General features: G+C 34.6%; 3 protein-coding genes and 2 long non-coding RNA genes across 8 annotated transcripts; 2 read left to right on the top strand and 3 right to left on the bottom strand.

The window, feature by feature from the left end:
• Positions 1-14,679: 14,679 nt before the first annotated feature.
• Positions 14,680-15,406, bottom strand: LOC114170236. The gene is made up of 4 exons (XM_028055727.1): positions 15,357-15,406; positions 15,146-15,266; positions 14,772-14,944; positions 14,680-14,686 (listed from the first exon to the last, which is right to left on the bottom strand). Exons 1-4 carry the CDS (start codon positions 15,404-15,406, stop codon positions 14,680-14,682), a joined length of 351 nt encoding a protein of 116 aa, XP_027911528.1.
• Positions 15,407-15,857: 451 nt separating this feature from the next.
• On the bottom strand, positions 15,858-16,251 carry LOC114168734. Its single transcript, XR_003600753.1, has 3 exons — positions 16,191-16,251; positions 15,971-16,092; positions 15,858-15,897 (listed from the first exon to the last, which is right to left on the bottom strand). It is a non-coding gene; the product is annotated as an uncharacterized LOC114168734 (long non-coding RNA).
• A 5,359-nt stretch (positions 16,252-21,610) lies between these two features.
• On the bottom strand, positions 21,611-25,971 carry LOC114168460. 4 transcript variants are annotated; one of them, XR_003600678.1, is made up of 6 exons: positions 25,566-25,971; positions 24,119-24,224; positions 23,922-24,011; positions 23,279-23,387; positions 22,184-22,239; positions 21,611-21,977 (listed from the first exon to the last, which is right to left on the bottom strand). It is a non-coding gene; the product is annotated as an uncharacterized LOC114168460 (long non-coding RNA). The 4 variants fall into 4 exon arrangements; XR_003600675.1 differs by having other exon boundaries at positions 21,611-22,239; XR_003600676.1 differs by having other exon boundaries at positions 21,611-22,239; positions 23,922-24,026.
• Positions 25,972-41,537: 15,566 nt separating this feature from the next.
• On the top strand, positions 41,538-53,058 carry LOC114170735 (endoglucanase 17-like). Its single transcript, XM_028056283.1, has 4 exons — positions 41,538-41,712; positions 52,368-52,493; positions 52,580-52,737; positions 52,820-53,058. The coding sequence occupies exons 2-4, from the start codon at positions 52,371-52,373 to the stop codon at positions 52,950-52,952; spliced, it is 414 nt and encodes a 137-aa protein (XP_027912084.1). The 5' UTR covers positions 41,538-41,712; positions 52,368-52,370; the 3' UTR covers positions 52,953-53,058.
• On the top strand, positions 46,449-47,576 carry LOC114170237. The gene has a single exon (XM_028055728.1). The coding sequence runs from the start codon at positions 46,449-46,451 to the stop codon at positions 47,574-47,576; it is 1,128 nt and encodes a 375-aa protein (XP_027911529.1).
• Positions 53,059-72,089: the final 19,031 nt, after the last annotated feature.

The raw sequence follows: 72,089 nt of genomic DNA on the forward strand, positions 1-72,089 counted from the left end.
AAGATCCGACCGTCAGAATGAAGAGCAATGAGTTCCGAATCTGCTGTAAAAATTTCAGTCCGATCTAACGGTGAACGAATCCACAACGCCGATTCTACTGTGACAGCTCTGTGAAAAACGTGAACAGAATTTTCTCTCTACCTCTCCCTCTATGTGTTAGGGCTTTCAGTGTCTTCTGACTCTATTGTTCTGCCTCTCTCTTTATTTTATAGCCCCCTCTCCACTAGGTTAAATGAGACATGGGCTTCTCAAGTTTTTTGGGCCTTTTCACCACATAGGAAGGGAGCCCATTACTCATCACTCTTTGTGGTATATGCTTCCATTTCTTAGTTAGCTAACAATAATAATTAACCTGTCAAGTTTAGTATTTAAAGTTGATAAGCAAAAAAATTATGTTGATATTAAAGTTTTTTATTATTATTGTTCTGTTTCACATATATTATTGGTATGGTTTAATCACCTATGAGATTATATTTGTGTTCACCCAAAGCTCTAGGAATTGATAACTTAAGGATATGATAATATTTAAATTTCTGTGCATTCATTACCTATCTTTAGATCATTTAATATTTTTCATTTAAATTTTTACGCACTTTAATTTATTTATTTAAAATTTTGTACGCATTGAAATTTGTGGGACCTATTTCCATTCTAAAATTGTTTTATTTGTAGTTAGTTTTTGTTTATGTTTTTTTTAGTATTTCATTTTATAATTGACATGAAATCAGGGTAAAGATGGCATGGAATGTTGGCCTACAAACTATTTGCTCTATCCAAATATGTCTTACTGTCTTTTAAGTTGAATGTTGTAGAAATTTTTTTTCCAGAGATGGTTTGAAGTTTGCTTCTATCTCTTTGTGGTATATGCTTCAATTTCTTAGTTAGCTAACAACAATGATTAACCTGTCAAGTTGAGTATTTAAAATTGATGAGCAAAATTATTATGTAGATATTAAAGTTTTTTTTATTATTATTGTTTTGTTTCACATATATTATTGGTATGGTTTAATCATAATTTTTTTATGAATAGTTTGGTGAATCTTCCATAAGTTATCTTTGGTTTGTCGTTCTGATTTTTGAAGCAAACTATGAAATTATATTTGTGTTCACTCAAAGTTGTAGGAATTGATGACACAAAGATATGGTAATATTTAAAGTTCTTTGCATTCATTACATATCTTTAGATCCTTTAATATTTTTCATTTAAATTTTTACGCACTTTAGTTTCTTTATTTAAAATTTTGTATGCATTTAAATTTGTGGGAGCTATTTGGATTCTAAGTTGTTTTATTTGTAGTTTCTTTTTGTTTATGTTTTTTTTTTAGTTTTTCATTTTATATTTGACATGAAATCTGGGCAAAGATGGCATGGAATGTTGCCCGACAAAGTACTTATTCTATTCAAATATGTCTTGCTCTATTTTAACTTGAATGTTGTAGAATTTTTTTTTCTAGAAATGGTTTTCAGTTTGCTTCTATCTCTTTGTGGTATTTGCTTCCAATTCATAGTTAGCTAACAATAATGATTAACCGGTCAAGTTGAGAATCTAAAATTGATGAGCAAAAAAATTATGTTAATATTAATGTTTCTATTATTATTATTTTTCTGTTTCACAAATAGTATTGGTATGGTTTAATCATAAATTTTTATGAACCGTTTGGGGAGTCTTCCATAAGTTTTCTTTGGTTTGTCTTTGTGATTTTTCAACGTACCTATGAGATTATATTTTTGTTCACTAAAAGCTCTAGAATTTATGACTTAAAGATATGGTAATATTTAAATTTCTTTGCATTCATAACCTATAGATCCTTTAATATTTTTCATTTAAATTTGTACGCACTTTAGTTTATTTATTTAAAATTTTGTACGCATTTAAATTTGTGGGAGCTATTTCATTCTAAAATTGTTTTATTTGTAGTTAGTTTTTTTTTAGGTTTTTTTTAGTTTTTCCTTTTATATTTGACATGAAATCTTGGTAAAGATGGCATCGAATGTTGGCCTACAAACTACTTGCTCTATCCAACTATGTCTTACTCTTTTAAGTTGAATGTTGTAGATTTTTTTTTTCTCAAGATACGGTTTTCAGTTTGCTTCTATCTCTTTGTGGTATATGCTTCCATTTCTTAGTTAGCTAACAATAATGATTAACCTGTCAAGATGAGTATTTAAAATTGATGAGCAAAAAAATTATGTTGATATTAGAGTATTTTATTATTTTTATTGTTGTGTTTCACATATATTATTGGGATAGTTTAATCACCTATGAGATTATATTTGTGTTCACTCAAAGCTTGTAGGCCAACATTCCACGCCATCTTTACCTAGATTTCATGTCAAATATAAAATGAAAAACTAAAAAAAAAAAAACTAAACAAAAACTAACTACAAATAAAATAACTTAGAATCCAAATAGCTCCCACAAATTTAAATGCATACAAAATTTTTAATAAATAAATTAAAGTGCATAAAAAATTAAATGAAAAATATTAAAGGATCTAAATATCTGTAATGAATGCAAAGAACTTTAAATACTACCATATCTTTATGTCATCAATTCCTAGAGCTTTGACTGAACACAAATATAATTTCATAGTTTGCTTGAAAAATCAGAAAGACAAACCCAAGATAACTTATGGAAGACTCCCCAAACTGTTCATATAAAAACTATCATTAAACAATACCAATAATATATGTGAAATAGAACAATGTAATAATAGAAACATTAATATTAACATAAATTTTTTGCTCATCAATTTTAAATAGTCAACTTGACAGGTTAATTATTATTGTTAGCTAACTATGAATTGGAAGCATATACCACAAAGAGATACAAGCAAACTGAAAACCATTTCTAGAAAAAAAAATTCTACAACATTCAACTTAAAATAGAGTAAGACATATTTGGATAGAGCAAGTAGTTTGTACACCAACATTCCATGCCATCTTTACCCAGATTTCACGTGAAATATAAAATGAAAAACTAAAAAAAACATAAACAAAAACTAACTTCAAATAAAACAATTTAAGAATGCAAAAAGCTCCCACAAATTTAAATGCGTACAAAATTTTAAATAAATAAACTAAAGTACGTAAAAATTTAAATGAAAAATATTAAACGATCTAAAGATAGGTAATGAATGCACAGAAATTTAAATATTATCATATCTTTAAGTCATCAATTCCTAGAGTTTAAGTGAACACAAATATAATCTCATAGGTGGCTTGAAAAATCAGAAAGACAAACCAAGCATAACTTATGGAAGACTCCCCAAACTGTTCATTAAAAAACCAATGATTAAACCATAGCAATAATGTATGTGAAACAGAACAATAATAATAACAATAATAAACTTTAATATTAACATAATTTTTTTGTTTATCAATTTGGAATACTCAACTTGGCAGGTTTAATCATTATTGTTCGCTAACTAAGAAATGGAAGTATAAACCAGAAAGAGATAGAAGCAAACTGAAAACCATATCTACAAGTAGTTTGTCGGGCACCATTCCATGCCATCTTTGCCCAGATTTCATGTCAAATATAAAATGAAAAACTAAAAAAAACATAAACAAGAAGTAACTACAAATAAAACAACTTAGAATCCAAATAGGTCCCACAAATTTAAATGCATACAAAATTGTAAATAAATAAACTAAAGTGCGTAAAAACTTAAATGAAAAATATGAAAGGATCTAAACATAGGTAATGAATGCAAAGAACTTTAAATATTAACATATCTTTATGTCATCAATTCCTAGAGCTTTGAGAGAACACAAATATAATTTCATAGTTCGGTTGAAAAATCAGAATGACAAACCAAAGATAACTTATGGAAGATTCCCCAAACTATTCATAAAAACTATGATTAAATCATACCAATAATATATATGAAACAGAACAATAATAATAATAAAAAACTTTAATATCAACAAAATTTTTTTGCTCATCAATTTTAAATACTCAACCTGACAGGTTAATCATTATTGTTAGCTAACTAAGAAATGGATGCATATACCACAAAGAGATACAAGCAAACTGGAAAACCATATCTAGAAAAAAAATTCTACAACATTCAACTTAAAAGAGAGTAAAACATATTTGGATAGAGCAAGTAGTTTGTAGCCCAACATTCCACACCCTCTTTACCCAGATTTCATGTCAAATATAAAATGAAGAACTAAAAAAAACATAAACAAAAAGTAACTACAAATAAAACAATTTTAGAATGCAAATAGCTCCCACAAATTTAAATGCGTACAAAGTATTAAATAAATAAACTAAAGTGTATAAAAATTTAAATGAAAAATATTAAAGGATCTATAGGTAATGAATGCAATGAAATTTAAATATTACCGTATCTTTAAGTCATAAATTCGAGAGCTTTGAGTGAACACAAATATAATCTACGTTGAAAGATCACAAAGACAAACCAAAGATAACTTATGGAAGACTCCCCAAACTGTTCATAAAAAACTATGATTAAACCATACCAATAATATATCTGAAACAAAAAAATAATAATAACAGAAATATTAATATTAACATAATTGTTTTGCTCATCAATTTTAAATACTTAACTTGATTATTGTTAGCTAACTATGAATTGGAAGCAAATGCCACAAAGAGATAGAAGCAAACTGAAAACCATTTCTAGAAAGAAAAAAATTCTGCAACATTCAACTTAAAATAAAGCAAGACATATTTGAATAGAGCAAGTACTTTGTTGGGATTCCATCCCATCTTTGCCCAAATTTCATGTGAAATATAAAATGAAAAACTAAAAAAAACATACACAAAAGGTAACTACAAATAAAACAACTTAGAATCCAAATAGCTCCCACAAATGTAAATGCATACAAAATTTTAAATAAATAAACTAAAGTGCGTAAAAATTTAAATGAAAAATATTAAAGGATCTAAAGATATGTAATGAATGCAAAGAACTTTAAATATTACGATATTATTGTGTCATCAATTCCTAGAGCTTTGAGTGAACACAAATATAATCTCATAGGTAGCTTGGAAACTAAGAAAGACAAACCAAAGATAATTTATGGAAGACTCCCCAAACGGTTCACAAAAAACTATGATTAAACCATACCAATAATATATGTGAAACAGAAAAATAAGAATAATAGAAACATTAATATTAACATAATTTTTTTGCTCATCAATTTTAAATACTCAACTTGACAGGTTAATCATTATTGTTAGCTAACTATGAATAGAAGCAAATACCACAAAGAGATAGAAGCAAACTGAAAACCATTTCTAGAAAAAAAAATTCTACAACATTCAACTTAAAATAAACCAAGACATATTTGAATAGAGCAAGTACTTTGTCGGGCAACATTCCATGCCATCTTTGCCCAGATTTCATGTCAAATATAAAATCAAAAACGAAAAAAAATATAAACAAAAAGTAACTACAAATAAAACAACTTAGAATCCAAATAGCTCCCACAAATTTAAATGCATACAAAATTTTAAATAAATAAACTAAAGTGCGTAAAATTTAAATGAAAAATATTAAAGGATCTCAAGATATGTAATGAATACAAAGAACTTTAAATATTACAAACTGTTCATAAAAAACCTATGATTAAACCATACCAATAATATATGTGAAACATAACAATAATAATAATAAAAAACTTTAATATCAACATAATGTTTTTGCTCATCAATTTTAAATACTTAACTTGACAAGTTAATCATTGTTGTTAGCTAACTAAGAAATTGAAGCATATACCACAAAGAGATAGAAGCAAACATAAAACCATCTCTAGGAAAAAAAAATTCTACAACATTCAACTTAAAAGAGAATAAGACATATTTGGATAGAGCAAGTAGTTTGTAGGCCAACATTCCACGTCATCTTAACCCACATTTCATGTCAAATATAAAATGAAATACTAAAAAAAATCCTAAACAAAAACTAACTACAAATAAAACAATTTTAGAATGCAAATAGGTCCCACAAATTTAAATGCCTACAAAATTTTAAATAAATAAACCAAAGTGTGTAAAAATTTAAATGAAAAGTATTAAACGATCTAAAGATAGGTAATGAATGCAAAGAAATGTAAATATTACCATATCTTTAAGTCATGAATTCCTTGAACTTTGAGTGAACACAAATATAATAATAATAAAAAACTTTAATATTAACATAATTTTTTTCCTCATCAATTTGATAGGTTAATCATTATTGTTAGCTAACTATGAATTGGAAGCATATACCACAAAGGGATAGAAGCAAACTGAAAATAATGTCTAGAAAAAAATATTCTATAACATTCAACTTTGAAAACAGTAACACATATTTGGATAGAGCAAGTAGAGTGTAGGCCAACATTCCACACCACCTTAACCCATATTTGATGTCAAATATAGAATGAAATACTATTAAAAAAACGTAAACCAAAACTAACCACAAATAAAACAATTTTATAATGCAAATAGGTCCCACAAATTAAATGCGTACAAAATTTTAAATAAATAAACTAAACTGCGTAACCATTTAAATGAAAAATATTAAACGATCTAAAAATAGGTAATGAATGCACAGAAATTTAAATATTATCATATCTTTAAGTCATCAATCCCATGAACTTTGAGTGAACACAAATATAATTTCATAGGTGATTAAACTATAACAATAATATATGTTAAACAGAAAAATAATAATAATAAACTTTAATATTAACATAATTTTTTTGCTCATCAATTTTAAATACTCAACTTGACAGGTTAATTATTATTGTTAGCTAACTAAGAAATGGAAGCATATACCACAAAGATATAGAAGCAAACTGAAAATATGTCTAGAAAACAAAAATTCTATAACATTCAACTTTGAAGACAGTAACACATACTTGGCTAAAGCAAGTAGTTTGTAGGCCAACATTCCACTCCACCTTAACCCATATTTCATGTCAAATATAGAATGAAATACTATAAAAAAAAACGTAAACAAAAACTAACCACAAATAAAACAATTTTATAATGCAAATAGGTCCCACAAATTTAAATGCGTACAAAATTTTATTGCGTAACAATTTAAATGAAAATTATTAAATGATCTAAAAATAGGTAATGAATGCACAGAAATTTAAATATTATCATATCTTTAAGTCATCAATTCCATGAACTTTGAATGAACACAAATATAATTTCATAGGTGATTAAACTATACCAATAATATATGTGAAACAGAACAATAATAATACTAAAAACTTTTAATATTAACATAAATTTTTTGCTCATCAATTTTAAATACTCAACTTGACAGGTTACTCATTATTGTTTGCTAACTAAGAAATGTAAGCATATACCACAAAGAGATACAAGGAAACTGAAAACCATTTCTAGAAAAAACAAAATTCTATAACATTCAACTTAAAATAGAGTAAGACATATTTGGATAGAGCAAGTAGTTTGTAAGCCAACATTCCACGCCATCTTAACCCATATTTCGTGTCAAATATAAAATGATATACTATAAAAAACATAAACAAAAACTAACTACAAATAAAAAAAAAATTAGAATGCAAATAGGTCCCACAAATTTAAATGCGTACAAAATTTTAAATAAATAAAATAAAGTGCGTAAAAATTTAAATGAAAAATATTAAACGATCTAAAGATAGGTAACGAATACACAAAAATTTAAATATTATCGTATCTTTAAGTCATCAATTCCTAAAACTTTGAGTGAACACAAATAAAATCTCATAGGTGATTAAACTATACCAATAATATATGTGAAACAGAACAATAATAATAATAAAAAAAACTTTAATATCAACATCATTCTTTTGCCCATCAGTTTTAAATACTCAACTTGACAGATTAATCATTATTGTTAGCTAACTAAGAAATGGAAGCATATACGACAAAGAGATAAAAGAAAACTGAAAACAATTTCTGAAAAACAAAATTCTACAAGATTCAACATAAAAGAGAGTAGGATATATTTGGATAGAGCATGTATTTTGTAGGCCAACTTTCCACGCCATCTTTAGCCATATTTCATGTCAAATATAAAATGGGTAATGAATGCAAAGAAATTTAAATATAACCATATCTTTTAGTCATCAATTCGTAGAGCTTTGAGTGGATACAAATATATTTTCATAGGTGATTAAACCATACTAATAATATATATGAAACAGAACAATAATAATAATAATAATAATAATAAAATTTAATATTAACATATTTTGTTTTGCTATCAATTTTAAATACTCAACTTGACAGGTTAATTATTATCGTTAGCTAACTAAGAAATGGAAGAATATACCACAAAGAGATAGAAGGAAACTAAAAAAAATTCTGAGAAAGATATCTACTATATTCAACTTAAAAGATTGTAAAATATATTTGGATAGAGCATGTATTTTGTAGGCCAACATTCCACGCCATCTTTACTCATATTTCATGTCAAAAAAACATAAACAAAAACTAACTACAAATAAAACAATGTAGAATCCAAATAGCTCCCACAAATTTAAAATGCATACAAAATTTTAAATAAATAAACTACAGTGTGTAAGAATTTATATGAAAAATAATAAAGGATCTAAAGATAGGTAAAGAATGCAAAGAACTTTAAATATTACCATATTATTATGTCATCAATACGTGGAGCATTGTGTGAACACAAAAATATTGTCATAGCTAGCTTGAAAACTAAGAAAGACAAACCAAAGATAATTTATACAAAAACTATGATTTAACCATACCAATAATATATGTTAAACAGAAAAATAATAATAACAAACTTTAATATTAACATAATTTTTTGCTCATCAATTTTAAATACTCAACTTGACAGGTTAATTATTATTGATAGCTAACTAAGAAATGGAAGCATATACCACAAAGCGATAGAAGCAAACTGAAAACCATTTCTAGAAAAAACAATTCTACAACATTCAACTTAAAATAGAGTAAGACATATTTGGATAGAGCAAGTAGTTTGTACACCAACATTCCAGGCCATATTTACCCAGATTTCACGTGAAATATAAAATGAAAAACTAAAAAAAACATAAACAAAAAGTAACTACAAATAAAACAATTTAGAATCCAAATAGCTCCCACAAATTTAAATGCATACAAATTTTTAAATAAGTAAACTAAAGTGCGTAAAAATTTAAATGAAAAATATTAAAGGATATAAAGATAGGTAATGAATGCAAAGAAATTTAACTATAACCATATCTTTTAGTCATCAATTCCTAGAGCTTTGAGTGTATACAAATATATTTTCATAGGTACTTAAACCGTACTAATAATATATATGAAACAGAATAATAATAATAATAATAATAATAATAATAATAATAAAATTTAATATTAACATATTTTTTTTGCTATCAATTTTAAATACTCAACTTGACAGTTAATTATTATCGTTAGCTAACTAAGAAATGGAAGAATATACCACAATGAGATAGAAGCAAACTAAAAAAAATTCTGAAAAAGATATCTACTATATTCAACTTGAAAGATTGTAAAATATATTTGGATAGAACATGTATTTTGTAGGCCAAGATTTCACGCCATCTTTATTCATATCTCATGTCAAAAAAACATAAACAAAAACTAACTACAAATAAAACAATGTAGAATCCAAATAGCCCCACAAATTTAAAATGCGTACAAAATTTTAAATAAATAAACTAAAGAGCGTAAGAATTTATATGAAAAATAATAAAGATAATTTATGGAAGACTCCCAAAAAACGGTTCATACAAAAACTATGATTAACCATACCAATAATATATGTTAAACAAAAAAATAATAATAATAATAAACTTTAATATTAACATAATTTTTTTGCTCATCAATTTTAAATACTCAACTTGATAGGTTAATTATTATTGTTAGCTAACTAAGAAATGGAAGCATATACCACAAAGAGATAGAAGCAAACTGAAAATCATGTCTAGAAAAAAAATTCTATAACATTCAACTTTGAAGACAGTAACAGATACTTGGATAGAGCAAGTAGTTTGTAGGCCAACATTCCACTCCACCTTAACCCATATTTCATGTCAAATATAGAATGAAATACTATAAAAAAAAAACGTAAACAAAAACTAACTATAAATAAAACAATTTTATAATGCAAATAGGTCCCACAAATTTAAATGCGTACAAAATTTTAAAAAAATAAACTAAACTGCGTAACAATTTAAATGAAAAATATTAAATTATTTAAAAATAGGTAATGAATGCACAGAAATTTAAATATTATCATATTTTAAGTCATCAATTCCTAGAACCTACTTGGTCTATCCAAATATGTCTTACTGTATTTTAAGTTGAATGTGGTAGAATTTTTTTTTTCTAGATATGGTTTTCAGTTTGCTTCTATCTCTTTCTGGTATATGCTTCCATTTGTTAGTTAGCTAACAATAATGATTAACCTGTCAAGTTGAGTATTTAAAATTGATGAGAAGAAAAATTTTGTTGATATTAAAGTTTTTTTTTATTATTATTGTTCTGTTTCACATATATTATTGGTATGGTTTAATCATAGTTTTTTCTATGAACAGTTTGGGGAATCTTCCATCAGTTATCTTTGGTTTGTCTTTCTGATTTTTCAAGCAAACTATGAAATTATATTTGTGTTCACTCAAAGCTCTAGGCATTGATGACATAAAGATATGGTAATATTTAAATTTCTTTTCATTCATTACATATATTTAGATCCCTTAATATTTTTCATTTAAATCTTTACGCACTTTAGTTTATTTATTTAAAATTTTGTACGTATTTAAATTTGTTGGAGCTATTTGCATTCTAAAATTGTTTTATTTGTAGTTTGTGTTTGTTTATGTTTTTTTTAGTTTTTCGTTTTATATTTGACATGAAATCTGGCTAAAGATGGCGCGGAATGTTGGCTACAAACTACTTGCTCTATCCAAATATTTCTTACTCTATTTTAAGTTGAATGTTGTAGAATTTTTTTTTTCTAGAAATGGTTTTATGTTTGCTTCGATCTCTTTTTGATATATGCTTGCATTTCTTAGTTAGCTAAGATTAATGATTAACCTGTCAAATTGAGTATTTAAAATTGATGAGCAAAAAAATTATGTTAATGTTAAAGTTGATTATTAATATTATTGTTCTTTTTCACATATATTATTGGTGTGGTTTAATCATAGTTTTTTGATGAACAGTTTGGGGAATCTTCCATAAGTTATCTTTGGTTTGTCTTTCTAATTTTTCAAGCTACCTATGAGATTATATTTGTGCTCACTCAAAGCTCTAGGAATGGATGACAAAAAGATATGGTAATATTTAAACTTCTGTGCATTCAATACCTATCTTTAGATCCTATAATATATTTCATTTAAATTTTTACGCACTTTAGTTTATTTAAGTAAAATTTTGTACGCATTTAAATTTGTGGGAGCTATTTGTATTCTTAAATTGTTTTATTTGAAGTTAGTTTTTGTTTATGTTTTTTTTTTTTAGTTTTTCATTTTATATTTCACATGAAATCTGGGTAAAGATGGCCTAGAATGTTGGTGTACAAACTACTTGCTCTATCCAAATATGTCTTACTCTATTTTAAGTTGAATGTTGTAGAATTTTTTTTTCTAGAAATGGTTTTCAGTTTCCTTCTATCTCTTTGATGGGGAAAACAACAACAAACAATATACCAGAGAATGCAGCGGATATAATTTCCCTAACTTGCAAGAATCTATGAGGAGCAATAATCAAAGAGCACCAAAAACACAAATAAAGGCACCAAGATTTTTAACATGGAAAACCCCTCAAATCAAGGGTAAAAAACTCGAGTCGTCCAGACCAAAGAAATAGCTCCACTATGATCAACAAGAGTACAATAGAGTCTCAATCAATAGCACAAATTAGTGCCAACATCCAACCAAATAACAAAGCAACAAAGCTTTCAGATAGAGAAGAACAAGAGAGGAAAACTTATAATATCACTGCTGCAGTGCGAAATTAATATCTCCCATCTGCAGTGCAACCGAATTAGGTTTGAAAAAAATTTGGCACCAGTCGATATTGTAGACATGTTGGGGAATACAGTGATGTGGAAGGCAGAATTGCCAACATATCTAAATACAATTTGATGTATATGTCGCAATTTATAAAAAAACTCGTAGGCTATACCAACCATCCGTGAGAACGGGATGATTCACATCCATATTAAAGGTTAATTGATGTTGATTCCCTTCAATATCTTTCAAGTGCCAAACGGGTCCTAATTCCTCACCAAAACTAGCGAAAAATATTGGATCAACATGTCCAAACTCCTAATGAGACAAAAAACAGATAGAGAAGTCAAAAAGATGAATAAGACAAATATGAAACTGATGATGAAAGCATAAATATTAAAATCCAGGAATAAAAACATGCATGGGTGATGTAAAACTGATAAAAACAAAAAACAGAAAAGTAGTGAATTTGAATGGTTAATGAAAAAAGTTGACATCTTTAGAAGAAACCAATAGTAAGTAAGAGTTCAAACAAAGTAAAAATAGAAGTTGACTTATGAAAGAGAAAAAAGGTTGATATAGATGACAAATGCATCAAAAATAGAAGTTTTAACTGATTTCAACGATTATTGAAGAAAGATGACATTTTGATAACAACAAATGAAATGAAGTAAGATTTGGAGAATAGATGATGAAGGAAAATATAGATTAACATACATGAAGCATGGGAAACAAACAGAAAAAAACGACCTTTGAACGATTATTGCATAAAGTTTGAATTTTTAGAAAGAAAATCGAGAATAAGTAATATTGTGTAAAAAGTGAAAACAGAAATACATGTTTTTGAACGATTAAGATGGATGAAGAAGCAATGTAGTACGGTCTAACCTTAAAAAAAATAGCAAAGCACATATTTTTTTTTTAAGTTTTTGTGAAGTAGACGTACCTGATTATGAACAAAATGATACGTGGTGAACCTTCCTAAAGTTTTTCTGGCAGTGACACTCAAAGAGGAATCCATGGAAGCAAGTGTACGGGAGTGACCTTTCTTTTTCAGTGATTTTGTAAAAACATAAAACTTGATAGTAAATAAGGAAAACATACGGTTATATAGATATGAAAAGACTTGTAATTAAAGAGAAATTAAAGAAGGCTTTTTGAAAATTGAATCATATTTAATAATATTTTTAAATTAATTTTGAGAAAGTAAAAATAACTTTAAAAATAATATACATTTTTGAAATAAATAAAAACAAATAAGAATTTGAAAGAGTAATAACAGATAAAAATAATATAATAAAATATTCAAAAAAAATATAACTAATTAATAAAAGAATAAAAGATAATATTAAAAGTTAATATATAGATATGAAAAGACTTGTAATTAAAGAGAAATTAAAGAAGGGTTTTTCAAAATGCAATGATACTTAATAAAATTTTTAAATTAATTTGGTGAAAGTAAAAATAACTTTAAAAAAATTATAAAGAAATAAACATTTTTTTAATAAATAAAAACAAATAAGAAGTTGAAAGAGTAATAACACATAAAAGAATAGAAGATAACATTTAAATAATTGTACAATTATGATTAAGAAAATCAAAATCAACTTTTATCCTTTAAATGCAAAGTTACAAATGTTTTTTGATTTGTTAATCAATCTGTTTGATGAAGGAATAATGGTTTTCAAAACATGAAATAAATTTTATATGTTACGAAAACAATAATGTAGTTGAAAAATATACATAGATAAAAATTTAATGACTTTGATGTAGGTAGCATCATAATGTAGTTGACATTAAAACTAATATCAAAACTTCGACATTAGGCTAGTAATATATACTAAATTTAAAAAATAAGCATATACAACAAAAGGTATATAAATTTATAGAAATCTATTTAAAAAAGGTAAAAAAAATAGTGAAAATAAACAATTTTTTATAAACCAAAACAAAAGGAAAAACCTATGCTGAAATTAATTAAATTAATGTAGCTAGCATGATTATGGTGTTGACAATGTCAAATTATATCAACACACTTTGATTCAGCTAGCAAATTTTGAATGTAAAGATAGAGTACAAAATTAAAAATAAGCATGAAATCTATTCATAATTAAATTAAAACATAGTTGAAGTAATATTGTTTTCAAAATAACAGCCAAAGACAAACAGAAAATAATGGTCATGAGTACAAATACATAACAGCAGCAAATGTTTTTCAAAAAATAACATAATAAACATAAAAATCCAAATAAAGTATATCACTTTTCAATCTTTATATTCTTCTTCAACATCTTCACTGGAATCTTCTTGTTTTCTTGAACCATAGATCGACTTTGTCTTTTAAGTGCTGGAAGAGGTGGTTGAGTAGCCAAATCAAGATTGTCCAGATGAGATGATTCTTTGCGGGTTAACTCATGAATTTGAACATCAATTACATTTTTATTTTTCAAGGATTCTTTGGGAGGAACATGGCTTGATACTATATTGTTCAAATCATCACTTAGAGTCTCAACATCATTTGATTCTTCTGTGAATTTGATCAACAAATCCTAAAAAAAAAACAGATTAGCATATACAAAGCTTTACAAAATAAGTTAAATTGTAATCTTCAACTACCTCTGCAATGGAATCAGATGAGATTTGATTTGTTCGCTCATTTAATTTGCTTTCTTCTTCATTTGCAGAGTATAGATCCTAAAAACTGTATACAATATTAATAATAAAAAAGTTAAAGAAAAAAATAGGCTAACACTTGAAAAAAAATAAAAAAAAATCTTACCGAAGACTTAATTTCAACATCAGAAAAGCTTTCAATTACTTTTTCATCCATGCAAACTTTTTTAACTCTGAATGATTGTTCAAATTTGGTATTATAATCATTCTTGCACTCAACTTTGAACAGATAGGTCTTATCAATTAGGACTTCAAACTCTTTAGGCAAGTCTCCAGCAGTAGTGTTCTATTAAAAAAAGGATTAATATAAATGATGTAAATTAATGTAAAAAAATTACTGTACAACAATAATGAGTAAAATAAGTGGAAACGAAGTACCCAATATAGAATAGGAAATAATTGATTGTGAATTCATTTGAAAATCAAACAAAACATTTAAGTTAAATGTCAACAATATAAGCAGAAATGATTAGATTAAAAACTTAACCTTGTCTTGCAAGTCAAGAATGTCAAAGCATGATTTCTTCAACATTACACTTGCATCACGATCAAATACAACAAAAGTTGTAGAATCCGTAGCATTAATTACACGAAGTTTCAGTTTATACCTAAAAAAAACAATAAAGACATTATGAACATTATTAAGTTTTCTCAATATTATATTAATAAAATCATGTTCTGAATATTGAAAATATTACCTAGGTGTAACCTTAATGACATGCTTGTTACACTTTTCACAAAAAAACATTTTGGAATCAGGATAAACTGCTTTGTTGCAGATACATGTTGTATACCACCAATCATCATGATCTAGCACATGTTTGATAGTAGCTTTTACTACAAAAGTACTTTCCTGTAAAATAAAGAATATCAAATCATGAAAAAAAAAGTCATTAAATAAAAAAATTTATGTGCAACATAGAGACAAATATTTGAACCTGCTTAAAATCTTTTAAACCTTCAATTGAACTCCTAGGATGCAGCTTAATGAAATCATCTTCTAAGCTAACTTTAGAAGAAGCACAAAGTTGGGTAAGAGCTTGAGAAGGAGATTCGGTATTATCCCACATCCTACGTTAAAAAATATGTTATATTACAAAGATATACATATATCTATCTATAAACAAAGATATATGTTATGTATATAGACTTACATTTTTTTCAACTTGGTTGCATCTTCTCCATCACAATTAAAAATTATCTTGGTACAGTTCATACAGTTTTGAATAGAAACTTTATCTACAAAAGCGAAAAGGTCAAAAAGATTTTTATTCATTAATACAACTGTAATAATGTTGTTTATGTTAGTTACCTTGGAAGGTCTTCACTTTGCAATAATGCAAAGCAATGACAACATGTTGATCCTCTCCAGAGGCCAGAAATGCATTTAACATATCAACATATTGACCAAATAAAGTACACTCCAGTTGCAAACTATTGAATGTTAAAAATCACATAAAAAGATAAGCAGATGAAATACATGAACAAAAATAAAAAACAATAAAGAACAAAAACAAATGAAATCTGCTTACCCATCAGCTTCAATAAGGATGACATTCATTTTGGTTTTCTTACCAGCTTTCTCTAGCTCCCTCTCTATTCCAACACTAGTAAACATCCCAATCACATCTACAGAAAGAGGAAAAAGAGAAAAAAAATTAACAAAAATTTATACAAAGAAATGAAGAAAAATAAGCAAAACATATTTACTAACTAAGTAATCTGTGTCAAAACCAGCAACTATGATTGTTGAAAAAGGGGTGTATGAAGTTGTAGTTTTCGGAACTAAGGTACTTTGCACCATATTGACATTGGTTCCAAATTGGAAGTTGATCTTATAGGCATGTTTTGTGGTTCTATAAGAACCACCATTACATGAAACACTGAAAGATTGGATGGTGTAAACCTTATCCTCTTTGATTTATGACTGGAATTTGTATATCAAGGTGCGTCTAACAGATGCATGGATTAGTACACCCTGAAAAAATAGATTCATAAATGAAAAAATAGAAGCAGATTTAAACTTACAAAAACATATCTAAACTTTTGGGTAAAAGAAAAATTAGGAAAACACAAAAAATAAAAGGCGTTTATAGTTTAAGGAAGATACCTCTTGGTCTTGAAGAACAATTTCCATGGAAAATGGAGTTTTTCCTTTTGTGTAATCTTCAACAAACCATAACCTTACAACTCTTGCAAGGATATTCCAACTCTCCGTCTCAGGGTTGAGTTCTTGTAAAGAGTGAGTGTGTTTTTGGATAACAGACATGGTTGAAGGAATGAGGGAAATGAGGGAAATTATAATATAGTAAGGAATGAAGAAAGGTCTGCAGAAATTTATTTGTACAAAACATAAAAACATAAAAAAAAATATATTGGAAGATCATAAATACAAAACAACACCATACGCATGCTCTGGTTTTCATTTCAGAAATTTAGAAACAATCTGCAAAAGCAAAAGCAGATTTTGACATGAGTAAAGATATTTACTAAAACAACACACAAACTGTGGTTTAGGTTAAACAAATGGAGTAAAAACTGGGAAAAGTGATTGACGAAAATACGAAGATCACAGAAAAAAACAAAAGTTGTTTTTCACATGGCTCAATGTTGTGCAATAAAAGGAAATATGGCAGAAAGCAGTACAAAAAGAAAACAAAAAGTAACTTTAAATTTTGGAAAAGGTTGACAAATCAACGAAAATAGGAAATAAAGATCTGATTTCAAATAAAGATGTAATTTGAACATTTGAAAGTAATGAAAAAAGTAAGAAAAATGTTGTAACGTAAATGAGAAAGGAAAGAACTCAATTGATGTATGCATATCCAAAGACATAAGAATTAAATAAACCTGAAATGTTGGGGTTTCTTTTAAGTTGAGGTAGAATTAGATCAAATCTCAACAAACATTAAGAATAAAAGGTCAAATTACATCCGGCTAATATTATAAATGAACTATCTCATGTAATTGAAAACAATAAAATATGCAATAGGTCAATAAAAATAAATTTTGAAACGGTAGTATGGACTTTCTTTGAATCAACAATAAAACAATACAAAAAAAAAATGTTAAAGCGATTACATTATATCAATATTATTGACTTACATTTAAAAGTTAGTTACCATTACAAAATACTCCTTGGTCTCTACTTACATGAATGCAATATTCATAACTAATCAACAACATATTTGCTTATGACTTCAGATGGCAACAGTTTCTGCATTCCAACAAAATTATACCTGAAATCTTGGCGTGTCGTGAAAGTTAAGGTGAACGGAAAGTAAGAGAAAATATAAAAAAGATTAAGAATAAAAAAGATTAAGTCAAGAGTCAATACAACAAATTCATAAATAATCAACAACAAATTTGCTTATGACATAAGATGGTAACAGTTTCTGCATTAAAAGTTGAGGGACAATAAGATCAAGCTCAAACTTCTTCATAGACATCAAAAAATCAATAACAATGAAAGACATGTTTAAGCAAAACATATGAATTAAACAATTAAACAATACAACTTATTAAAGGAATTCAATTATAAATTTAATTATAATGGAGAAAAAGAAATTTGATCAGCAACTGGAATCCGTAGTGCACGTCAGGATGAAGTTATCTTATTAGAGTTAATGAAGGAATGAACCCAAAAACAATCTACATAAACAAAAAAAAAACAAAAAAAATGAGTTAGAACAACATATCAGATTGATGAAGTAAGAGAAAATATAAAAATAACATAAAAATGAAATAAACATCAATTGTTGGGTTTCGAATTAAGCAAAACTGAAATGGTGGGATTTCTTGAAAGTTGATGTACAATCACATCAAATTTGAGCAAACATTAAGAATAAAAAAGATTAAGAAGTGAAGCAACTTTCTCAGTTAATAGAAACCAATAAAACATGCAATAGGCCACAAAAATAGATTTTTAAAACTGTACTATGGAAAATCTTTGAATGAAAGATACAACAACAAAAGAAATCAATACAACAAATTCATAAATAATTCATAAAGAATCAACAACAAATTATCTTATGACATAAGATGGCAACAGATTCTGCATTTAAAGTTGAGGGACAATAAGATCAAGCTCAAACTTCTTCATTAGACATCAGAAAATCAATAACAAAGAAAGACATGTTTAATCAAACCACATGAATTAAACAATTAAACAATACAACATATTAAAGGAATTCATTTCATTACAACATATTCTCATTAGAAGTGGAGAAAAAGAAATTTGATCAACAACTGGAATACGTAGTGCACATCAGGATGAAATTATCTTATTAGAGTTAATCAAGTTAGAACAAACTACATAAACCAAAAAAACAAAAACATGAGTTAGAACAACATATCAGATTGAAATGGTAGGGTTTGAGTCTACATCCACAAAGAAGTGGAGAGTGTTTGATTCAGCAGAGACATCGAGAGGGTTTCAAAAGGTACAGAACACCAAAAAAAATCTACACAAAGAAAAACATGAGTAAGAAATGAAAAATTAGGGTTTCAAAATTAAAAGTGAAGAGATCAAAGTTATTACCCAAGAGCGATGGAGAGCGTTTGAGGCAGCGTTAGAGAGATGGGCGCACAAAAGCACAAAAACAATCTACACAAACAAAACAAACCAAAAAATGAGTTAGAAGACAAAAAAATTTATGTTAACGAAGTTGGATTCACTGAGACTAAGAACAAAAAATTAGGGTTTGAGGATCGCGTTTCAGGTGGCGTAAGAGAAGTGGATAGGGTTTGATGAGGCAGAAAGGGGGAGAGTGCGATTCCAATGGAGAGGGTTTCATGCGGCACAAAAGTGGAGAGGGTTTCAGTAAAGACAATCGTGGAGATGGTTTGACAGGGCAAAAATGTCGAATGAAGTAGAGAAGGAAGAGAGATGGATCGCGTTTGTGGAGGAAGAGCGAGACAGAACGTCTAAAGCACAAAAACCATCTACACAAACAAAACAAACCAAAAAATGAGTTAGAAGCAAAAAAAAAATTGATGTTAAAAAAGTTGGAATGAATGAGATTAAGAAAAAAAATTAGGGTTCGAGGATAGCGTTTCAGGCGGCGTCAGAGAGGTAGCTAGGGTTTGAGGAGGCAGAAAGGGGGAGAGTGCGATTCGAATGGAGAGGGTTTGAATGGAGAGAATCGTGGAGATGGTTGGACGCGACAAAAAGGTCGAATGAAGTTGAGAAGGAAGGGAAGTGGATCGCATTTGTGGAGGAAGACCGAGAGAGACCGTCTGAGGCGACGGCAGAGAGGTGGCTAGGGTTTGAGGACGCACAGAAGTGGAGAATGCGTAAAACAGGGTAGGCTTGGAGAGAGGGAAAGTGAAGAGAGGTGGAGAACGTTATTTAGTGTCGCGTTTGTGGAGGAAGAGCGAAACAGAGCGACTGAGGTGGAGGCGGAGACAGAGAGGTGACTAGGGTTTGAGGAAGGAGAGAAGTGGAGAGTGCGTAAACGACCTGAAAGAGAAAGTGAAGAGAGAGACGAAGTGAAGAAAGAGAGGAAGTAAAGAGAGAGGAAAAACGTGAGTGTGGTGAAAAGCGAGACAGATGCTTGAGACTTCCTTAGAAGATGACACGTGTCCAAATTACTTTAAGAGGTAAAAAAATTTAAAAATCTGAAATTGAACAAATTCTAAAAAAATTACACGTGTAATTTTTTGCTTTTTGTGATTCTTTGAATTGTATTATAAATAAATATATATATATATATATATATCATGCCCCAATTCATTTTAATACTTACTTTTGCATTAAATAGAAAAGTGATAAGCATAAAATGAAAGTGCATGTAGAATATTTACATCAATAATCTTATAGACTAAAAAAGTAAAGCCAAGTTATTCTATTTATAGGACTATAATACTAGAAACAGAAAAGAAACTTTACATACACACAGGGGCGGACCCAGGAAGGGACGGGGGGGAGCCGTGGCCCCCCCAATGTTTTTGATTTTTTTTTATTTATATTATATGAATTTTTTTTTTGTTTTTAATTTTTTAAATTATGTATAAGAAATTTAATGTTTTGGAATTTTTTAAATAATAAAAATATATATTAGGAATTGATAAATATTAAAATAGGTATCTTTTTATTTATTTTATAAAATATAACATTAAATGTTAATAAATAATAAAACATAAAATTAAATTTAATAAAAAATAAATAAATTTATTAAGATATTTTTTATTTTGTCTCTCACTGTTTTTTTGAGTTTCTCACATATTGTATCCACTTTAGATTTTTACTTGTTTTGTTTTCTTTTGTTTATGAAGAAAAAAAGAAAGTTGAACACAAATTCATTATTTTGTGCTCTCATTTTTGTATGCTTTCTTCTATTATTGAAGAGAAAAGTAATTCTTTTTTTCTCAATTGATAGTGAAATATTAGTTTAATAATTAATATTATTTTTTATCTCACGAGCATTTGGTATATTCATTTTTATAAATATCAAGAAAAAGCAATGCACTAAGTGTTTTTTAATAACTGGTTTTTAATTGTGACTTGATTATCATATCTTTTTCTTTTATTAATTACATATCACAATTTTTATTTAGATTATGATAAATTATCTTTTAGTATTTTTTTTAAACATAAGTATATTGATGAAGAAATAAAAGAATAAATTAATTATTTAAAAGTGATAAAATGGAAGCTACTGTGAAAAAGAAAATAGAAAAAATCAATCTTTGACAAAAATAGGAAGTCAATTACATCTATTTCATTGATTTTTTAATCTGTCTCGTCTTATTTTAACTCTTCTTGTTTCTACAACTATATCAAAAAGATAATTTTCTACAATGAAAATTATCAAAATAAGACTGCAAAATATTACGAAAGATGAATTTTTTTTGCTGACGATATGATTATTTACATTAAAAACAAAATATAACTAAAAATTTTAGTATTGATTCAATTATTATTAAGTTAAATAATCTTACGGATCCATAATTAAATATATAAATTAAATATATAAATTTTAATTATATTTTGGCACCCCCATAAATATCGAGCAAGTTCCACCACTGCATACACATCTCACTAAGATTAACTACCCTAACTATTTATTACTCCAATTGCAAGTCAGCAATTCAATTGACTTTTCCGGTTCCAATGAATTAATGTGTAGTTGATAGGCTGTCTTAAGTTGCAATGGACTAGGCTATGTTGCTTCTTTCACTTCTAACTTGGCAGCAAGAAGTAGTCTTCACTGGTTCAACAGGTACACGTTCCAAGTGCAACTCCTTTCAATTGGCAATTTCAGCTCTTCAATAATGAATGACTCAACTTACATCTTGAACAAATTATTTCAAGTTAACTACACCATAGAAAAAGGAAAAATAATGGAAGTTGAGTTCTAAGTTCTAAGCTTCCAAATTGAATCTATCTTAACCTGATAATAAACACCACCTAAACTACTCCAATTGCTCTCTTTTACAATTCTTCACCAATTTAGAATACTTAATAGCAGAAAATATCGTTTAATATTTCAAAAACCCAAAGCAAACAGTGAAAGAAGAAAACCTGTTGTGTGAATGTTTGTAACTTTAAACTACTTTCCTCCTCTAAGATGCCACACCCTGATTATTTACAACCAAGTCACATAATCAAACCAATGACGACTAAGTAATCACTAAGGAAAACAAAATTAACTAGAAAGAAAACCATAACGGTAACTTAGAGTTAATAAATATTCGCCCCTCCTAATATTCCTTGATATAAAATGCAATTCCAATAACACTTGTATCGTTGTACAAATAGAAAACCTTAGGAACTGAAACTTTGGTATGAGCACTCAATGACTGGAGAACCTATGAATTATAAGGGCACACAATCAATCATTTTCTAATTAATATATTATCCATTGCCCAAACTTCATACACTTAAGTGGGAACTTGGATGAACATTTACAAAATTCATTTTGAATTAAAAATAATTTTGAAGTTAAGATAATCTATATTTGAATCTTTTTATTCTAAAAATTAGATTGTAGTAACTAAGTGCCGAATCTCTTATTCATAACAAAAGATATCCAATGTTGTTGCAATTCAATCATTTGTTGATCGAAAATCAATTTATCATATATGAAATAAAACATATAAGTATTTTCCTAACATCATCTTATTACTACGGTAAATAAAATTTATATATAATGATAATTTTAATAAATGTAACAAAAAAAATGTTTACTAAAACTAATAAATTTGGTAAGGAATGTTATTATATAATTATTAATATAAATTAATAATTTATAATAAATCTAACTAACCAAATGTCATTGTAACTACATTTATTATAGATTATTAACTTATTTTAATAATTATATATATGAAACCAGTGGTCTATATAGTATTTAGTAAGATAAAATAGTAAATCGCATTAAAACTAAAGTAGGAAAATAAACTTATTTAAACTTGATAATGGTTGGTTTGTCCAACAACAAAAACGAGGAATTCATATTTAACAACTATTCATAAATAAAACCATTTGTTTCTTAAATGACATAAATCAATTGAAAGAATGAGATAAAAAGGGTTTCAAAATTCATATACCAAATCAAAACCTTTTGCTTTACCTCTAAAAGCTGCTACCAATTACAGAACTAACACGGGATCATACCTTTCCACATCTTCGAATTTAATTCCAATTTACGTTCTGATTCAAGTCCTTTCCGACTCTCAACATTTTCTCCTCCAATTGGTGGAGTGAAGAGAACACCAAGTTCTTTCTGAGACAATAAAGAGAAACCCTCATTCAGGTCAGAGGTGGTGGTAATATGCATAAACTTACAATTCAGCAGAAAATTTCATAGTCTACTGCAACTCTACATGTACACAACTAGTAGTAGTTATAAATTCCACCTAAGTATGTTAAAGCAATCTATATAACATTATAGAATTGATATAGCTTATTCACTTCTAATACTCTAATAATTAGACAAAACACATGAAAATATAATGGCAGTAGTAGCATCAAAATTTGTTCTTTTGTTCAGGAATAATGTTCAAGTAAACAGAAGCAGAAGCTACAAATTGGTAGCAATAAATCAATATCACAACTCAAATTCTCAATTTTTTTATAACACCACAAAAACTGAAGCAACACTATTTTTCCAATCATTCTTAGGATTGAACATACACTTAGTTGCCCAAATTTGGAAGCATAAACAAGTCATGCATTTCACGAATTATAAGTCCAAATGTAAGCAACAGTGTTGAGTTAAATCTCTAATGGTTTCTCGAAACACATTGAACCACGATACCTGATAAAACTCATCTGCTTACTCTGTGCGAACCATATGAATATGTAGTCCCTTGGGCCCATAAAATGTGAAACAAGTTTTTGGGAGACCCTGAAATTATGAGGACTGCTGAAATTATTTAGAAAAGGAAAGGGAGTAAATTGAAAATTAAATAGTTGTATGGCAAGATGTAAAAGTTGTAAGTGTATAATCAAAACCTTCAATACATCAATTCAAACAAGACCTCCCTAGAAAACTGAAAATGCATTCAAGCCATTCTCCATGGAAGCTACTCGCTCTACGATGTCCGCAGATACAGGGGACCTTTAGCAATAAAAAAAGGATGAATATTTCTCTTTAGGCTATTAGACATCAAGTTAATAACTAAAGAAAATAAAATAAAATAAACTGATAGAGCTTCATTGATCCCTCTGGGTTGTAGAGAACATAAATGAGCTACAAAAAGGAAGAAAATGAAGTTTCTTAATAAATTTTATTAACAACATGTGGTATTTACTCCGAAAGGAAAACTCCACTATTTCAAACTTCAATGATTCATTACCATTAAAAGAAAACACAGAAAAAACTGGAATTTTTATACACAGTCAATGATAGGTATAATCCTATTAAGTGTAATGCAAATTCTAGAAGAATCTAGAAAATCCTAAGATAAAAGTATTGAAATGTAATGAAAGTTCTAGAACAAAGTAGAAAAGCCTAAGATATGAAGAAAATATCAAGAACATTCTACATAGGAAAAAATCTAGAACATTTCACACAAGTTGTGACTAGCACTTTCTAGAATACTCTATAGGTCTATAAATACCTGTACTCAATCATTTGATGAATGATAAGAACTAAGACCACTTCTAGCACAGCACTCACCGCTACAACTACTACATACTCCTCCCAACTACAACTTCCACATTCTACTATCTCCACAATTTTTTTAGGTTCAACTAAAAAGCAGAGTGGACAAAATGTAAATCATGCTCCCAATTGTTGTAGTAAAGATTCAACCACTAACACAATGATAACATTTTCTTAATGGATCAAATAATACTTGTAGAAATTTTCTAATTGGGCAACATCACAAAAGAATTGGCATTGGACTTGTATATTAGTAATGATAGGTCATAATACATACACAGACCTAAGCTGGAAATTATTGATTATGTAAAAAATCCAAAAATCAAGGAAAAAGAAAAAGAAAGTGAGCAAGATTTACTTAAAGTAGCTAAGAATTGCACTTTGATCGGATATGCTTAGAAGTTGCTCTAGATAGTCAACTCCCAAATCTTCTAACCCTACTACACTTGCTTTGATTTCTCTTTCCCTTTACACTTTTTGGATTTTGATAAGTGTTTTTGCTTGTAGTGCCTCACTTTGAGTGCAAGTGTAGGAGAATGAAGCATTGTTTGAAGATCGAAAATGAACTAACAAACTAAAAATGCCGCTGCAATAGTTGCCCCAACCGATCCTCTGGTACCCGAATCACAAAAACTAAATAAATAAACATCTAAAATCATGAAATTTAATAATCTCGCTTTCGAATTCTTTACTTGAGAAACTAGTTAAAACAGAAACTCGAACCTCACTCAATAAATTAAATCAATGAAAAATAGTTGTGTATTCCAATAGTTCAAGAGGAACTTGTTGCCTGACCCTAGAAGAAGATGGAACGAGAAACCCCAAGTGTGGTGGCAACAACGATGATTGTTGCGACGACGATGTCACCTTTTTCCAACGGCATTACAAGGTTAACGACGACAACACATGGAGGCTCGTCAGAGATGAAGAACTCGCCACGGCGACTGTTGAAATGGTGGCTACTGGAGGTCAAGGAAGCTTCTCACGATGGTTGTTGCCACTTGTTCTACGTTTGGATTTTTGAAGAAAGTGAAAAAGGGAACATCGCGGGGCGGTCGGCGAAGGCTTTGATGGTGATCGATGTCGTCAGCGACGGACTTGGTCATGTAGAATCAAAACCTTTTTGATCGGAAGTTGAATAACTTCGGTTGGGGGTTTGAGACCGAGAGAAGAGAAATATAAAACCTAAACCTAGGCTGAAATGAAAATATGCAGAAATAGTATTTTTAATTAAAAAATGATATAAATTTTACGTACGAACTTTTGTCGTAGGTAATTTTTTTTAAAATATTTTATATATATATATATATATATATATATATATATATATATATATATTTTATTATATTTACTTTTTTACATCTATTTTCATAAATAATTTTTTATATCAAAGATTTTGATATGTTTATTTACAAAATTTTCGTATATAATTTATTTTTATTTTATCAACGAATTTTAATTTTATTTATGACTAATTTTCGTAGATAAAATAAAATTATTTATGAAAAATATTTCGTAGATAATAACCATTTTTTTATAAAAAAAAACTTTCACAAATATTTGCAAAAAGTAAAAACACAGGAAAAACTCACTAGTTTCCAACTAGTATATTTAGTGCTTCCTTCAAGCAAAAAAGTTATTATACAGGGAATCTTCAATGTGAGTAATATGTTTATATCGTTGACAACCAAACCAAATCTATGCTTTGTTGATGACCCATACCAAATATAAAGGAGTTTAGGCTGCCATTTGCCATGTATTCATAAACTAGCATTTTTTTCTTGTCCTTGAATGTAAACAACCAAAAAGTTTAACAAGATTTCGATGTTGAAGCTTTGCAATCAATTTGACTTCATTTATGAACTCTATCACTCCTTGCGATGAGCTCTTTACGGAGTCTTTACAACAATCTCTTGCTTATCTACTAATATTTCCTATATATATATATATATATATATATATATATATATATATATATAGGGTTAATTATGATTTTAGTCCCTCAAGTATGGGTAATTTTTGGTTTTAGTCCCCCACGTAACGTTTGGTAATATTCAGTCCTCCACGTTTTAAATTTAATGGAATTGGTCCCCAATTTTAAACTCCGTTAATTTTAATTTAGACGTGTCTAACGAATGGCCACGTAAGGATCCCGTTTTCAGCTGAGAGGAATTGATGATGCACGTTTAGTTACTCGTTAACAAGGCACATGTCATTAATGTGATTAAAAGAACTTAGCTGAATTGGGGTTAATAAGGAATTTTTTTGCACGTTTAGTTACTCGTTAATAGTTAGCATTAAAATGTCATTAACTTCACTAAACTAACTTAGGTGCTGAATTGGGGTTATGTTAGAAAGTCATTAAGCTTTATTCATTTGTAAAAAATCTCAGCTGAGGAGATTTGGAAGAACCCTAGGCACGACGAAGAAGACAGACCCTAGGCACGACGGAAGAAGACAGACCCTAGGCACCACGAAGCAAGCTTTGAACGACGAAGAAGGTGGTGGTAACTGCTCGCATTTGGTGGACGAAGAAGTGAGGTTAGTCGTTTATGCATTTTGAATTTCTTTGGTTTAACGTTCACTTTTCTCTTCACCGTTTATGTGGTTGAATATTGGATTGGGTTGGTTTGTGATGCGATTTCAAATGTAGGGCTGGAAATGGGGTTCGCGGTTGCGTTCCATCACATGGGTAGGTTTGAACGCAATAGGGGATTGAAGTATGTGGGGGGTGAAATCCATGTGGTATCGGGTATCGACCCAGATATGTGGTCATTTTTTGAAGCATTGGGCATCGTCAAGGAGTTCAAATACGCTGGAGATGTTAGACTTTGGTGGAAGGGCTCGAAGGAAACGTTGTTGAACAACCTAAGATTGTTGAGTGACGATAAGGAGGCATTGGCGTTGGCTAAGTATGCGGAGGATAGGAATGAAGAAGTAGATATATATGTCCAACACATTCCTTGTCAGCCTGAGGAGGTTCATTTTATTATTGGTCCTGGAATGGATGAAGAAGTTGGTGAGGAAGAAGTTGGGGTTGAGGCACAGAGGTGTGATACCGAAATAGGAGTTGATGGTGGTCCGGTTGGTGAGACAGACATAGGAGTTGAGGGTGTTGAGGGTGATGAAGAGGTTCAGGTAGAACAACAGGTTGAGGCACAAAGGTGTGAGACAGACATAGGAGTTGAGGGTGATCAAGAGGTTCATGTACAACAAGAGGAGGTTAAGGTAGAACAAGGGGTTGAGCAAGAAAATGGTGAGCCAGAACAGAGGGTTGAGGCACAACAAGGGGTTGAGGCAGAACAAGAGGTTGAGATACCACAAGTGGGGGGTGATGAGGATGTGATAGTTGAGGATGTGTCTGATAAGGATGAAGGTTCTGCTGCAGATAAACTAGATGAGAGTGAAGAAGAAAGGGTGGCAGATGATGATGACGGTTTTGGGATGCAGACTGAGTCTGAGGTCAGAAAAATTGGGCCTGTTTTGGATAGGTGGAGAGCAATGAAACGAAATCCAAGCACTGTGAGGAGTAAAAAAGATATGGGACCTGGTTCATTTGTGACTAATGAGGAAGTTGGACAACATGACATGAGTGATGAATATGATACTGATGAGTTGGATTCAGATGTTGATAGTGAGGATGGTGTTCGTCGTGATGGACCAAAATTTTCCAGATATAGGGCTGAAGATATGACAAAGGACTTCAAGTTCAAATTAGGAATGGAATTTTCGTCTTTGAAAGATTTCAAGCAAGCATTAATGGAGCATAGTGTTTTAAATGGTAAAGAAGTACAATTTGTAAAAAATGATCATAAGAGAGTCAGGGCTGTATGTAAAAAAAAATGTGGTTTCTTAATGATGGCTAGCAAAGTTGGTGGCATGGAAACTTTTCAGATCAAGACCTTGGTTGGGCGTCATAGATGTGGCAGGGTATTTGGGAACAAAAATGCTAACTGTGATTGGATTGCACAAGTCTTAGTAGACAGGTTTATGAATGTGGGTGTAATGACAGTGAGTCAAATTATTGAGGAGATGAAGAAGGCATACAGTGTGGGTATAACCCCTTGGAGGGATGGAAAAGCTAAGCAAATAGCAATGGACTATTTGGTTGGGGATGGAGAAAAACAGTACAGTCGCTTACATGATTATGTAGCTGAATTGGTTAGAGTAAAGGCTGGAACATTCAAAATTAAGATCAATCAGCCTCAACCAAGTCTGCCACCAGGGTTTGGTTGTTTCTACATGTGCTTAGAAGGCTGTAAGAATGGGTTTTTGGCTGGGTGCAGGCCCTTTATAGGGGTTGATGGATGCCACTTGAAAACAGCTTATGGTGGTCAACTTTTGGTTGCAGTGGGAAGGGACCCTAATGATCAATACTTTCCACTTGCATTTGCTACTGTAGAAAACGAATGTAAGGAGACATGGAGGTGGTTTCTTTCACTACTGCTAGAAGATATTGGGGACATTGAAAACCATCGTTGGGTTTTCATCTCAGATCAACAAAAGGTAAACAACTTACTTCCATTCAATTTATATAGCATTCATTCAGACTATTTTCTAACACACAACAATTAACTTTTGCAGGAACTTATGACAGTATTTGATGAAATTCTGAATGGGGTGGAGCATCGTTTCTGCTTGAGGCATCTTTATAGTAATTTCAAGAAGAAATTTGGTGGTGGGATAGTTATCAGAGATCTCATGATGGGGGCAGCCAAGTCAACATTCTACGCAGGTTGGGAAAAAAAATGGGTGAGTTAAGAACCATTAACCCTGAAGCCTATAACTGGTTAATTGGCATACCTAGAAGCTCATGGTGTAAGCATGCATTCAGCATATATCCTAGATGTGATGTATTAATGAATAACTTGTCTGATGAAGGATTGACCCCAACCAAGGATGAAGGTACATGCTGATGAAGGATTGACCCCAACCAAGGATGAAGGCACATGCTTAAGAAGACTAAGCATGTTTAGAAAGGAAGTTCACTAATCCTTCATCCCTTTCATTTGTGTTTGTTATTTTTGATTCCCTAAGTTGACTTAGTTGAATCAACTTTAGTTGACTTGTTGACCTTTGACTAGGTTTGACTTGTTGACTATAGTTGACTTGACTTAAGCCAACATGCTAATCTATGTTTATTTGCTTTGTAGGTTAATTAGGAGTAAGAAAGCAATGCTAGGTGGCGCATGGTGATTGGGGAGCATAAATGATGTGGATGAGAGAGTAAAGCAAAGGCATAAAGCATAAAGTAAAAGGCATAAAACAAGTGTACCTATGTACCTTTGGTCTCCTTTGTTTTTAGCACACTTTGGCCACTTTTTGGAGACATATGAGACACATTTTTTGTCTCCTTTTGTGCTAGAACGAAATTAGCCTTACACACACCATAGTTGGCTCTTTTGTCTCTCATTTTTGTAACCTTATTTGACCTAGTTTCTAGAAGCTAGGGTTAGGTTTTTGTAGAGACATCCTTAGGTATCTTTTATTTGCTTAGAGGCCCCTAAACTCTTCTATATAAGGGGTGCTCCTAGACATGTAAAAGGGTTGAACATTTTGAAGAAATTATACACTTTGTGTTCCAACCTTTTGTGAGAGCATTCCTCCTTAGGGAGTGGAGTTCTTTCAAGCCTTATCTTGCCTTGGCAAGTGGCGGCATACACCACTCATCTTCAAGGTTGCCATGGCTTCTTCTAGCCTAGCCTTGTAGTGGCGTGAATCCTCCATTCCTCCCATTTCCCTTGCTTTTCATTTTATGTTTCTTTACTCTTCTTGGTTTATATTGTTTCTATTATATGTTTTTTCTTTTGATTTCTTACTCCCCATCAATCCATTCTCCTCCTCTCTAGAACCTTGGAAAGGAACCTTCACATCTAGATAGCTTGCTATCTTAATGTCCAGTGGGGATTTCCTTGGTTTTCTTAATCAACTCACACCATATTCAATAATCTTGAAAAGGAACAATATAATCCTTCATCATTTGGTATCTAGAGCCTAGGTTATCTTCAATATGATGTTTTTCATGTTCTAACCTTGTCTTGTTGTAGCTATCTTGGTCATGTTCTAAACACTTGGGTTACATTTTGGGTTGGATTTGGACTCGATTTTCATGTTGTCTAACCTCTAATTCATTTATTTGTCTCCGATTTGAGTGTTTTTGTTGTAGGAATCATGGCAAGTTCATCAAATGCACCTACACCAAACAAAAATAATACACTGATGAGATTGCTTCGGGATTTGGAGTTGTCTAGGAAGGAGGCCTTTGAACAATTGAGAAAGGACAAGGAGCAAAGTGACCTAAGAATCCAAGAGCACATTCAAAGGCTTGAAGCTAAGGAGCAAGAAAGAGAGGCTAGGAAAAGAGGGCATTCTAGGCGCAAACCATCACAAGAGAAGCAAACTCCAAGGATTCCTAAGTTCAAAGGAGAAAATGACCCAAACATCTACATTGAGTGGGAACAAAAAGTGGACCAAATTTTTACCATTCATGTAGTTAGTCATCAAAAGCAAGTAGATTTGGTAGTCTTAGAGTTTGAGGATTATGCCATGACTTGGTGGCATCAATTATGTATGGACAATATTAACCAAGAGTCACTCGCGACTTCTTGGAAGGACCTTAAAAATTTGATGCGCGCTAGATTTGTTCCTTCCTACTATAGGAGGGAGACTCTTTTGAAGCTCCAAAGGCTTCAACAAGGGTCCATGTGTGTGGATGAATATTACAAGTTAATGGAGTCCATGCTTCTAAAAGTAGGACTCCAATTTGAAAGTGAAGAGGAAAAGGTAGCTAGATTTGTGAGTGGGTTAAGGAGGGACATACAAGATTTAGTAGAGTTATATGAGTACTCCTCTCTTGACAAAGTTTTACATTTGGCCATCAAATTTGAAACTCAATTGCAAAAGAAAAAAATGGCCAAAAGGAGTGGTTCATACAATGACTACTATTCTAGTACTTGGAAAGATAAAGAAAGAAAACATTATAAATCACCACTCAAGAGTTCCAAAGACCCACCTTCTAGGACTAATTCGTCTAGGCCTTCTAATGAAACTCCTAATTCTTCTCAAGGTACAAGGACAAGTTCTATAAAATGTTTTAAGTGTTTGGGATATGGGCACATAGCTTCAAATTGTCCCACCAAAAGAACCATGGCCTTAAACCTTAAAAAAGAAGTAGAGAGTGAACATTCTTCTCCCCCTTCCCCCAAAAGTACTTCTTCCCACACTTCTTCTTCAAGTGAAAGGATTAAACCCCTTGATGGTGGATTGTTAATGATAAGGCACCAACTAAGACAAGTTTCCAAGGAACTTGACCCTTCTCAAAGACAAAACCTTTTTCATTCAAGGTGTCATATTAAAGACAAACTATGTCCCCTCCTCATAGATAATGGAAGTTGTGTAAATGTGGCTAGCACAAGGGTTGTGGACAAGTTTGGGTTGAAAACTATCCCTCATGCCAAGCCTTACAAGCTATCATGGCTTAAGAAAGAAGACATTAAAGTAACTCAACAAGTCCTCATTAACTTTTCAATTGGAAATTTTAAAGATGAGGTGTTATGTGATGTTGTGTCTATGGAAGAAACTCATATTTTGTTAGGTAGGCCATGGCAATTTGATAGAAAAGTCTTTTATGATGGCCATGCTAACACCTATGCTTTCTCCTTCAAAGGCAAGAAGTTCACACTCCTACCTCTCTCACCCAATCAAGCAAATGAGGACCAAAATAAAGTGAAAGATAAGAGAAAAATGAAAAAGAAAAAGAGCAAGTTACCTCCAAAGTGTTACTTGCCTCTAAAAAAAAATTTCAAGGCTCAAAAGGAAGACCCAATACGCAAGCATGAGAAGAAGAGTGGTCTAGAAAAGAGGGATGGCCTAACCAAAGCTAGGGGTAGTACCCTTAGAAAAGATGGAACAAGAGCTCATAAAAGGGAGGCGCAAAACCTCCCCCAAATCAAGTCAAGCTCCATCTACAAAGGCTTAAAGAATTTGTGGTCAAATTCTCTCCAAGAAGGGGAGGATGATGAAGGATTGACCCCAACCAAGGATGAAGGTACATGCTTAAGAAGACTAAGCATGTTTAAAAAGGAAGTTCACTAATCCTTCATCCCTTTCATTTGTGTTTGTTATTTTTGATTCCCTAAGTTGACTTAGTTGAATCAACTTTAGTTGACTTGTTGACCTTTGACTAGGTTTGACTTGTTCACTATAGTTGACTTGACTTAAGCCAACATACTAATCTATGTTTATTTGCTTTGTAGGTTAATTAGGAGTAAGAAAGCAATGCTAGGTGGCGCATGGTGATTGGGGAGCATAAATGATGTGGAGGAGAGAGTAAAGCAAAGGCATAAAGCATAAAGTAAAAGGCATGAAGCAAGTGTACCTATGTACCTTTGGTCTCCTTTGTTTTTAGCACACTTTGACCACTTTTTGGAGACATATGAGACACATTCTTTGTCTCCTTTTGTGCTAGAACGAAATTAGCCTTGCACACACCATAGTTAGCTCTTTTATCTCTCATTTTTGTAACCTTATTTGACCTAGTTTCTAGAAGCTAGGGTTAGGTTTTTGTAGAGACATCCTTAGGTATCTTTTATTTGCTTAGAGGCCCCTAAACTCTTCTATATAAGGGGTGCTCCTAGACATGTAAAAGGGTTGAACATTTTGAAGTAAAAACACTCTTGTGTCTCAACCATTTGTGAGAGTTTCTTCCCTTGGGAGTGAAACTTTTAAGCCTTATCTTGCATAGCAAGTGGCGGCACACATCCACGCATCTTCAAGGTTTCCATGGCTTCTAGCCTAGCCTTGTAGTGGCGTGCTTCTCACATTTTTACCATTCCTTTCCTTTTCATTTTATGTTTTCTTCTTCCTTTAATTGTTCTTGGTTTTCTATGGTTTATGTGCCTTCCATTTCCTTTTTGTTTTGAATCAATCCATCATCTTCTTCTCTTGAGCTTTGTGAAAGGAACCTTCACATCTAGATAGCTTGCTATCTTAATGTCCAGTGGGGATTTCGCTTAGCTTTCTTAATCAACTTGCACCATATTCAATATTCTTAAAAAGGAACAAGATAATCCTTCATCATTGTCTGAGTCATTCAATAGTACTATCTTATTAGTTAGGGATAAACCAATAATTAGTATGATGGAATGGATTAGGTCATACACAATGAGTAGATTTGCAACACTAAGAGAAAAATTAAATGCATATCCTGGTAATGTTATGCCTAAGCCACAAAAAAGGCTTGATAGGGAAGTGGACAAAAGTGGCAATTGGCTTCCAGTGTGGGCAGGGGGTGCAAAGTTTGAAGTCACACAAGGGTTCACCATGGAGAAGTTTGTGGTAGATCTGAGTAACCATACTTGCACGTGTTACTTTTGGGATTTGATAGGCATACCTTGTAGACATGCTGTAGCAGCAATTAATTATAAGGTGGAAAACCCTGAAGCATATGTGCATCCATATTACAAAAGAGATGCATATGAGGCATGCTATAGCCCAGAAATAACCCCAATCAATGGACAACAATTATGGCCTAAAAGCACTCAACTTGAACTACTCCCACCAATTTATAAAACACCACCAGGGAGACCCAAAAAACTAAGAAGAAGGGAAGCTGATGAACATGTCAGTCATTCCAAGCTATCAAAGAAAAATCTTATCATGAAGTGCAGCAGGTGTAAGCAGATGGGACACAACATTAGGAGCTGCAGAAGGGGAATCAGGCACAGAAAGGTAAGAACACAAACTGGACCTATCATTTAATTTTTTTTTCATTGAAACGAACAAAATCTGGAGCTGTAAAACATACCCAATTCATAGGCACAATCGCAAGGAACTCCAAGTGCTAGTGCACCTAGCAGCGCTGCAGGACCATCTACCCAAAGCTGCAGTAGTAGAAGAAGACCCAGACTGAGAGTTGCTGCAAACGTGAACCAGGGAGAAAGACCACCAACAACCCAAACCAGAAGCATGACTGCACAAGTGATAGGGTCTCAAGCAAGTACTGCAACCTCTGCTCAACCCACGTGAAATACAAGGAGGAATCAAACTGTTTTGGTTGCTTTTAATGGTGGACGACTTTTTGTAGCAGTGGGCAATATCATACTGGACAACTTTTTGGATTAAAGCAAAATTGTATTCAGATGTATGGACCACATGTCTGGTGTCCAATACTTTATTGAATGTAGTTAAACTTATTTTATTCAGATTGTGGACCACATGTCTGGTGTCCATTAAAACCTGTGTATGAATTACTTCTGTTTTGTGAATGAAGTAAAAATTCGTGTATGGATTACTTGTGTTTTGTGATAATGCAGTGAAACTTTGTGTATGGAGTACTTGTGTATTGTGATAATGCAGTAAAAATTCGTGTATGGAATAATTTGATGAAATCAATTAAATGTATATCCTGTTAACATCAAAGGGAACCTTACAGGATAAAAGTCACACCATATAACCACTGCTATTTAATTACAGCACAGTTGTTAAACACAATTGAATTACAGGATAAAACACAACCATGTAAAACACAATTGAACTTCTCATTTCATTCATTACTGGCATATTACAAATACAAAACACTTCCCCAACAGAAGTTACCTCAAACTTACTTAACCATTAAAGTTCCATACATAACTAATCACAGCTAAATAAAAGTTACTAAATAACTAGTTGCAATTCAACTTGAACAGCAACATAAAAACAAAGATAATTGTTAATGTCCACGACAAAAGGAAAAAAACTTGCATGAATCTCCCAAACTTTTTCTCTTCTTGCAATTTCGCCTTCAATTTCTCATTTTTCTTAATCAACTCCACTATAACTTTCTCCTTCTCCAAACACACTTCATCTTCTTCAGTTCGTCTTCTACCACTGTCTTCAAAGTCCGGTGCGTTCCCTTCATATTTCGAATCCTCTTCATTAAACCACTCGAAGAAATTGCAGTGAGAATTGGACTGCATAAATAAAACAAAACCATTAACACATCAAACGAAATCAAGTTCGCCCAATCATTAAACCATTGTCACTTACAGCCCAATTTCTACATCTCCAAAATAATCTCCCGTTGTTCTTCACAGTCGTTGCCTTTAGGAGCAGTAATCTTTCCCCACACCCACACAGTTTGGAAGTCATATCCGACGACGATGAACATGTCTGTGAAATTTTCGAACCACTACTCCTCTGCGTACAATGAATCCCTCTGCTCCCACTTTTCATCACCCTAAAACGATCTTCAAACTTCAATTTTGGTTGCCAATGGTTTCGAACCACTGCTCCTCTGCGTACAACACGCACACTCCAATTTTAGGGTTTTAGAATGACCCCCAAATCCCTCTTTTAAAACGCTTCTCATAATATCAAGACCACGTGTTGTTCATCAATTCTACTCAACTGAAAACGGGATCCTTACGTGGCCATCCGTTAGACACGTCTGAATTAAAATTAACGGAGTTTAAAATTGGGGACCAATTCTATTAGATTTAAAACGTGGAGGACTGAATATTACCAAACGTTACGTGGGGGACTAAAACCAAAAATTACCCATACTTGAGGGACTAAAATCATAATTAACCCATATATATATATATATATATATATATATATATATATATATATATCAATGTTCTTTTATTTAGTTACTAGGCTCAAAACTATTACCTTGTATACAAGTCCAAAACCACCTTGGCCAATTTTATTTTCATCGAAAAAGTTGTTAGTGGCTGTTGTAATGGTGAATAGATCAAACATTTGGACGTCCAAATTGTCTTCGCATTGTTCTGTCAATGATTTTTCTAAAAACCAATGAATGCCTTTAGAATAATGTTATAAAATATGAGTAGCAAATTAAAGATACTTAGAATAGAAAAAATACAGTTTACTCAGCTAATTATTAAAAATCTAGAAGTCCAAAGATTGTGATAATATAAAATTTAAGTCCGATGATAATTTATTATTGTCCATGCAAAAAGAGTTTTCATTTGGGATAAAATTGTGAAATTTTGGAGGGAACCAAAGATTAGGGGGAAATAAAAAATAAATAAAACTAAAATTAAAATAAAACAAATAGTATAATTAATAATTATTTAGTAATCAATTTAGTGAGTAATTTATTGTAACTAAAAATTTGATACTATTTCGGTTACTAAATTATAAAAGTAACTTTTGGTCACTAACTGTAATTGAATTTTTCAATTATTGATTTCAGTTACTATTTAGCAAATTTCTATTTGTGTGTTTGTCTCCATTATGCAAACGACTTTTGCATATAGGTAATAGACGTAGTCCATGTTGTCGTTGAACCACACTCTCATCCAATTATCATTGTTTTTTGGTAGTGACATCCGTTTTTATTCGAAGAAAAGACAGTAAATTCTTGTAGTGAATAAAATCACGTCCGCATGTAACGTTACACCAAACAGTATAAAATACAGCAACAAATTAAAACACGACTACAAAAATAATGTTAAGAGTAATTTAAACATTTTTGCTTGGTAATTTGGTGTTAGTTTTTCAATATCAAAGTAATTGTATAAGCTAAAAGCCCTGACTTACATAGTCTGGTTTCACGTTTACCAAACATTTGAATGAAATCAAAGTGTAAAATGATTACCATTTAAAAGTCTTCATGGTTCGATTGAATTTTTATTTTTAACAGTCTCCTGCGGTTAAATTATTTTTAACTAATTCATGCTATAGTTATAGAAATCTCCATGCTAATTAATTTTAACTAAATCCATGCTAGTTATTTTTAACTAACAGTTTCCTCTCTGTGAATGATTGTCATTATCAATATTTAAATGTTTCATTCTCTAAGCTTTAAGTTCATTGAACAATTTGTATAGTAAAATTTGCGTTACATATGGTATGTACTTTTCCTCTATTTTCTTTACACTCAATCAGTCGTGCCTCATACTCAACGAGTTACGAATTGTATCTTACCTCTGCCCTTGTAAAGATCCATTCAATTCAAAATGTTAGCCAATAGAAAATTTTAAGAACTAAATTAGAAGTACTTTTGTAAGGCCCAGTTAATTCTACCCCAATGTTTAAGGATCTCCACAAATCAGTTGGACCTAAGACTGACTCATAGGGTGTCCAAAACCCCTAAACCATTCCTAACTCCCTGATTCTGTACTTTTCAGAAAAATAGCTCTCCAAATATTGATATAAAAAATGGTGTTGTTATATACACTTGGTGATCCTGTAAAACGTAGGCCATTCCAAGGTCCAAACCTGAACCACTTTTGTGTTCCCTTCATTATATAAAATTCAGGATAGTTGTAGAGTTTTAAAACCCGAGAAAAGTCTCCTGGAGATGGATCATCTGGACTCTTCCAACAAGTATATTTCCATTCAAAACCTGTTCGAAATCTGTTTGATAGATAATCACGATGATTCTGACAGTGAGGTAAATTCTACTTGCTATGAAAATGACTATGATGATCTGTATGATGCACATTTCAACAATTACTTGTTAAATCTAGTAAATTGGATACTACTCATAGAAAGTTAAAATCTGATTTTAAAGATTTGCAACGTAACTTTGAAAAATCTCTTGAAGAAGAAGAAATTTTGAAAAATAAAATTTCAATATTAGAAAATAAAGAAAAAGAAACGGTTGAATGTGCTTGCTGTAAAAGTTACATGTTTGATATATGTATTTTGGAGAAACATCTTGAAGATGCTTTGGAAAATAAAAACTGTGAAAAATTTGATCTCAAGAAAAATCCAAATAAGATCAAACATGCTCATACTCATAATAAGAAAAAAAAACTAATAGAACTCGTAAGGTTTAAGTAGAAAAGGAACTTCTTATACTTTGAATACATATGCACATACTGCTACTTGTTTTTATTGCATGAAAAAGGGTCATACTTCAAATAAATGCAATATTAAACATTTTGGTGTTCCAAATCGGAAGTATCATTGGGTGCCTATTCATAAGTAGATATTTTTCTTCTAACCCCAAGGACCCAAACAAGTTGTTGGGGACCTAAATGAATTGTTTCCTTATTTTGCATATGACTTCTAAATCAAGAAGATCAATGTGGTATCTTGACAATGGTTGTTCAAGACACATGACTAGAGACAAAACGAAGTTTAAGAACTTTAAAAGAAAGGAACAAGGATTTATTACATATGAGGATAACAACAAAGGAAAAAATACTTGGAACGAGTGATGTAGGTGGAGGAAATACTTTGGAGATCAAGGATGCACTATTTGTGGAAGGATGAAAGCACAATCTTCTCAGCATAAGCCAATTATGTGATAAAGGACTCAAAGTAATATTTGAGAGTGACTACTGCACTATTCATCAAAAGGACTCCAAAGAAGTAGCCTTGAAAGGTATGAGACACAATAACATTTACTTCTTGATACTGCATCATCTAGTGATATAACTTGTTTGGTTGTTAAAGAAGAAAAAAATCCTTGGTTATGGCATAAACGAGCTGCTCATATTCACATGCAACAATTAAACAAACTAATTTCTAAAGAATTAGTAATTGGATTGCCAAAAATAAAGTTTGAAAAAGATAAACTATGTGATGCATGTCAAAAAGGAAAACAAGTAAAATCATCATTTCATTCAAAAAATGTGATTTTTACATGAAAGCCTTTAGAACTTTTGCATATGGATTTGTTTGGTCCTTCAAGGACAAAAGGTTTTGGGGGAAATTACTATGCTCTTGTTATTGTTGATGATTACTCAAGATATACATGGACTTTCTTTCTCACACTAAAAAGTGAGGCCTATAAAGCTTTTAAGAAATTTGCAAAAGTGATTCAAAATGAAAAAGATTTGAAAATTAAAGTTTTGAGAAGTGATCATGGAGGAGAATTTCAAAATGAATCGTTTGAAAACTTTTGTGAAGAAAACAAAATTATGCATAATTTTTTTGCACCTAGAACTCCTCAACCAAATGGAGTTGTAGAAAGGAAAAATAGATCCTTAGAGGAATTAGCTCGCACAATGTTGAACGAATATGAAGTGCCCAAATATTTTTGGGTTGATGTTGTGAGCACGGGATGTTATGTACTAAATAGAATGCTTATTAGACCAATATTGAAAATTACCCCTTATGAATTGTTTAAAGGAAGAAAGCCTAATGTAGCACATTTAAAAATATTTGGATGTAAATGTTTTGTCCTAAACAATGGAAAAGAAAACTTGGGTAAATTTGATTCTAAAGCAGATGAAGCTATTTTCTTAGGATATTCATTTACTAGTAAAGCCTATAGAGTTTTTAATAGAAGAACCTTGAATGTAGAAGAATCTATGCATGTTGTTTTTGATGAAACTGTGGACCTTGAGGAGAACCCTTTTGAGTCAAATAAAACAAATGCAGGTGATGAAGAATATTTTAAAGAAGCTCTTGATCGATGTACCTAAATGAGAACCCATTGGCTGAACCTGAAGATCTTGCCAAAAGCTGGAAATCACCTAGAGGATTGTCTTTGGAAAATGTCATTGCACTACAAGAAATTTGCTAATTTGCGAGGAAAAATTGTGCTCGCTAATTTGTCGCTAATTAGCGAAGGATTAGCGACAAACTAAAATTGTAGCTAATGAGCGAGGGACTATACACAACATAATATGGTAGCTAAGTTGTACCTAATTAGTTAGAGATTAAATACAACACAAATATGGTAGCTAAGTTGCAGCTAATTAGCAAGGGACTAGACACAACATAATATGGTAACTAAGTTGTAGCTAATTAGTTAGGGATTAAACACAACACAAATATGGTAGCTAAGTTATAGCTAATTAGTTAGGGATTATACACAACATGATATGGTAGCTAAGTTGTAGCTAATTAGTTAGGGATTAAATACAACATAAATATTGTAGCTAAGTTATAGCTAATTAGTTAGAAATTATACATAACATAATATAGTAGTTAAATTATAGCTAATTAGTTAGGGATTAAACACAACATAATATGGTAGCTAAATTGTAGCTATAATTAATTAGAGATTAGATACAACATAGTATGGTAGCTAATTAATTATGATTAATGATTTTGTTGCAAATCCAAAGCTAATAAATAGAATTTGTAATTAAAAATAATAATATACAAACTATTCTATAAAATATGAATTTATTAAGTAAATTTATAAAAACTATCAATATATTAACAAATTATCAAAACATATTTTATTTTTATATAAATTAATCTTTTATTTGTTAATTATATTTATTATATATATATATATATATATATATATTAAAATAATAACTAAAATTTAACTAATACAATATATTTCTTTCCGTTAAATATTATTATAAAAGGTATTAAAACAATTCTTATTAATTATATTTAAAAAATCAAATGATTAATTATTATTTTGATAAAAAATTTATTATCTTTACACTGCTTTTTTATATTTTTTATATTAATTTATTCAAATAAAAGGATTATTAATTAATTTATATTGTTACATGTTATTATATATATTATTATATTTATGGTATAATTTGTTTTATATTATTTAATTTTTTAAACATTTTAAATATGAAATAAATTGTTTATGATATATTATAAATAAAAACAAATTGTATGTATGTATTTTATTTATAAAATACGAATATTTAACTTAATTTAATTATACACTTAAAAATTCATTTAAAATTTAAATATTTATATTAGAAGAATTAATAAAAACACTATTATTTTGTTTAGTTTCCTTGCACTTTCGCAAGCAGCACTGAACAATAGTAATTAATTACATAGTTTAAAATCAAATAAAAAAAATGCTGATGGGAGCTCTGTTCGTTCCTTCGTTCGTAAGCAGCACTGTACACTTCCGTCGTTCCTTCGCTTTTTTATTTGTTTTCCTCTCAACCACAACCGCGTCGCTTCTCCTTCTAGGGTTTCGCATCCATAGGAGCTCCGCAATAACTGCCTCCTCAAAATTCGTCATCCTTTCGTTGCTGCCGTCGAGGTTCTTGCATTTTTATCCTCTTCTTACTTTCAACTTTCTCCTTCCTTTGCTTGTTTCTCTTTCTTTTTCTCTCTCACTCACACACACACACTTATTCCTTACATGCACAAACACATTCTCTTTGTTTTAGGAGTTTTATCCTTTGCTTAATTTGAAAGATTTCCCGCGTTTAGTTGCTTGTGCGTGATGATGTTTGCTTGATTTTCTGACATTTATTGGTTTTTTTAACAATTGACTTGTTTTTAGCTGTGATTGTTGATTATTTTTTCGGTTATGAAATGCAATGTTTCTTGTACCATACGCCCCATCGGGCCATCGGCCATGTGCAGTCCTCCGGTCCATCGAACAAGGCTGGGAGGGCTCGTATATAAAACATGTCCACCGGTCGAACGACCCCATAGATGAACTATATAGGACCATCGGTCGATCGGTCCTACATATGAATTACATGGTACTCCGTAAGGGACCATCGGTCAATCGGTCTCGCAAACGAACCATTCATTACCTCGTAAGGGACCATCGGTCGATCGGCCCTACGTATGAATTACGCATCACTGTAAAGGACCATCGGTCGCTCGGTCCCACACGAACAACACTTTAACTTGTAAAGGACAATCGTTTAATCGGCCCCCAAGTCGATCGCGCATCAACCCATAGAGATCCATCGGTCGATCAGTCTCCTAGGTGGTTCGCATAGCGGCCTTATATGTGACAATCGGTCGATCGGCTGTATAGATTAATTATTCACTAAGTTGTTAAAATCAAAAGATAACCAGTCTAGTCAAGCGGCCATCGGTCGAACGGCCAAATGAGACTAGTCAACTAGATTATTTAACGTTAAACAAGTCAGTAATTTTGATTAGAGGATCATTAGGCCATGATTAAGGAACCCTAATCATAGGCCCACACCGGAAACTATAAATAGGGCCCAAAGGTAGGTTGGTGAGGATCTTAATTTCGCATTTATTACTGCAGTTACACTCATATACCAATCGGCCCATCAACTGACTTAAACATCGGAGCCTTTTAGACAGGTACCCCGATCGTCTATTCAACCGATCGAGCGAGGAGATAGATTTCTTAGAGAAGAAGTTACCGCAGTTGTGAAGAAAGGAGATTTCGAGAAGGAAGGAGTAAAATTGAAGAGGTTCTTAGTAGGCTCTTGGTCCCTACACCTGAAACATTTTGGCGCCCACCGGGGGCCGAGCAGTCTTCTTTACACCATACACCCTTATGGTGACCACAAGAAACCGAAATAGCAACGTGGACGGAGGAAGAATGGCGGATGATCAAGCAGATACAAGGGAAATGATCAGGGCGATGCAACAGAGGATGGATGAAATGCAGAGGAACTACGAGGTGCAGATGCAAGTTCTGCGAGAGGAGAACGCCGCCCTTCGGCGAAAGGAGGAAGGTATCCCTTCGACCCCCACTGTGCCCGATCCGCTCAGACTGAGCAGTGTGCAGCAGCATCGGGAAGTCGAGCGGATGGAAAGTCGCTTGCCTCCCACAGGACAGGAGCAATCGCAGCCCCTGAGGGTGGAAAAGACGCACGCATTGAGGGGAAACATCTCTCACATGATGGCCAAGAGTTTTGGGGCCAACGAGGGAGGTCACCCTTCCCTACAACAGATCCACGCGTCGGGGAATTTCCCCTTCACCCAATTCATATTGGAGACCCCGTTGTCGTAGAGATGGAAGATGCCGACGTTCGACAAGTATGACGGGATGACAAACCCTGACAACCACATGCGGGTCTTCACCCACCAGATGATGTTCCATGCCGTGAGTGACCTGATCTGGTGCCGCGTTTTCTCGACTTCCCTGACCGGAGAGGCGTTGGAGTGGTTCTCTGAGCTATCGGCCAACAGCATCGACTCCTTCGCCACTCTGAAGGCCATGTTCAGCACGCAGTTTGCTCCCCTGAGGCCGGCTATCCTGACGGTAGATAACTTGGTAAATATTCGCCAATAGGATGGGGAGTCGCTGAGGAGTTACCTCGATCGATATAACCGCATGTCGGTCAAGATAAAAGACCTCAGCAACGAAATCGCTCGACATCACTTTTCATACGAACTGCAGCCGGACGTGTTTGCAGATAAGATAAGCTGCAAGAAGCCAAAAACAATGGAGGAGATGAGGGAGCGAGCGGCCAAGTTCATACAGATGGAAGACGTGCAGGAGTTTACGGTGAAGAAGAGGGAAAAGGAAGATGCAGCATCCCAGAAGAGCGCCCCTCGACCGAGCAAACCCCTTGCTCGGCCCAACAAGAAGAAAATGCCCAAGTTCACAACGTACACCCCCTTGGTCGTCCCCTGGGCGAAGATCTTGTTGGAGGCCTTCAGCACCGATTCACTTCCAGCATCCAGAAAGAAGCCTCCACCTCCAGACGTCGATAACAATAAGCACTGTCAGTATCATCGGACGATCGACCACACCACGGAGGAATGTCATACACTCCGCAAAAAGATTGAGGAGCTTATTCGACAAGGGCATTTGAAGAAGTACATTTAGCAGGATCGCCCCCAGCGAAGCCCGGTTAGGAACAGAAGCCCAGCATGAAGGCAGGCACCGGACAAGTGGGAGAAATGGAGAGAGCAGGAGCCTGACAGGCGAAGGAGGGAGTCGTCCAGAGTCCACCGAACCCGAGGAGGAGTCGTAGCCGGAGCAGGGATAAGCCCATAAGGGGTTGCATCAATACCATTTCGGGAGGATTCGCTGGAGAAGGATCGAGCTCATGTACTCGAAAGAGGCACGTCCGGGCGCTTAAGTTGGTCCATCTGGTAGAAAAGAAGGTGTGGTCAATGCCCCATATCACCTTCACCGATGAGGATTTCAAGGCTCCCGATCCTGATCATGACGATCCTATGGTCATCTCCATCGAGGTAGCAAAATATGGAATCGGGAAGGTTCTGGTGGATCAAGGGAGCTCCGTCAACATCTTATATTGGAAAAATTTTCGGAAGATGAACTTGTTTGAGGACCTGATCGTCCCTTACAACGAACAGATCGTTGGGTTCTCGGGCGAGCGGGTAGACACGAGGGGTTACCTGGACCTCCACACCCGGATCGGCTCGAGGAGAGACGGCCGAGAGGTAAGGGTTAGATTCCTGTTAGTTGAAGCTAACACTTCCTACAATGTCTTGCTAGGAAGACCTTGCCTGAATGCCTTTGGAGCGATCGTCTCAACCTTACACTTGGCCATGAAGTTCCCGTCGGATAAGGGGACGATATGCACCGTGCATGCGGACCAGCAGATTGCCAGGCAGTGTTACGCAGCTGGGTTAAAGATTACCCCTACAGCCGCCTTAGAAAACAACACCGATCGGAGGTTGCCATGACTGATTTGGATCCCCGAACGAATACGGAGGATCGGATTCAACCTGGGGGAGATACCAAGGAGATCTCGATCGGGATGCAACCAGGCCAAGTCACGAAGATAGGGGGAGCTCTGAAGCCGGACGAGGAGGAACTCCTGGGCGCGGTCATCCTGGAAAACCAGGACCTCTTTGCATGGTCATCAGCTGATATGCCGAGCATCCATCCTGACGTAATGTCCCAAAAGTTGGCAATCTTTTATTTGCTTAGAGGCTCCTAAACTCTTCTATATAAGGGGTGCTCCTAGACATGTAAAAGGGTTGAACATTTTGAAGTAAAAACACTCTTGTGTCTTAACCATTTGTGAGAGTTTCCTGCCTAGGGAGTGAATACTTTTAAGCCTTATCTTGCATAGCAAGTGGCCGCACACATCCACTCATCTTCAAGGTTGCCATGGCTTCTAGCCTAGCCTTGTAGTGGCGTGCTTCTCACATTTTTACCATTTCTTTCCTTTCCATTTTGTGTTTTCTTCTTCCTTTAATTGTTCTTGGTTTTCTATGGTTTATGTGCTTTCGATTTCCTTTTCGTTTTGAATCAATCCATCATCTTCTTCTCTTGAGTTTTGTGAAAGGAACCTTCACATCTAGATAGCTTGCTATCTTAATGTCCAGTGGGGATTTCACTTAGCTTTCTTAATCAACTCACACCATATTCAATAATCTTAAAAAGGAACAAGATAATCCTTCATCATATACCCTTTGCCCAACATCGATCGACTTATGGATGGAGCTTCGGGGCACAATTTCCTAAGCTTTCTGGACGCATACTTAGGGTATAATTAGATCCCTATGTATGGTCCAAACAGATCTAAAACGGCGTTCATCACCGATCAAGCCAACTTCTGCTACGAAGTCATGTCGTTCGGTCTGAAGAATGCGGGGGTGACCTACCAAAGGCTTATGGATCGGGTCTTCAGAGGGCAGATCGGTCGATCCATGGAGGTATATGTAGACGACATGGTCGTAAAGTCACAGACGGTCGAGGGTCACGTTCGCGACCTAAAGGAGGTCTTCCACTAAGTGCGCAAGTACAACATGCGTCTCAACCCGGAGAAATGTGTGTTCAGAGTGCCGACCGGCAAATTCCTGGGGTTCATGTTGACTGACCGAGGGATCGAAGCCAACCCTGACAAGTGTGCCGCCATCGCTGAGATGAAGAGCCCTAGAAATCTGAAGGAGATCCAACGGTTGGTCGGGCGTCTGACATCCCTTGCGCGCTTCCTGCCCAAGCTAACAGAGAAGATCAAGCTGATCCTGATGATCATGAAGAAGCAGACCGTAGATAAATGCGACGACCAATGCGAGGAGGCATTTCAGTAGATAAAGGTGATACTCAGGAAGCCCGATCTAGCCGGGAGGATGATTGCGTGGTCGGTCGAGCTCTCCGAGTTCGGCCTTAAATTTCAGCCGAGAGGATCCGTCAAGGGGCAACACTTGGCAGATTTCGCAGCAGAACTCCACGGGCCGATCTCCCCGACGGAACAAACATGGGTCCTCTTCGTCGATGGCTCGTCGGACAAACGCAATGCAGGAGCAAGGATTGTCATTGAAGGACCGGGTGGCTTTACGGTCGACCACTACCTGCAATTCAAGTTCAGAGCGTCGAATAACCAGGCAGAGTATGAAGCATTGATCGTCGGACTGAGGCTAGCAAAGGATCTAGGCGCCAGAAGGTTAAAATGTAACACTGATTCGCGACTCGTGGTCGGGCAAGTGCAAGGGGAGTATCAAGTTAAAGACGATCTGCTGCTGCAATATTATCATAAGATGGTTGAAGCCATGAAAGAGTTCGAAGAAGTAATTATCCACCATATACCCCGAGCGGAGAATGCCAGAGTCGATAGGCTATCCAAGCTGGCAGAGGGAAAAGAGAAAGGTCAGCTGAAAACCATCATCAGGAAAACCCTGATGAGACCCTCGGTAGGAGAATGCGCAGTAGTCGATCGGCCAGCGGACTGGATAAGTGATGTGCGGGAACTTCTGAGAAGAAGCGATGCCAGAAAAGACCTGAAGTCGATCGAGCAACGTCGGGCGCTCCGATTTGTCACTATCGGAGAGGATCTATACAAACGAGGTTTCACCGCGCCGCTCCTCAAATGCCTGTCGGAGGAAGAAGCAGGATACGTCATGAACGAGGTCCACAATGGCATTTGCGGGACGCACACCGGACGGAGGACGATGAAAGCACGAATACTCCGGGTAAGGTACTACTGGCCGACCATGGAGCAGGACTGTGAGGCTATGATACGAAAATGCAAAGGTTGCCAAGCCCATGGAAACAATGTCAAGAGAGCTCTGACCGAACTACACAGCCTAACGGCCCCATGGCTGTTCGCACAGTGGGGCATGGACATCGTCAGTCCATTCCCTATCGGCAGAGCACAAAAGAAGTTCATACTAGTCACCGTAGATTACTTCACCAAGTGGGTCGAAGCAGAAGCCCTAACTAACATCATCGCTCGGCAAGTCCACTCGTTTGTGTGGTGAAACATAGTCTGCCGCTTCGGCCTGCCCCATACCATCATCACCGACAACGGCCGGCAGTTCATCGATAAGAAGTTAAGGGATTTTTATAAGCAAGTGGGGATACGCCATCTAACCAGCTCGGTCGAGCATCCCTAGACTAATGGTCAAGCCGAAGCCATGAACAAGGTCATAGTGGCGGAGCTGAAGAAAAGATTGGGAGAAGCCAAGGGAGCGTGGGTGGACGAACTTCCGCAGGTCCTTTGGGCCTATCGGTGCACTCCGCATGGGACGACCGTAGAATCCCCTTTCAATCTGACGTACGAAACAGATGTTATGCTACCAATTGAAGTAGGAGAATAGACCCTTCGGCGGGAGATGCAAAACTTTGATGTGAATTGCGGACGCATGCGAGAGGAATTGAACTGGACGACCGAGCGGAGAGAAAGAGCAGCCGTGCGAGCCAAAACATGCAAGAAGATAGTGGCAAGAAGGTACAACGCAAAGGTGAAACCGAGGAGCTTCATCTGAGGAGACCTGGTATGAAGGAAGATGAACGAAGCGCGCAAGAAATCAACACAAGGGAAGTTGGCACCGAACTGGGAAGGACCGTTCTGCGTGACCGAAAGCTTGTAGAACGGAGCATATCGGCTTGAATACCTGAGCGACAAGGAAATATCGAATACATGGAACGCTTCACATTTAAAAATGTATTACTGTTGATAACACTATCAATAAAACAAGTGTTTAACGCCACTCCAGCTAACCGATCGATGGGGCTCCCTATGGGACCCGAGCAAAGCCTGACCGATCAAGGTGCGGGCTTCCACGAGGAAGCTCCGCTCGGTCAACAGCGATCCGAGCGATCTAATTAACCCTACGGGTAAATAAGTGACACGAGCTGTCGGCTACGATCAAGGCACGACGCCAACGATCTAAAGGAATTAAAAAATGAATGCGTAATAAAGTCGGACCGTTTGTGTCGTAAGCGTAACAATCAAACCAAGTCAACAACACAATTGATAGAAGAAATAAGACTAAGTAAGAAGTCATGGGTCGATCGCCCGATTGAAGTCAAACACAAAATAGCGGCCAATCGTCACACTTGTTCAAACACTAAGTTTACAAAATGGGTCGATGGCCCCGCGCGTTAACATCAAACTATTAAAGGATAGGCCGACCGCCCCAAACATACAATGATAAATAAAGATCAAATGGTCGATCGCCAGCAACGACGATAAATAAAGATCGAATGGTCGATCGCCAGCAACAACGATAAATAAAGATCAAACGGCCGATAGCCAGTAACAACGATAAATAAAGATCAAACGGCCGATCGCCAGCAACAACGATAAAAGAAGATCGAACCAACAGATAGAAAGGAAAAAGTTACTTGCCATATACATGTAAATGTTTGTCAAAAAATGGCCTAATAATCGATCGAGCGCGATCGACCACAAGGCCGATCGAACTCGATCGGTTATATTAAAATATACACAAAATTAAATTAAACTAAGAGTCATCAGTAGGAGGAGCGGTCGCTTCATCAAGCCGGTCGAAAAATCTTTCCAGTTTCCCTTCAACCAACCCTAAGTGAACATTGAACCGATCGGGGGAGCAGTGGTAGAAGAAGACGGCTTAATCGACAACGTTCTGGAAGCCCGTCTCGTATTGAGCAAAGACTTGCTCATCGGCAATACGCAACTCAGCCTGATACTCTTTAGCTTTCTTCTGCTAGTCAGCAGCCGATCCAACGACGACCAAATGCTCCAATGACAAGTCATCAAAGCGCCTTTGAAGTTTTCGCAGCTCGTCGACCGCCTCCTTGGCCTTCAGCTACTCCTTCGTCAGAAGCTTTAAGTAGGCCGACGCACTTAGCATGCTCGGCCTTCATGACACTCATCCGATCGAATTGGGTCTTCAAGTCCGATGTGGAAGCCTTCACCTCTTGTCGCCGCGAGCTTCTTCTCTAGGCTGTCGATCCTGCTCCGATCGGCCCGGGGAAACTTGGTATATATTGCAGGCAACCTAAGGGTCAATTCCTCGGCCCTCCGCAAAGCCTCCTCTTTAGATACGTCTTTCAGCATGTCCTTGACGCGATGACCCAGGTGGAAGAAGGCCTCCTCCTCAAGCCGAACCTCGCTACTGAGGAAGGCGGTGGCCAAGGACTCGGAAGCCTCGGCCTTCTTACTCCTCTTCGACGATCGACCAGCGGGGGAGTCATCCCTCTTAGTCTTTTTTCCATTATTCACCGCAGCGACAAGAATAGTAGAGTTGGGGGGGATGACGAAAAATCGAGGCCGGGTGACAACAGTTGAGGCACCGGTCGACGCATTAGTTGCAGGAGAAGGAGCCGTCGAGGGACCACCGGGAACACTCTGAAGGGCGCGGGCCATGAACTCAGCATTGGAGATCGTCGTTCGGGCCATGATATCTACAAACAAGAAAAAACGCGTAAGTTAATAGCAACTCCTACAACGATCGGAAAGATCAGAACAACTAACCATAAACCGCCCTCGACAAGTCCAGAGAGCGGAGGCATTGGAGCAGCGGCCTCGGTGGGATCTTATCGGGGAGGGTCTTGAGGACGGCTAGGTCAGCCCGCTCGGCGGGGGTTAAACGGTCCTCCGTCCAGGGATCAGTAGGCGGAGGAAACGCCGTCCAGTACAGGGGGAACTTCGACCGACCATCCACATCGAATATGTACTTTCTGCCCCGGCCGGGAATCGCAACCTTGAGAAAGTTGGTCTTGAAACCCTTGTACGAGGCAAGGTAGAGGGTGAACAAACTCTTGTTCACCCCAAGAAAGGAAACCCAACCTTTGGACGTGGTGGGTCGGGTTTTATAGAAGTGCAGGAACAGAGGCATGGTGGCTGTCAGACCAGCCATTCGGCAGAGAACCTCAAAGGCCTGCATTGACGCCCAGGTGTTCGGGTGTATCTAGATCGGTGCGTATTGAATTTCTGGTAGAACCGCCATTTGCCAATCGGCGAACGGCACGGTCAGACCCAGATCGTGGAATAGGCAAGCATAGACATAGAAAAACTCTAGCTTCGCCGCTCCCTTGCCATGGCAGACCCTCTCATTACTGGCACACACCTTTACCCGGAGAAACCCGTCCTCCACCTCGTCACTAAAAACCTTAGTTCGCTCCACCAGGTCCCCGAGATCATTACCCCATCGGAACCTCGTCGCCCCCGGACACCTCGACCACCCCACCTGAGGATCCGTCTGAACTCGATGCGCTGGAAGACATTATTACCTGTAGAAAGAAGAAGACGATCGGTGGCTCGGGTAGAAAGAGAGAAGAAAGGCCACACACACCTATTTATAGAAAGGCCTAGGAACACGTGGCAGCACCAGGACCACACGATCACGCGTAGATCAACGGCCCGTACTTCACAACGCTTCGCATCCTAACTGACAGGCACGATCTACGAAGCAAGATAACTGTCAAGAAACCCCTTCGGCCCATCGGCACTACAGTCTTTGCAAACCTTCTCGCTCCACCTTCATCATCGCTCAAGGCTGGGGGGCTTGTGTACCGTATGCCCCATCGGGCCATCGGCCATGTGTAGTCCTCCGGTCCATCGAACAAGGCTGGGAGGGCTCGTATATAAAACATGTCCACCGGTCGAACGGCCCCACAGATGAACTATATAGGACCACCGGTCGATCGGTCCTACGTATGAATTACATGGTACTCCGTAAGGGACCATCGATCAATCGGTCTCGCAAACGAACCATTCATTACCTCGTAAGGGACCATTGGTCGATCGGCCCTACGTATGAATTACGCATCGCTATAAAGGACCATCGGTTGCTCGGTCCCACACGAACAACGCTTTAACTTGTAAAGGACAATCGTTTGATTGGCCCCCAAGTCGATCGCGCATCAACCCATAGAGATCCATCGATCGATCAGTCTCCTAGCTGGTTCGCGTAGCGTCTTATATGTGACAATCGGTCGATCGGCTGTATAGATTAATTATTCACTAAGTTGTTAAAATCAAAAGATAACCAGTCTAATCAAGCGGCCATCGGTCGAACGGCCAAATGAGACCAGTCAACTGGATTAATTAACGTTAAACAAGTCAGTAATTTTGATTAGAGGATCATTGGGCCATGATTAAGAAACCCTAATCACAGACCCACATTGGAAACTATAAATAGGGCCCAAAGGTAGGTTGGTGAGGATCTTAATTTCGCATTGGAGAAGAAGTTACCGCAGTTGTGAAGAAAGGAGATTTCGAGAAGGAGGGAGTAAAATTGAAGAGGTTCTTAGTAGGCTCTTGGTCCCTACACCCGAAACATTTCTTTTATGGTATTTATATGCATTTACGTGTTGTTTTAAAGATGTATTTAGGATTTAGTGTGCGTGTTTTTGTCGGTTTTTCTTCCAAGTGCATTTTAACTTAATGAATACCTGAATTCTTATACATATCGCTCAATCCATGGAAGATTTTGCTCCCTACGATTGTATTGTTGCTATTAGTAGTTGTAAGGGCAAAAGAGGATACACACTGATCTTGCTCAACTGTGAGTGTTTTTTTTTCATTGCTTAGTTTTATCTTGTGAATGTGTTTTAATTATTTCTCTGTCCCGTGTTGTATAAAGGATCGTAGAAGGTTTTAATTTGTTTTTCTTATACGCATTTTTTATTTTGTTTTGAATATTCGTTTATTTATAAAGTAAAAGTGAATGAAAATGACTTCCAACTAGTTTTGCTATCGTTGTTGGATAAGGGAGAGTATTTAGCTTTTTTTCGTTGCTTCTTTTCTAAATGGAACCAACCTTTCGCTTGACACTCCTCAGATAATGATAGATAAATTAGAGCGAACAACACAGTTATTCCAGTTTGCTGAAAAGTACAGGGGGTCCTACAACAATGCCTTGAAACCCTTTGTGTGCCCCTTTTACTGCTCTTACTTTGGTTATCAGGTAAGCTTTCAACTTTTAAGGGATGTTCAGTTTAGCAAGAGGATACATACTTATTACTCAAAATTTGTTGGTGAATAATATGGTAGGATGAGCTGTTGTGGGGTGCTGCCTCGCTGCACAAGGCTACCAAGAATCCAATGTACCTAAACTTAAAGTTAATGGCCAGATCCTTGGAGCTGCAGAGTTTGACAACACCTTTGCGTGAGATAACAAGCATTCTGGAGCAAGAATACTTGTTTCCAAGGTTTCTATCCTTCACTGTACTGTAAACAAAACTATAAACATAATGTTTTCTAATTTATAGTTTTTGTTTTCCTGGTTCAAAGGGTACAATCCCTCCATGACTACAAGGGCCATGCGGACAATTTCGTTTGTTCCATAATTCCTGGGACCTCTTTCTCTTCCACCCAGTATACCCCAGGTGAAGTTCATTTGAGACACCAGTACCAGTACCACTAAGCCTTAGAAACCTTATTGCTACCACACTTATGTATGTGTATGTATGTTATGTCCAATGATAGTGTGTTCAACTTCTGAAGAATTTGAAACCAACTTCTGAAGAGAAAAAGATGTCAGGTTTTACAGAGGGGGTTTCATTGGGGAGAACAACACCAATGAGATTTGAGCCTAACCACATAAGACACTGACACCACTCTCAACCCAAAACCTTAAGGCAATGGGTTTATGGGTCTTTATTCTTATATAGTGCTTGACTTTCTCATTTCTGGTCAATGTGGGACTTAGACTCACACTTGGATTCCTAACAATCTCCCCCTCAAGGGTGAGTCCCTTCAACCACATTGGTACACTCCCTCTCCAGCGAAAGCTGCCCAACTACGAGTACTCCTTTTCTGCCCTTTTCTGTACCACCGTTATTCTTAATGGGACACGCTTACCTGGAACCCTTACCTGGGACTCTTGCCAGGAAGACTTTCGATACTAGGACCATACTGGTACTGCACTCGTCTGAGCCGGCATTAACCATCGGCTCTGATACCACTTGTCAGGTTTTACAGAGGGGGTTTCATTGGGGAGAACAACACCAATGAGATTTGAGCCTAACCACATAAGACACTGACACCACTCTCAACCCAAAACCTTAAGGCAATGGGTTTATGGGTCTTTATTCTTATATAGTGCTTGACTTTTTCATTTCTGGTCAATGTGGGACTTAGACTCACACTTGGATTCCTAACAAAAGATACGTGCCGAGAGCGTTCAAGTTGCTCAACCCTTCCTTATAGGATCAAGGACATGTACATCCAAAGTCTTAACTTAGGTATTATTAATTAATCTTTCAATTTTCAGGATGAATTTCTTAATAAACATTTATACAAAATTTAAGAACATGACCAATTAGGTTTTTTTAGCAGACTAAGCCGAAAGTTGACTGTGATTCTTCATAGGCTTGTTTTTAATTTGTTTATATGCAATCTGAATTCTGTTGATTTGTTTGTGCAGGATTTTTTCTTTGACAAAATCTATGGAATGCATGGGTTGAAGACTCTTCACTTTTTTCAGTTCATCATTACCCAAGCACAAGTGATAAATATTAGTTATTTCATATTAATATTAGTATAATGTATTTATATTGAAATCTGGCAAGAAAAGTTAATTATTCCTTCTTCATGGAATCAGAATTCAATACTCAGTGTGAGTTGTTTACAATTGTTTATTTAATATAAGTGTATTTATAACGTCATTATTTCTTACATTTCTTCTTCCTATTATTCAATCACCATTTTGCACAAAACCATCGACATCCCCAACTTTGGTTTTATTGAGCGTACATATATTTTGATAGAGAAGAGAAAAGAAATAAATTAATGCATACGGTAAATATATTGTGGTTAGAATATAAACGCATAAAAAGGTATTAAGGTGGAGATTAAGTTAAGTTGTTAATTTGACTAAATAGTTCACTGGAAGGATTAAGCCTTCATAAATTGTTATAAACAAGTTTAAAAGAACTTTTTAGCTACAACCACTTGCTAGAGATGAACCAAAGATTTGTTACAACCACTTTGTTAGGGATTAGCTAGAAATTTGCTACAAACATTTTGCTAGGGATTAGCGAGGGATTTGCTACAACCACTTTGCTAGGGATTAGTTAGGGATTTGCTACAAATAATTTGCTAAGGATTAACTAGAGATTTGCTACAATTAATTTGCTAGAGATTGGCTGGAGATTTGTTACAAACATTTTGCTAGAGATTAGCTAGGGATTAGCTACAATTAGTTTGCTAAGGATTGGCTAGGGATTTGCTACAAACATTTTGCTAGGGATTAGTGAGGGATTTGCTACAACCGTTTTGTTAGGGATTAGCTAGAAATTTGCTACAAATAGTTTGCTAGGGATTAGCTAGAGATTTGTTACAAATAGTTTGCTAAGGATTAGCTAGGGATTTGCTACAAACCGTTTGCTAAGGATTAGCTAAGGATTTGCTACAAACCGTTTGCTAGGGATTAGCTATACATTAGCTAGGGATTAGCTAGGGAGTAGTTCTCTCGCTAATTAGCTACCTATAATTTAGCTAAGGTTTAGTGTCCTCGTTGTTTTCTCACTAATCCTTCGCTAAATCGTTTTGCGAGGGATCTGCGAGGGATTAGTTAGGGATTGTTCCCTCGCAAATCTAGAAATTTGTTGTAGTGTTGGAGATATATCAAAGGGAGTAGTAACTAAAAATATGTCAAATTTATGTATGACTATTGCTGTTGTTTCACAAAGAGAACCCAAAAATGTAGAAGAAGCTCTTTAAGATGATCAATGGTGTATAGCAATGCAAGAAAAGCTGAATCAATTTGAAAGAAATGAAGTTTGGGACTCATTCCTAGGGATGATTCACACCAAGTCATAGGAACAAAGTGGGTGTTCAGAAACAAGCTGGATGAAGATGGAAACATCACTGAGAACAAAGCTAGACTTGTAGCAAAGGGATACAGACAAGAAGAAGGTATAGATTATGATGAGACATATGCTCCAATTTCTAGCTTAGAAGCTATATGTTTACTTCTTGCTTATGCCTCTCTCATGAAATTAAAACTGTATCAGATGGATGTTAAAAGTGCTTTCTTAAATGGATTTATTAAAGAAAATGTGTATGTTGAACAACCACATGGTTTTGAAGATTATAAGTTTCCTAATCACATTTATAAATTGAAGAAAGCATTGTATAGATTAAAACAAGCACCTAGATCTTGGTATGAACAATTAAGTACATTTTTGTTAGAAAATAATTTTGAAAGAGGTAAAATTAATTTAACCTTTTTTATTGAAAGTGTAGATAAGCATATTTTACTAGTCCAAATTAATGTAGATAACATAATATTTGGATCTACTGATAATTCTCTATGTAAGGGCCTTGCAAGTATAATGCAGGGAGAATTTGAAATGTCAAGGATAGGAGAATTGACATTCTTTTTGGGTCTACAAATTAAGCAAATGGAAAATGGAACCTTCATTTCTCAATCTAAGTTCTATAAAGAAGTACTTAAGAAATTTGGAATAGATACTACTAAGGAAGCAAGTACTCTTATGGGAACCTCTTGCTATTTAGACAAAGATGAATCAGGAACAGAGGTAAATCAAACTATGTTTAGAGGCATGATAGGTTCTTTGTTGTATCTTACTGCAAGTAGACCTGATATTATGTAATCTGTATGTGTGTGTGCTCGTTTTCAAGCCAATCCAAAAGAATCACATCTTACTACTGTGAAAAGAGTCTTAAAATATTTAGTTTTAATTAATCGTAAGGTACCCAGTTTTGTACTAGTGTGTTAAATTGGTACCCGCTTTTAAAAAAGTGTCAATTGCATCCCAACTTTTGAAAATTGCTTCAATTAGGTCCCTTTCAGACAGAGTTGACTAACGTCGTTAGTCAACGTGCCACGTGTCAATCTGTGGTTTTTTTGATTTTTTTTTAAAAAATTTATTTTTTTTAATTTTTTAATTTTTTTTTAAATTTTTTTTTAAAAAAAAATTAAAAATGCCACGTGTCAAGTCCCTGTGTGTGACACGTGGCATTGTCAGTGCCACGTGGCATTGTAATGCCACGTGTCAGTGTCACTATTAGATGTCATTGTATGTCTTTTTGTTTCAATTTAGTATTTAAGTATGTGTATCTGATTCAATTTTGTCCCAATTTTTTTTTAATAATTAAAAAATTTTTGTAATCCATTTTTTATAAGATTAAAAATAATTAAGTATAAATATTTTTACAAAATTAAATACTAATATTTATAATGTTTTTCTCAATTTCAGACCAAATTTATTATTTGTATGAATGTTATGCTATATTTTTTTTATTAAAAATGACTTAATAAAATGACTTTTACCACTAAAGTTTAATATAAATATCAAATACTTAATTTTTTTAAAACTTTTATACTTAATTACTTTTAATTTTATTAAAAAATATTTTAATTATTAAAAATTATTAGGTCAAAATTGAATCAAATACACATAAGTAGGTACTAAATTGAAACGAAAAAACATAAATGGGGACTAAATCGAAATCATCACAATGACATCTGATAGTGACACTGACACGTGGCATTACAATGCCACGTGGCACTGACAATGCCACGTGGCACTGACAATGCCACGTGTCACACACAGGGACTTGACACGTGGCATTTTTAATTTTTTTTTAAAATTTAAAAAAAATTAAAAATTAAAAAAAAATTAATTTTTTTAAAAAAATAAAAAAAAACCACAGATTGACACGTGGCACGTTGACTAACGACGTTAGTCAACTCTGTCTGAAAGGTACCTAATTGAAGCAATTTTCAAAAGTTGGGATGCAATTGACACTTTTTTAAAAGCGGGTACCAATTTGACACAGTAGTACCAAACTGGGTACCTTACGATTAATTAAACCAAATATTTAAAAGGAACTGCATGCTTTGGACTTTGGTACCCTTCAGGAGCATCTCCTAGTTTGATAGGCTATTCAGACGCTGATTATGATGGTTGTAAAATAGATAGAAAAAGTACTAGTGGTACTTGTCACCTCTTAGGAAGTTCATTAGTTTCTTGGCACTCTAAGAAACAAGCTTGTGTGGCTTTGTCAACTATAGAGGCTGAATACATAGTAGCTAGAAACTGTTGTGCTCAAATTCTTTGGATAAAACAACAATTAGAAGACTATAATATTTTTCTAAATCATATACCTCTGAAATGTGATAATACCAGTGTTAATAACTTAACCAAACATCCCATAATGCACTCTAGGACAAAGCACATTGAAATAAGACACCACTTCTTAAGAGATCACATAAGTAAAGGGAACTGTGAGATAGAATATGTAGATACAAAGCATCAATTAGCTGATATCTTTACCAAACCATTAACTAAAGATAGATTTTATGAACTAAGAAGAGTCTTAGGCATATTAGAGATCTCTTAAAAGTGCCAAAACTCAATTTCCTTCAAAAATTCGAAAAACAACGTCAACAATCGATTATCACTATCAATAATCGATTATCAGCCTCCCTTAAAAATTCCAAACCATTATGGAATAATCGATTATTGGATGTAATAATCGATTATCATTAATTCTAAGCCAAGTTTCAAAACAACTCTGGAATAATCCATTATCAGTTCGTCAGGATTCATGTTTTACACAGCTTTTTGAAACAATAATCGATTATTACTTTCAGATAATTGATTATTACACGTCATTGGACCAAATTATTTCAAAAACTAGCCGTTGTAACGGCTATATTTGCATTAAACTCCGTGTATATGGCCGTTGGAGACAGTTCTCTATAAATGCAAGCCATTTTGGTCGCTGGTACACTCTTTTCTCACCTCACAAACTCAAGAACCACCCATTTTCTCAAAAACTTCCAAGCTTCCTTCTCCTCCAAATTGAACAATGGTTGAAGCTTCTCGTAGAAAGCTTGCATCTCATGCCACTCAACCCTCAACTGCACCTAGGACTGCATCCATTGAAGGCTAGATTTCAGATGAAGAAAGGAGATCTGAATTCATCACTTTATGGGAAGACAAGCCTCTTATCACTACAAAATTCATCAAATCTTAATGGTTTGTAAATCACCACTTTACAATTCCCCGCCTTTCTTGCTGAACAAGGGGTCAAATTCTTCACAGAGATGTAGGGTACCTACTATCCTGATCTGGTACGAGCCTTTTACTTCAACTACAAATTCAGAGATGGAGTGGGGTTTACAAAAGTGAAAGGGGTAGACATCATTCTGGATGATGATATTAATGTTGCTCAATTTCCCATTCATGATGGCACCTCTCCAATCTGCACTGTTGGCATTGAAGGATTTAACATAATATTTGCCTATAGATCATTTTTGCGAAGACCAAATCAAGAAATAGGTCAACAAATGCTAGCAGGACCTCTAAAAATTGATGAGCGTCTACTTCACTATCTTATTATCTGGATTTTATGTCCACGTGGTACAAATCATGCACAGTGCAGTGAAGTTGATCTCATGATTATATATGTTATGCTCAATCACATTCTTATTCATTGGCCAAGCATTATTCTTTACACAATGCTCAAAGCCAAGTGACTGCCTCAATATCCACTTCCATATTCTCTACTAATCTCTCGCATTTGTGCGTACAAAGGCGTCAATGTCTCTGATGAACAATCTCATAACACCACTTATGCAAACAAAATTACGGAAAATTCCTTGAAGCAAATGAAATTTATTCCTTTTGGGAATACTTACATTCACAAGGATGATCTGCCTCCCTCTGACCCTGAAGAAGAAGATAATCCTCCCACTGCTCCTATCCATCCTATTGACACCAATATTGGTTTATCAAGTGGGATTGGTGGCTCATCCTCTTCTTTAGAGGATCACATTTTAAATCTAAACTAGAGACTTGAAGAATTCTTTCTCATCTCCACTACCCGACATGAAGAAGTCACTGGCTTAATTAGAGGACTAGATTATAGGATTTCTAATCTAGAACATAAATTTGACAAATATGATGAAGATGATGACATGAGTCCAGAATTTTAAATGTTTGTATCATTGTTAAATGTCTGATGACATGGTTTAATTTCTTAATAAAAGTCCATTTTATTTACCATTGTCCAATTGAGGGGGAGCATCATTTTCTTAAACTTTTTTCAAATGATCAAAATAGAGGGAGAAAAAGTTTAAAAGTTTAAACCAAACAGTGCTACTAACAAATCTACCTATGAGATTTTTGATTGCAAATACTTTAGACATATTGTTTTGATCATCATCAAAAAGAGGGAGATTGTTGGAAAAAGCAAAATACAAGTCAAATGTTGAAGCAAGATTTTGATGATGATAAAGAAGCCTAAAAGCCATCTGGAAGTCAATATGAAGAACATGTGTTTTTATGTTTAAAGTTCTCTTGTAAATTGTACTTAGAATAGTTAGAATCAAAAAGCAAGACCAAAATTCTGGTATTTTTCGAAAAACCAATGTGATAATTCATTATCACTTAGGATAATCGATTATCCTGAGCTGAGTCAAATTTTTCAGAAAAGCACTGAAATAATCGATTATCACCTCTGATAATCGATTATCTGCTCAAAATTTTGTTTTCAAAAAATGCACTGGAATAATCGATTATCACTCCTTATCAGTTTGAACGTGACTGTTCAAATTTTGACCTAATTTTTGGAACCCCTATTTAAGGAACATCAGAGTTAGAGTGCTAGAGTGCTAGTGTTGTGTCTACAAAGAGAGTTCTCTGAGTGTTCTCAAAAGAAGCTTTGAAAAACCTAGTGTGGGTAGAGCGATAATTTTTCCTGAGAGGTTTTCTAGGAGATTGAGTACTACTGTTGTTGTTAGGAAAGCTAAGGTCAAGATTCTCTATGTGATTCAGAGAAAGGTGTTCATCTATTGTGGCTTCAAGAGAGGTATTTTCTTTCCTTATTCATTCTTTATCAGATTGCAATATGATATTTGGTATTGATTTAGTTAATCTCTTTATTTGAAGAGATTAACAACTAGACGTAGGATCTTTTGATCTGAACCAGTATAAATACTTGTGTTCAAGCTTCTTCTCTATCTCTTTATTTCATCTACTATTACGTTTAAAGGAATTACTATTTAATTTAATCGGTAAAATTTTGGAAAAATTTTAAAGTATTAATTTTATTACTTAAAACCAATTCACCCCCTCTTGGTTTTTGTCCAAACGCTAAACATTCTGCTGCGCGATACAGTTCTGGACCAAATTTGGAAGTATTCGGCTAAGTTGACGCTGACCCAAATTTAACTACATTGCGCTTAGTTTGTCCTAAAATAAATTTGACCATATTCGAACGAGTTGGTCACAATCAAAATTTGGCCAAAATCAACCGAGTTTCCATGATCGAAATTTGACCGAATTTAGTCAACTTGGCCCTAGTCAAAATTCATTCATGTTGGTATCGACTAAAATTGGCCGAGTTAGTCTTGGCCCAAATTTAGACGTAATCGATCGAATCAGCCCTGAACGAAATTTGGTCGTATTCAACTAAGTCGATTGTGATCAAAATTTGGCCATATTCAACCGAGTCGACCCAGACCGACGAAGTCAATGGAGTCAACCCTGATCGAAATTTGACCGATAATCGGCTTTGCTCGAAATTCGATCAAATTCAGTCATGTTGATCCCGACCGAAATTTTGTTGAGTTGGCCTTGGCCCAAATTTGGTCACGTCGTCCCCGACCGAAATTTGTTCAAATTTGGTGGAGTCGACGCCAACCAAAATTCTGCCAAATTCGACCAAGTCAGACTCGACCAAAATTCATTCAGCCACGACTGAAAGTCAGTCAAGTCCATCCCATGTTGAAATTTGGCCTAGTTGATCGCAACAAAAAAAATTGCCAAATTCGATGAAACAATGAATAACTGTATAAAAACAATGAAATAACTAATTACATTTATTCTTAGTAATAAATAATATTTATTTCAGAAAATAATAATAATAATAATAATAATAATAATACTAATTTTTTTAATAATAATGTAAATAAAACTAATGTGTTTAAGGTTATTATTTTTTAAGAAAGTTAATATAATTATAAACAATATGATAATTTTTTACTAATAACTAATAAAAAATGAATGTTAGTTGTGCGCATACTTAGGTGTATATAACTTTTGTAATTTAATTATATGTCTTAGCTTATGAAATTATTTTTAAAAGTATACTTTATATGATCTAAATAATATTTTATGATTAAATTAGATAAATTAAAAATAACTCTTTTGTACCTAAAGTCTGTGCAAATGATTTGAAGAAAATTTTTCTGGTCAATTAACTAATGATAACTTGGTTGTTATTATATTTTTAAAATTAGTTTCATAATCTTGTTTTGTTCAGTGTAATTGTTTATAAAGATTAGCTGTGATATCATTAGTATAAATCTTGTAAAAAATATTCAAGAAATTTTTAACAAAATTACATTTTTATAAAGTTATGGATATTAATTATTATGATTGTTATAATAAAATAGTTAATAAATATGTCAATATAATAATATGTATTTAATTGGAGGAAAGAAAACTAAAAAAAAACCTTTCATTGTGATCAGACATTTGTGCTTTACTAAGTGATCAATTGTTCTTTTCAATATAGAAACTATTGACCATCAGTGACACGAAAACCTAAATAGTTGACCAAGTACTTAGTGAGATGTAACATTTTTTTTCTTGTTATTTAGTTAACAACATATTCAGACATTACCATAGCATAATTGTTGATGATTGTCTTTTTTTTTCATTTTAATTCATGTCAAGCGATCAACTTCCATTCATTGAATTCATGTGTATTTTTTAGCCGATAGCAAAACTTAGAGAAGAATGGTCTATGATGATCTAAGTGAAAAAACTTAAGTCAAAGATAGTGACTAATAGGCTTTATTTTTGACACATGTTCAGGTTCAACAATCCAATAAAAACTAATTTTAAAGAATGTATTTGTTCTATTTGTCCAATAGATCTAAACGTAACTATTTATAAATAATTCAGAACCATTAATGTTGTTTGTCCAAAAATCTCCAACACAAACCTTCATTGATTACTAACATCATGGAAATGTTGTTGCTAACAAAAAGTAAACATTTTAACATCTGAATACAATCGGAGATGTAGTCAAAATTAAGATATACCACAATTTGAGTAGTAGAATTTCAAAGCCCTATTGTAGAAACATGATGAACAAAAACCATTAAGAGAAAATTTGAGACAAAGAAAATTGTATCACAATGGCATTGTCGAAGAAGTTAATAATTGATCTAGAATGAGTTGAAATCAAAACTAAATAATAAAACCACAATTAAAACCTCTAATAAAACTTATGATTTACTATAACGACTCGAACCTAACAACCCTTCCAAAAGAATTTGTGATAAACATGTTTTCTGCTTATATCTATGGAAAACTACTAATGATGGTCAACTTTGTCGTGCATCTAGAACTGCAACGAAAAAATAACTAAAGCTCCTCAGCTAACCACCAATATTTGATAAAATACGCATAAAAGAAGTTAAAAATGTGTTTGTACTTTCATTCTAAATCATGATAAGTTTATGATTTACTAGTATTATTGTTACCTTGAAAACCAACATTCGAACCCCGACATACTTATTAATTTGCAACACAAACCTTCACCGGTTACCAACATCAGGTCGCCTCCAATTGATTTAATATAATTTAACTTGGTAATCTAGAAAAGAATAAAAAAATTCAACAATACAACTACAAGCAGTTAGCACCTGGAATTTGCTATAAAAACATGTTACTAATGACTTGTTAAATAGATCAACTTAATTTCTAGTTGCACCATGTAATAACGTCTACATTCTACAAGTTATCAACTCATTGAACCATTGAACAAAGAAATAGGAGAAAAACAAAAAGCAGAGTAAAAAAAACTCTTGGAAATTCAACAATAGAAGCACATTCATCTTCAAATAATGGCATTCCTCGACATAATACTCATATGTGTCCGGCAAATAACATTAATTGTTGCAATTTTAAGCTAAGCAAAGTTTATATAGAAACAAAAGATAAAATCTTACTCATTATGACCACATTGTTCACATTTCTTGTTGATTTGTCAAGAAATAATACATCTTTTGAGAGAACAAACAATAACATTTTACCAGTGGTTAAATATCACTAAATAACTCAGCTGCAAACATAAAATCAAAGGTGATAAGAAATCTTGAAAGTATATATCGAAGTGATGAGTGCATATTTTTGCCCTAATTTAATGTTTAATTACGGGTATTTAATTGAATTTGTGTGCTTAAAGATTGATTTAATTGGGATTTCCTATAACTGGGTTTATTGAACATAAGATACAAAAACATGTTAAAAATAGCTTTTTAGTTGCATAAATGTTCTTTGGATATTTTGAGGTGTGTTAGTGCAACAACTAAGTTGAGCTCATGGAGGTGTGGAAATAAATTGATTAAATCTTCATGACACCTTAATGTAAATCTAAGAATAAGAAATTATGAAAAGCACAAAAATCCAAGCTAAGCATTGCATGAAGACGGCAAGAAAAGCTTGAAAAAGTGAAGAAGTTTGGTTAATTCAAGAAGAGAGGAACAAAAAATTGGACCTTGCGGTTTTCTTTATCTTTATGATAGAAGATAATTTAAAGAGATTGCAAAGGATTGATTTGGAAAATTAATACATATACTAATTGGTGATGTGAGAACCCACTCACTATCTCCCCCTCTCTATACACTCTCTTCTTTCTCCTACTCATAACACAAAACCACACTCCACCATCACTGATTTCCTCCCTCAGAACCAACTACACAGCCTTTTCTCTAATAGGAGCTCAAATTTTCCCTTTCTAATCATTCCTCCCTTCTGTTAAAGCTACTGGACCTGGAACCAGAAGAAGAACTCCTCCTCCAGCTGAGTCATCTTCTCCTCCCGGTAAGCCAAATTCGGTTTTCCTCAATTCTCTCCAATTTTGGAATTTCTGGAGTTCAATGCTTACCAAAACTGAAGTAGGGTCCTGTACTCACTCTGAGTTTATGAATTTCAGCCCCTTAGGTTGTGGAATTGAGGTGCCCTTGTGATTGAGTCTTGCTTGTGGTGATTTTAAAAAGGTAAGGGAAGCTAACTGTAAATTTTTCTTACTTAAACCCATGAATCATGTTTGATGAGTCTTATTCAAGCTCTGAGTGCTAAAGTGATGGCTAAAAATTGTATGTGTGGTTGCTTGATCGAATTCTGCCATGAATACAATGCTTTTTCTTGTGGGAACAGTGAGTGATCTGGTATTTTCGCCTCGGCGGGTGGCTCTCGCCCAGGCGAAAACACCAGAAAACCCACCCCTGATCCTGCGCGAAGTCTCGCCTAGGAGAGCTGAGGTCGCTTAAGCGAGAAGACAATCCTGTCTAAGCGAGCCAACTTAGCCTGAGCGAGAGTTCGCCTAGTTTTTAATTTTTGCCACTATTAGAGCCTCGCTTAGGAGAGACTGACTCGCCTAAGCGAGATGACATCTCGCATGGGCTAGATTGTCTAGCTTGAGCAAGAGTCACTGTAGTGGGATGCTCTAGTTTTTGTTATAAAGTGTGATATTATATGTTTTAAGGTAGTTTTATGCAATTAGTATCTCATATGCTTGGAACGTCATTATTAATGTGTTGTGTGATGAAATTGGATGAGTATGTATCATGAGCAGTTGTGTTTGGAATGGAATTTCAAGAGAAATTCATGTGAAATTGTTAGTGTGTGTGTGTGTAAGGATGTGTGGAATCCATATTGGTTGGTATCCTGAAACTCCAATAATCATTCACGCTCAAATAGAGCAGAATGGATTATGTCGTGAGGAGTAGCATGAGGTCCTAGTCTTTGGACTTGATCAAGTCCTAGACGCGAAGGGGACTTACCTTGGGAACGGTCGGGTGAAGACTCCTTGTGTCTAGACTCTGCAGAGTTTGGGAACCGTTGTAGGTGCAAGCAACCAAGAGCTCTAATGTCGCTTACACAATTCGGATATCGAGTCTAGAATTATGAAATTGAGCTGTGTGTTATGATTGATGTTTACATTCTAAATTGTATCATTCTCTTTCTCTCAATTCAGTTCGCTTACGCTTTTGTTTATATTTTGCTTGTCTTTGTATTTTCTCCTTTGCAATGATCACCTACAGTTGGTGTGAGCAGAGTCGAGCCTTAATGATGATACCCCTCTGCTGAACAGGAGCTGACTCTTTGTTGGGTGTTGTGTTAGTTTTTGGGCCAGATTCTACTAAGCCTTGAGACTTGTATTTGAGATTTTCTCCTAGTATTATTACTCTTATCAGGAGGATTTTTTTGTGATGTTTTTGGATGACTGTACTAGCATTATATACTTATATGTGTATATGATTGTTATCTCTACTATTTGCTATGTTTGATCATGATATAATGTTTTATTTGATATTGTGAAAAACTATTAAATGGGATGTTACATTTTTGGTATCAGAGCAGTAGTTCCTTTAGGGTCTATAGGTGTGAGCTTGCCTAGTTTCTGTTGTGTGTTTCTCATAGTGTTTCGGTGGAATTGTGGTATTTGGTAGATAGACTGATGGTTCTCTCTTTGTACGGTCAGAGTTATGGCACCTAGGCCCCTTGTAACATCCCTAAGGAATATTACTTTGAAAATATCATAAAATATTAAATAGATGAAAATAAATTCGATAATATAAATCATTCCTCATTTATAACCACATGTTCCCAAAACGCGGGAAAATTAAAATCGCAAATTCAAGACATTGTAACGGTTCGCAATTCAAAATGATTAGAACTTATAAAAACCAAAAGTGGCTAATGTTCTAAAACATAAATACATCAAAATTCAAATCTTCAAAAGCCCATATCATGATCCCGCTCTCCAGTCTCAAGCGTCTCCTGGCTCACTTGTCAAAACATCTGCTCCCGGATAATAAATCATCCGATCATCGCCACACACACAGATAGGGTGAGCTATGCATATGAAAACAAATTAAATATGATACCCATCCCAATAAGAATTTACTGATATATATATATATATATATATATATATATATATATATATATATATATATATATATATATATATATATATATATATATATATATATATATGTTAATTACAAATCATCCACCCCAGATCTCATATTCCTTCATGAGTCATATGCATGAAACTAGGTCCTGAGACTTTCACTGTGCTTCCACGATACTATCCCTTTCGTGGTCCAACCCTACGAGCCAATCCTGCTCATAGTCCAACCCTACAGACTCCTCGCCTGTAGTAAAACAACCAAGCTTACTCAACTTGGACCCTGGCACGCACGCAATCACCATACTATGGATTCCTCGCCCAATAGTAACCGACGGGAACATCACAGTTCCATGCCCATCATGCGTTCAGCCACTCAACCACATCCCAGACCTCTATTGGACTTAGCCCGTCAAGCCCAAACATAAAAGAAGTGAACTTAGTCCTTCAAGTCCACTAATCAAATTAAAAACCAATTATACAGCCACAAAACCCGCCTGGTACCGCCTAGACACCGTTAGGCGGATACTGGTAGAAAACCGCCCGACAGTCATACTCCTACCGCCAGGCTCTGCTAACCAAACAGGACCCGTAATTCTCCGTCACCGCCAGGCGGACACAACCCTGCCGCCAGGCACCTCTTGTAGGCAGTGGCCACTGCCACTGATTTAAGGCACTACCGCCCGGCGGTCTGCCCTGCACGGCTAAGCGCCATACCAGTAGCGAAATGCTACTGGTTTTTGGCACTTTTTATAGGTCTGAATACCTCAATTTGCAATACTACTTCTACACACTAATCACAGTATTTAAAATATATCATCAAAACTAAAACATACCTAGTTCAATCAATTTATGCCCAACTCAAACATTATCGTCATACCATATTTTTTTTGATTCTCAAACAGAACAAGCCACAAATAACAATATTATCCTTACCACTTATCATCATACATGTTATTTTGTGAACATTACCGTACCCCAGATATTGCCATATGCCCAATTAATTCTTGCACCCTTCATTTTCCCTTTTGATTACCTTAAACTGGTTCTCATACTCAATATACCCCGGTTTCTAAACCCTTACACCCTTTTATTTATGCCACCCCAATCTAGTCATTATTTTATGTGTACTTGGACACCTAAATTAACATAACAACTACCAATAGGTAAGAAACACTCCATGCACATATTTAATCTTCCATTTATTATCTAAATATCCTAGATGATGAAATTCCAACCTATCCCATCTCAAAATACTTCCAATAAGAACCCAAATCAATGCTCCCCATGGTAAGAGCGCCAACTCAGTTGAACCTGCTACTTCACTGATAGGTCGCCTGGCGGCAGCCTCAGTACCGCCAGGCGGTACGTGAAAAACTGGGCTCTGCCCAGATTGCCCCCGCATTCCTTGTGACTCACCCACCCCACTGTTTTACAATTCATCCTTACAATAAGGTAATTTCACACGTATCACTCTCAGCTTCAGATTACAATCAGATTATCATCCATCATACACGAACACTTCACCATTCACAATCACCACTTATGACAATTTATTCCCAAACCCAAGCGAAACCTAAAATACCGACTCATATGAAAATTCATGAAATCTTCCATCAATTTCGCGATTATAGGTAATCACACCACAATTCAATCTTACACGCATCATATAAATTAACCCAGACGTCCAACATTGCAGAAACACCCAAAACCCGTAAAAACTGGACAAACCAGTTTGTATCGCTTGGCGGGCAGCACCTTGCCGCCAGGCGGTGTATATCAAAACCCAGAAAAACAAGCGTTGGTGGCATGAGCCGCTTGGCGGACCTTCAACGCCACCAGGCGGTTTCTAGAAATTTCCAGAAATTCAACAGAGTTCGACACAAACTCAGAATACACATTGTAATCATTCAATATAACACGAAAGCATACAGATATCATCCAAATACGATTAAGAGCTCCCCTAACCTGGATTAAAGCTTTCCCCGAGTATTCTTCTACTTCTTTCCTTGAACTCCAAATGATCTCCCTTGTCTTCTCTCAATTCAGCCCCCACTGATCCACTCACACTCTCAATTCCTGACTGAATTTCGCACTCTCTGTCTACCTCACAATACTCTCTGCAGAAACCTTTCTCTTCTCTCACAATTAGACTTTTAGTGGTGTTTTAATGGTGGTTTAAGACCCTAAAACGAAAATTGCATTAAGGGTTAAGGTAATGACCATTCAAGCTCACTAATTGCCTTATTTTTCCAGCTACCCTTGACTGTTGTTTCTGCTAGGGTTTCCCTTAACCCTTCAACTTCAAATCAAACTAAAAAAAATGGCAAAAATAAAGTTTCATTTGGGTCTTCTAAGATTTGAACCCACACTCATGTACATACCAACCTAATGCCTAACCAATTCACCCAATTCATGTTTCATACTAATCAATATAATTCAATTATCATGAAAATCCACCACACGTTTAATATACACACAAATAATACTAATTTAATATCACACAAAAAAATAACATACATAAGACTCGAACCCAAGTCCTTTCACACACACCAAGTACTCTCAACCACTTGAGCTAGTAGTTTTCCACGTCATACACTTCGCATTTATTACCTTAAAGGTTCTCCTTACACACATTTATCCAATAATTACTTAATTAATTATTTAATTTTTCTCGGGTCTTACACCCCCTCCTCCTCCTCTTCCTAACCCGGATAGTTCTCACTTGGTGGGGACAATTGAGGCGATGTTGGCAGGCATGTAGCAGCAGAATGCTAACATGGTGAATCATCACAACTTAGCCTTGCAGTAGATGGAGTCTACTAGGCTCGCAGCAAAGGCGACTCAACAGAGGCACTTGGAAGCCTTGCATCAGCTAGGGGAGAATCGATCTGCAGCTAGATCTTCCCAAGCTCCACCACCACGAGTACAAAAGTGGAGTTTGGAGGATTTTCTTCAACATCACCCATCCCACTTCGATGACAAGACCACTCCAGATGAGGCAAATTAGTGGATGAGGGATATGGAGCGGATCTATGATGCCAAGAGGTGTCCAACAAAGAATAGATTGGCATATTCTGAGTATCTGCTGGTTGGAGAGGCTGTTCCCTGGTGGTCTAGCATGAAGATGATGTTAGAAGATAGCAGGGAGCCTTTTACTTGGGAGTTGTTCAAGAAGAAGTTTTATGCTGAGTACTTCCCAAATAGTGTGAGGTACGCTAAGGAAATGGATTTTTTACAGCTGATGCAGGGAGAGATGTTAGTATTAGAGTATGCAGAAAAGTTCAAGCACCTGGGCAGATTCCACACCTTGAGGAAGGCTGAGGATTGGTAGTGTAGGAAGTTTGAGAATGGGTTGAGAGGCGATCTTAAACTCATGGTGGCTCCGCTCTCTATAAAGGAGTTCCCTACTTTGGTGGAGAAAGCAAGGGTAATGGAGAAGCTAAAAGTAGAAGTTGAAGCTCAGCAACGGTCTCAATAGAAGGTGGGAGGACCATCTGGGTCCATGAGCCGACATGACGATAGGAGGAAGCCTTACTCCAGACCTCCGCATCAATCCATCATCTTCTTCTCTTGAGCTTTGTGAAAGGAACCTTCACATCTAGATAGTTTGCTATCTTAATGTCTAGTAGGGATTTCACTCAGCTTTCTTAACCAACTCACACCATAGTCAATAATCTTAAAAAGGAACAAGATAATCCTTCATCATTTGGTATCTAGAGCCTAGGTTATTTTGAATATGGTGTTTTTCATGTGCTAACCTTGTCTTGTTGTAGCTATCTTGGTATGGTTCAAATCCACTTCCATGACACACAAAAACAGTGCTGGTAGAAAGCTCTATGAGTCTAGTTTCCAGAAAAAAAAGAACCAACGCATTTGGAGTTCTGTGGAGAAAGTTATGATCAAATTAGTGAGCAAAGGTCAGATCTGCCAAGAATACGTGAATCAGCGTTTTCAAGATTTGTTGTGGCAGTTTGGCTACGGTTTTTGCACCTCTTTAAGCTCCTAAATGTGGTTGGATAAAATGTCTTTGGATGCTTAGTTTTTGAGCCTCAAATCCATGAGTTTAAATGCATGATAGCTACATGTTTGTGTCTTTGTGTATGTCATGTTGAGTCTTTAAATGTGTCTAACTTTTGCTTGAGTCATATGTCATATGTTAACTTGAAGTTTTCTTATTCTTGTTTTTCCAAGTATTTGAATCTTGCTTTCACTTTATGTCTTGCTTGATGTATGCTCCATGAAATTGATTTTGGCCTAAAACTTGAGGAACTAAGTGTCCAAGCCACCTAAAACTCTTTCTCACCATTTTATGAAACTAGTTGTGGAAAGAAGAAAATTTTACACCAATTTTTGCCTAAAAACAGAGGGCAACCTTGCTCCTTGGTGAACTAAAAGTGTTCTTTTTCACTAGGTGTTATGCTACTAGTTTTTCATACTTGAGAATTGGGTGATATTGGCTAATTAGTTCCATGCTTTAACTTGGTTATGATCTTTCTTGGTGTATGCATGATTTAAGACTTGAAGATGCTTGTTAAGTGCTTTCCATAGAGTCTTTAAAATGTGTTTTTTCTTGTTTTAGTCTTGTTAAAAGTTTTGTCTCAAACTTTTCTTCTTTAGAGTTTAGCTTTCCTTGTTTTTGTGCTTTTCTTGCTTGTCACTAGGTATTCTTTGTTTTGTCTTAGTAGTTTTCTTTTCTTGAAACTCTTGGGATGTTGTGGCCGAATCACTCGTCTTGCATTTGAAAGGTTTTGAACAAGTTTTTAAAAGTGTTTGCTTCACTCCTTTGGAGGAGCTTTGAGTGTAGCCTTCCCTTGTTACTTTGGGAGAGTGATCTAAACACTTGGGTTACATTTTGGGTTGGATTTGGTCTCGATTTTCATGTTGTCTAACCTTTAATCCATTTATTTTGTCTCGGATTTGAGTGTTTTTGTTGTAGGAATCATGGCAAGTTCATCAAATGCACCTACACCAAACAAAAACAAAACATTGATGAGATTGCTTCGGGATTTGGAGTTGTCTAGGAAGGAGGCCTTTGAACAATTGAGAAAGGACAAGGAGCAAAATGACCTAAGAATCCAAGAGCACATTCAAAGGCTTGAAGCTAAAGAGCAAGAAAGAGAGGCTAGGAAAAGAGGGCATTCTAGGCGCAACCCATCACAAGAGAAGCAAACTCCAAAGATTCCTAAGTTCAAAGGAGAAAATGACCCAAACATCTACATTGAGTGGGAACAAAAAGTGGACCAAATTTTTACCATTCATGTAGTTAGTGATCAAAAGCAAGTAGGTTTGGTAGTCTTAGAGTTTGAGGATTATGCCATAACTTGGTGGCATCAATTATGTATGGACAATATTAATCAAGAGTCACTCCGACTTCTTGGAAGGACCTTAAAAATTTGATGCGCGCTAGATTTGTTCCTTCCTATTATAGGAGGGAGACTCTTTTGAAGCTCCAAAGGCTTCAACAAGGGTCCATGTGTGTAGATGAATATTACAAGTTAATGGAGTCCATGCTTCTAAAAGTAGCACTCCAATTTGAAAGTGAAGAGGAAAAGTTAGCTAGATTTGTGAGTGGGTTAAGGAGGGACAT

This window comes from Vigna unguiculata, chromosome 11 (assembly GCF_004118075.2).
Source record: "Vigna unguiculata cultivar IT97K-499-35 chromosome 11, ASM411807v1, whole genome shotgun sequence".
NCBI lineage: Eukaryota > Viridiplantae > Streptophyta > Magnoliopsida > Fabales > Fabaceae > Vigna > Vigna unguiculata.

Excerpts from the sequence above, each read along its gene's own strand:
- LOC114170236 (XM_028055727.1), bottom strand. The coding sequence starts at position 15,406 with ATGTTTTTTTGTGAAAAGTGTAACAAGCATGTCATTAAGGTTACACCT. Across the intron at positions 15,267-15,356 it reads GTCATTAAGGTTACACCTAG|GTATAAACTGAAACTTCGTG; the intron begins GTAATATTTTCA and ends TGTTTTTTTTAG. Across the intron at positions 14,945-15,145 it reads TTCTTGACTTGCAAGACAAG|AACACTACTGCTGGAGACTT; the intron begins GTTAAGTTTTTA and ends TTTTTTTAATAG.
- LOC114170237 (XM_028055728.1), top strand. The coding sequence starts at position 46,449 with ATGATTGCGTGGTCGGTCGAGCTCTCCGAGTTCGGCCTTAAATTTCAG.
- LOC114170735 (XM_028056283.1), top strand. The coding sequence starts at position 52,371 with ATGATAGATAAATTAGAGCGAACAACACAGTTATTCCAGTTTGCTGAA. Across the intron at positions 52,494-52,579 it reads GCTCTTACTTTGGTTATCAG|GATGAGCTGTTGTGGGGTGC; the intron begins GTAAGCTTTCAA and ends ATAATATGGTAG. Across the intron at positions 52,738-52,819 it reads CAAGAATACTTGTTTCCAAG|GGTACAATCCCTCCATGACT; the intron begins GTTTCTATCCTT and ends CCTGGTTCAAAG.